We start from the raw sequence: 72,089 nt of genomic DNA on the forward strand, positions 1-72,089 counted from the left end.
TGATCAAAATCCTGAAACTAAATAGACAAGAAACAAAAGAACAAACAAACACAAACAAAAAGACTGAAACTTGAGGATTTTCTCTTACTTTGTGGTATAAGACAACATGCAAAATGCATGGAAAAGCAGGTGAAGAATCAGCCGCAGCAGTCATGGGGATGTAACCCCGAGCAGCGTCCTGTTGCTAGATCCCTCCCCAGTGGCGCTCTACCTTCAGGACCAGTGCGGTGTTGGGGGTGTAGCTCCAAACACAGCTTGTTGTGGGGGAGGGGGGACATCAAGGACAAGAATCCTCTGGGACACCAACCGGATCCATTTTTAGGATTCTGCTCTCGCACAAAGTGAACTTGAACTTCTCTGCTATCTTAAAATAAGGTGGCAATCTTGGGATTAAGCTGGACCCAGAGTAACGCTGACCTAAATCATGTTTGCAGTGGGTACAGACTGGAGCCGATTGAATTTCTAGCATCTGCGGGGACTTAGCTTTCCCATTTTTAATCTGGGAACCATGTCAGATATGGGGTGTCGACGAAATGACAGGGGACACTAATGGTAAATGTGAGGTGGTAGCCACAAATTATTACCAGGACTGGCTACGTTCAACTTTTTAGCCCGGAAAACCATACATTACAGGGTATTATTCATAAATGCCAGGATTTACAGAGTCAAGTAGAGACTGTGTTAGATCAGACAGAAATTTGAATGACCTCAGTTGAAGAGCATTCATGAAGTGAATCCAAGTTTAAGAAATTCATAAATAGGAGGGACTTGGCTGTTATTATGGATTCCAACGTGCATGATTGCAAAGGGGTCACCATTAGAAACAGCAAGGGTCATGTTACAAAACTGGTCAGGGAGGGTGGTTGGACTGCACAGTATGCGGTCAAGTGGCGTGCAGGTGTGAAACTAACTTGATAGTTAATGTTTAGGTGAGAACTTAGTTATCAAGAGCCGAAGAAGAGGACATTCTGATGATATTCCACAGAAATTGGTCAGCTTGTAGATCTAGGATCTAATTCTTTTGGTTTCCGTGTCCTCTGCTTCATTTCCTACTTCTAAAAGGAAGGACTCCAAAAGAAGCCCTTACTGCGAGCATCTAGTCTGGTGTATAGAGGAGAGGGTCACTGGCGAGAGGGATGGAGAGCGTCATAGCAGCAGCCCAGCGGGATATAGCATTCTTAATAGAACAGAGATGACAGAGGAGCATGGAGAGAAAGATAAAAGGTAGAGAAGCAGGCGAGCATCATAAGAGAACTATACACTTGCCTTGAGGAGACTGAATGAGAGATACAGGCGAAGAAAAAAAGGAATCTGAAAAAATAAAATAGGACAGAAGAATGAGAAGAAAAGTCTCAGTATCCTTCTTATACTCTACATTTGAAAGGGGAAAATGTTAGTGAAATGCCCAGCGAAGCACCTTTTACATCTCAAGAATCTAGAAAAAAAGGAAGAAGTAAAAAAAAAGCTGACAGCGAATTAACTAAATGCGCTTTCCTTTACAAGTTTCATGAGTTAAAGAAATAGAAAAAAAAAAGGTCATATTTACTCACCCTCATATCGTTCTAAACCTATCCAGTTTTATTCTGTGAACTACAAAAATATTTGTGGACCAAAAAAAACATTGGAACTTATTGACTTTAAATGTACAGAACAAAAGATCTTTTGTGTGATACAGATTTGGAACAAAATAACAGTGAGTTAACAGTGATGTACTTTTTGGTAACCTTTCCTTCAATCTATTATTCAAGTAAGCCACATATCTATGAGATAAATCAACCATTACTGATAATGTGAGATGCTCTAATTTTTCTAAAACTAATTCGCATATTACTTGAAAGACTAAACAGAATACTGTACTTTTAAAAATTCATTGTAACGCTAGTGAAAGCAAAAAAGTGCATGGAAGTTTTTCCTAAAAAAAATTGTAATGATAAATTAAATATTCAAATGCCAAAAAAAAGAATAAAATAAGTAAATCAAATGATCAAAATGGTTACCCATAGCTTTTAACTGTCAAGGCTCATAGCACACTTTATAGTATGAGCACCGAATTATAGTTTTACTTATGACTAGGCTATAATGAATTATTAATGAAAATTACATTTTTATTTTTGTTATAGTTCATTACTACAAATCCCAGCATGAAATTGCATTGGATTTATCATTTGATCATCCATTTTTAGAATTAATAGATTTAAGATTTGACAGTTTGAACATTTGATTTACCATTTTAAGTTTGTGAGGAAAACACTTCCATAAAGGTGATGAATATACATAAAATAAATGGTGACCAGTCACATTACCTAAAGTAAACAGTTTTGCTTATACATTAATATAAATTTTATACACATAAAACAAACTAAAATATTCTGCATCAACTACCTATAATGGCACTTTTGTTCTATACAAACAGAACTAATCATATACACAACATTCCCTGATGTTTTAGCTGCATAGTGTACAATACTTACTCACAACAGTCAAACGGTGGAACTTTCTCATGGAATTTTCAATGATCCCTCCCATATTTTCTGACATCTAACCCTGCAAAGCACCCACATGTTGCACCACTGCGTTACATAACCTGTTAAGGGAAGCCATTTTCAGCCACACTTCAAAAACTCATGTGATTTGGAAGCAAACAATATTTGCATTCATCCAGAGGGCACTTTCAACAGTTGGGTCAATCATCAAGCTGTAGAGGCAACACTAGGTCACCCAAATTGGATTATTCTGCTCTGGAATCTCAACAAGAACAGGGAGTGCCAACAGCGAGAGTGCTGAGAAAGTTAAAGAGAACAGGTTGATCAAGTAGCGCAACAGTCTTAAACAGGGCAAGCTCTGCTAGTCGCAAATAAGGAGTGTACCCCTGCTTCACGGCATTCCTTGCCCAAACCACACCCGAATGCTTTTTAATGAGCGACACACCTTGCACCATTGATGTGGACACCAAAACCCTGACAAATCCACACACCCTGTGACATCTTGATTGATTTTTTCCCCCACTAATGAGTCAGCCATATAAAATCTGCCATACCACGTGATGCAATTATGGCATCACAATCTGATATCCTATCATGGTTGGTTGGTTGGTCATGTTTAGCCGTCAAACATTTATTAAGGAAATATGGTGCAGTAATCCAACATCCAAAGATCTGATAGCTAGATGCTATCTATTGCAAGGGCAGAGGTTAAATGCACCAAGATGGCTCATGTTACAGGGCAATGCTTAATGTGGGACTGGATTGGCCTCTGACACTGGAAGAGCCTGTATGGCATCTCTGTCATGCCAGCAATATCAGCTCTATTCCTGAGGGGACTGAATGATGACACCTAAATTTTTAAGAGTGCTGTCTCAGCCAGCTGTATTGACCTTAGGGATCGTGCCCAGACAGAAGAGAGAGGGCGAGACAGACTGTTTTCTGACAAAGCAAAAGACAGTATTGATATAGCAAAGATGAGTTTGATTTAAATATGATCTCTTAGTCTCATATAGCATGACAAATTGTTAATAGGGATGCTTCATACTGGATTTTTGCTGATGTACGATATGCCGATATTTTTAACTAATTTTCGCCGATATATTTCCTTTTGTTTGGAAAGAACACCAGGTGTCTTCTGTGCTTATTTTTATTCTGGTTAGTTTTTAACTTATTTGTCATAATTAATTAAACAATAATGAATTTCTTTTATAATGACAGTAGATTAAAGCTTTGAAAATAACTATAAATACACATATACATATACATATACATATATATATATATCTCAATCACTGCATTTCCTTTGTTTTGTTTTTTTGTTTTCAGAAAAGTGCAGTGGTAACCAGAACATTTTATTTTAAGATTTACCATTTATAGATGGTCTAAAAAGCAAAATATTTTAGAGCTCATAATTTGTTTTAAAAATATAACATATTACACATTAATAAATGAATCAGTATATATAACATTAGTTAATTTGATTTGAGCTATTCCTCTTATCGGCAAGACATACTGGCAGAATTTTTCATATCGGGCTGATGCCGATATTTACATTTAAAGCCATTATCGGCAGATTACTGTCATAATATCGGTCAGATATTATCGTGCATCCCTAATTTTTAATAGATTGTTCTGGGTTGAATACAAGTTAAGGCCTACTAACAACAGCCAGGGGCAGTTGACGAAATACTTTTAGACTGTTGATGTAAACTATGTTAGTTAGGAAAATGCAAATGGAAAATGTATGTATATTAAAGCAGCAATTATAAAATGCTCCATATATAATTGATATGAATGCAGCTTTAGTAAACGTATTGTACTAACTTAAAATTAAGTGGCATTAATTTAAACAAACCTGAAAGACTACCTGAAATACTCAAAATAACCAAAGGACAAAAAAGGCAACAAGAAAAAACTAACCATAACATGCTATATTTATTTACATTTTTACCTAAAGTCTATTTTAAAAATAGGTAAGTTATGAATCAACTTTCCCTAGTCATAATTTTCACAAAAATCATTAACTTGCAAACAAATGCACTTGCGACCTATGGAGCAATCGTTGCATGCTTGCTTCATGGATTTCCAAATTCAAGAACATAACTGCCAATTCACAGCTACAAATGCTATTGATTTTACCTTAACCTGAATTCAACCCAGAATATTGGATTATAACAACATTTGTCTAAGTACGGCACATTTTACCACCTTATATTTACATATAGGCTTTTATTATGTAGGTAGAATGTGAAACATTATGATCTGTCCTGTGACAATGGCACCCACACAGGCATCTCAGATTGTGTCTTGGAAGGCCATTGCAGCTAAATTTAACCATCTGGTCCAATATGTCACCTTCACATATGGTGTCTATGATAGTAAGCCTGTAAGCCAGTCATCATGTCTACATCCTTCCAGCATTATTAGGATTCTAGAGTTAATGTGTCTAAACTCAAAAGCCAAAAAAGCATTTGAAGGCTGAAATTCAGAGCAGGGTGACGTTGTGAGTCTTAACTTCACGTTCTAATTCTATTAGATTCCCAGACGCCTTAATGACGCCAAATCAAGGAGGCCAGAAGCGCTCCATATATGCTGACGACCTACAAAGCACTGAACCAACATCCCTAGTCAACAAAAACCATGCTGCATTGTTTTCACAATGGAAAAATATACAGGAACGGAACAAAGGGCAGCGCGCCATTTCAACAGAATGACTGGAAATGTATAAATATGGGCTATTTTAACTGCATTTATTAGGGCAAAGAGTTTGTTCACCATTTCATATATATATATGACACACTGCAGGGGTGACAAACGAGAACAGTTTATTATCAAATCAATCCATGTACTTCGACTTGACATTTACACGAATCGATTCTTTCACACTGTCCATTTTAAAGAACCTAGAGGATTCTTTTACGCCATGACATAATTACGTCACCCTGACTTGGCATATTTAAACACCCCAATACAGTAATACTAACATATTCATATTATTATTAATAAAACAGTTTATTTGAACTTCATATGTCCCAGTTCAGTATATTGCAGCCATGATTCAGTCTATAAAAACAAACTACTTTTGAGCACATTTATTATTACGCACTAATAATAAAATCAATTCAAAACTAACTTAAACATTTCTAGTAGGCTATTCCTGACAGTTTTAGATATGAACCAAAAGCAGCTCTGAACGATTCAGTTGTGAACATACTCAATTGATTCTCTGACTCAAAAGAACGATTCATAACCGGTTTTAGACAACTAGGTTGATTACTCTAGCTTGTCACGTCGCTAGCACTGTAGATGGGGTGTGTATGTAGGTTCTTCCTTCATTTACACTGTCTTCCAGTTTCGGATGCATCTGCAGTGCAGATCATCAGCTGAGCCGCAACATGTGCCCAATTTCAGCATGGGTTCAAAGGGGTATTATGTGTCCCCATATTTCTCCGTGGCCTTTTCCTAAAAATAAACATCAGGTCAAAGCTGTGGATAAGAACACATTCATTCTGAGTCCCACATCCGCCATGCCATTTATGCCTGCAAAGTGTAACGCCAAAAATCCTCCTACTTTGTCCAAAAGGAGGCGATATGGAAAGTGTACGTGAGAAATAAACTGTGCAAGGCTATTACATAACGCCATAGAGTCTCAGTATTGCCTCCAAGGCATTTTAAACTTGTGCATTGATTGAAATTGATCTGAATTACACTGTATGGACTGGTATTGTCCTTAAACGCACTATTGTCAGCGCAACCTGCCAAATGCGTTTCCATGTAGAATATCAGTCACCGTCTATAAACATGAAAACAAACTGAACAAATTCAACGAAACTGTTGTATGATGTTCATGTTCTCTTACCGGAAAACTTCGAATCTTTGGACGATGCAGAATGTCCATCGTTTAGGCCTTGTGACGACGAAATCTGAGAAGATTGGGTCATTGGATCTGCCATGTTTGTCGTGTTGTTTCTACAGGATCTGTAGTACAGAAGTGTCGTTTGAGCTTTGGCTGCTGATTGATACTCTGAATGTTTCCGATTCACTGAGTATTTCCCAATACAGCAGCGGCGTCACCAAGCCTGCACAAGCACATTAGGGTGAACCTGCCTGAATGTTGCAGTGGATGGGGGCGGTGGAAGACAAATAGGGCGGGTACACGAGAGAGAGAGAGAGAGAGAGAGAGAGAGAGAGAGAGAGCGAGAGAGGAGTATGGCAAGCCGTTTTGACTTTGATTCATTCTCAGAATATGAATTCTTGATATCAACAATTCAGTTTTTACTAGTTAAAATGCTAATTCTTGTTACCAACAGTTACATTTTTACTAGTTAAAATACTAGTTCTTGATATCAGGAATTAAATTTCATCTAGTAAAAACTATAATTCTTGTTATCTGTAATTGTTTTTTTTTTTACTAGTTAAAGGGTTATTCACCCCAAACTTTTGTCATTAATCACTTACCCCTGTATCATTTCAAACCTGTAAAAGCTTTGTTCATCTTCGGAACACAATTTAAGATATTTTGGATGAAAAACGGGAGCTTTTTTGGCTGTCCCATTGACTGGCAAGTAAATAACACTGTCAAGGCCCAGAAAAGTATGAGGCATTGTCAAAATAGTCCATCTGCGGTTTTTTCCGCAATAGTCCAAACGCGGTTTTTTCACAGACAATTTATGGGGCAGGCAGCGAGCGGATCGTGAAGAAAGGTCAGCTGAAATTGACACTTTATGTTTTAGGCTAGAAATCGCTGATACAACCTTTAAAGGTGCAGTGTGTAGATTTTTGCGGCATCTAGCGGCGAGGTTGTGAATTGCAACAGTCCGATACAGGATTAAAATCTCGCCGTTTTTGACAGCAACGAATAGTGAGATTTCTTTTAAAACGTAATTTAAGCAATTATATTTACTTAATCATTCAATAAAACGATGTTATTGTGAATATTACTGTTACTTGTTCATCATTGTGTCAGTGTTTTTTCGCAAGTTGATAATTCTAAGTTAATAAAAATATAATGGTTCATTAAGTAAGGTCTTTATGCACCCCTGAAAACATAGTTATGTATATTATATTACACCTCTGTTTAGAGATCATCTTAAATATTACACAGTGCACCTTTAACATCTTTTCAAAATCACGCCATTAAAAAAAAATGCAGATGAAAAAACACTCTTAAAAACATACGTCTTCCAGATGTAAATGCAGACGTTAAATAGACGTCTCTGTGATGTATGTGTGCTATCAGGGATCAGAAATACATTTTCAGATATCAAAAATAACAAATGCAACATGTTTAAATTATATAGCCTAATGTAATTATTGATATCAAAAATATATTTTTACTAGTAAGAAATACAAAGCTGATTTGTGTATTTAGAACTTTAACTAAGAAATCAATTCTTGATATTAACTTTTGAATTTGAATGGCAGCCTATGGTGAAAATACAATTACAGATATCAAGAATTATATTTGTTACTAGTTGAAATCTAATTCCTGATATCAGGAATTATTATTTTAACTAGTAAAAATTGAATTGTTAATATCAACAGTTCATATCCTGTAAATGAATAAAAGTCAAAACGGCTTGCCATAGAGAGAGAGAGAGGGAGATAGAAAGAATTATTAGGGTGAGAGGTCGATTTTTCAAAAAGCAAGGTTTGTGGCACAATATCGAATAAAAATAGCCTAATTTACCTGTCCCAAAATGTTAATGACTATAGACCTTACTTTTCCAACACATGCAGCATCAAGTGTAGTAAACAAATGCAACCTGTATCAAAACTATCATCTTAACTATTACCTGTGAGCGTTTGGTATACCTTTTTTAGTCATTAAAATAATCTTACGACAATATAATCCTGAACTGTTAAGAGATTTTTCATTCTTTTCTGTCGTCTCGATCATCCAAACAGTTGTCATCAACTTTAAGGGGCCGTTTGGATTAGGTTTATGTTTCTATCCTCGCCTACGTACACTGAAAGATACACTAAACACTATGCAACTGTATGGGACGTGATTATGTAATGTTTTCGCATTTGTTGGAGTTATTTTCTACCATGCTAGTAAATGGTGGGCCAGCATTTAATTTATTGTGCAACAGCGCCCTTGTTTGGTTAACAACAGACATGTCTTCATTTGCTTGTTTTGATGGTGAATGAAGGGCTAGATTAGACTTTCCCTCAGAAGTGAGAAAATGATTACTGAGGGATTAATAAAAACAGAAGTAATATCAATTAATAACAGTAATAGTTGAAGTAATAGCAATTAATAATAGCCTGTCTGTCTCGATGCTATACACTCCAAATCATTTGGTGGCGGTACTGTACCGAAATCTAGCTCGTAACCGTCCAAAGACAAAACAACAACACTACATTTCCCAAAATGCTTGTATAGAACAGGAAGCGTTTTGGGGTGTCAGAGGTCGTGAGTTCGACTCAGCTGACCAACCTCTAGTTCGTTCCGGTCAGAGCCATATAAAAAGAGAGTTGCGACACGCTTTGATCTCGCCGCCGCACGGTCACGTGGTTCATGGAGCTCTCAATAGTTCCAAACAGCTCCGCGCTGTCAATGTGTTTGAATGGAGTTAAATAGGATAGACAGCAGTTTTACTATATTTGCAGCAATTTCGAGTAATTATTAACACATAATGTGCATTGATTGTGTATTGATAGCTTCTCTGAATACGCTTTACAATCGCATTTTATTCTGGGCAGTGATAAAGAGACATAATTAATATGTTCTCATACTTTTTGGCAGTCAAATGTGACCAAACACGTAACTTTTATTCAATTAAATAATTGTAATATATAGTTCAGTTCTATTTAGTTAATATTTGAGGAGGCTTTTTTTTTGTACTAAATAATATGTGCAATAATGATCCTGACCATTTAAAAGATAACATTTTCTAATATAGTATTTATATTACAGTTAGTTTGATATTTAAGGTAAAATACATTTGAATGTGTATTTGGACATGATCAAACACTCTCTTTTTTATATGTTTCGATTTAACGATTTAATGTTAAATAAAAAAATTTACTCTTGTTTTATGATATTCAAATATACAACATAAGTGAATATTATAAAAGGCAAGCAAAAATGGCATTTAACATAATAGAAAAGATGAAAATAATGTTTAAAAAACACAAGGCAACGAATTGCATTCAGCATACATTTTTATTGTGTTTCTTGAATGCAGTCTTTACTGAAACTCATTCAACCTCCTACAGTGAGAGAAAGATTGCAGAAAGACTAAAAACATAAAAATATGACAACTAGTATCTGGTTATGGTCGCTATTACGGTGTTTCTCACGTTATCCAGCTGCATTTACAGTTTAACTGTTTATTTTTTAACGATAAACATTAACTATAACACGCTTCATAAAACACCACTATTGGCCAGTTTTTCGAGAGGTCAACTGATGCGTTAAAATGTAAAGAAATGCAGTAATTTCTTCAATATACTTGCGACTGTGCTTGAGAAGCGCTGAAATGAATGGGCTTCAATGGAGGAGCTATTGGTTGTTTGGAACTATTGACAGCTCCATGACACGCTTTACTTCCGCATTCCTCAGTTCCTATGGAAGCCTATGGGAGTGTCGCAACTCTCTTTTTATATGGCTCTGGTTCCGGTGTGAAACGCGTGCGCGAGAGGTCTTGGCGCTGTGAGGAGTGGAGGCTTCGATGGAGGGAAGTGATGTTAGTACCGGAAGTGATTTAGAAATGAAGGGAGAATGTAGTGGCGGGAACACTGGAATGAATGATTGGAGCAAAATTGTAAATCGCAAAAGAAAGAAAACGTGTATAAATGAATCAGGAACTGACAGTGAAAAGGAAAGAATGATGGCAAAAACAAGCAAGGAGGATTATAAGGTACTCATGAAATTTGCGAATAGCAATGGGATCAATCCAGTAAAACTTACCAAGGCAATAAAAAAAAGCTGTAGGTGATATAGAAAGTGCCAAAACTTTAAGGAATGGAAATATTCTAATCTTCTGTAAAAAATGAAAAACAACAGAAAGCACTACAAAGTGTTAAATCAATGCTTGGTCAGGCAGTAAATTGCACAATATACAAGAGAGCTTGGTTAAAGGGGGTAATTTCAGGAATACCAATTGAGGTAACTGATACGCTAAAGAGTAATATATCGGGGGCTAAGGTGACTGAAGCGAAAAGACTGAAATGTGTACGAAATAAAGAGAAAGTAGTTAGCCTCTCTGTAGTGCTTCAGTTTGATGAGGAAAAATTCCAGAGAGAGTATATATTGGATATGTCAGCTATTTGGTAAGGGCATATGTGCCACCCCCAGTCAGATGCTTTAAAGGGATGGTTCGGAGTAGAATTGACTTCATTGCTATGCACTCCGAAGCCCATGTAAATACCCCATCCAAAGTTTTTTTTACCTTAGTCAAACATTTATGGAGATATTAGAGTTTTTCGAATTGCTTGTTACAGGAGTGAATGGTACATGTGATGTATCTCGTAAATTGCACCACTAAACGTGCAAGTAATCTTACCAAACGTGTACAGTAGTGTAAATAGGTTATGCAGGCCTACTCTGTCCACCATGAGTGTTTTAAAAACACGTTTTAGCCGATCCCTACTAGTCTCAAAAACTACAAATGGCGACACGTCGACGTCACTTCCCTGGTTTGAAAAAAGCACGTAAAAGTCCTCCTACAAGTTGACATGCACACAGATGTAGTAGGAGGACTTTTACGTGCTTTTTTCAAACCAGGGAAGTGACGTCGACTTGTAGTTTTTGAGACTAGTAGTTCTCGGGCAAAACGTGTTTTTAAAACACTCATGGTGGACTTACAAATGTTCTGTTGCAGCGTTTTGTGAGTACATAACCTATTTACACTACTGTACAAGTTTGGTAAGATTACTTGCACGTTTAGTGGTGCAATTTACGAGATACATCACATGTACCATTCACTCCTGTAACATGCAATTCGAAAAACTCTAATATCTCCATAAATGTTCGACTAAGGTAAAAAAAACTTTGGATGGGGTATTTAGATGGGCTTCGGAGTGCATAGCAATGAAGTCAATTCTACTCCGAACCATCCCTTTAAGTGTCAAAAATATGGTCATGTTGCTGCTGTTTGTAAGGGAAATCAGAGATGTGCTAGGTGTAGTGGAAATCATGAATATGGGAAATGTGGACAAGGGACAAAACAAAAATGTTGTAATTGTGGAGGTGAACATAGCGCTGGCTTTGGGGGATGTGTGGTGCATAAAAACGCTGTGAAAATTCAGAATGTTAGAATACATGAGGGGATTTTGTATGCTGAGGCAATTAAAAAGATGAAACAGACGGAAGAGGGTCAAGGAAATGGATTAACTGTCCAAATGAATCAACACAACAGATCGTCTCAATCGCAACATAAAATAAATGAAGATCTCTTCAAAGTGGGAAAAGTTGAATTCATGACGTTTCTATCTGAGGTAATAAACTGTGCTGCACAAACTGTAAGCAGAACAGAGGATTACAATCATAAATGCCATTTTTGCTTTCCTTTTGCTTTTCCTTTGTCAGAGTGTGAGGATTCACATGGTCACGCACCTGCAGCGTTTCTGCGAACAGAGGAAAATATTATACAGCTATATATAAAATAAATAAAATAAATGTATTTTCTAAATAAATTATGAATTAACAAAACGAAAAAAAAAAATGAAACAATTAGCAGCGTATATCAGCCTATGCAGAATTTAGTTTCATTTTTCTGATGCGCTCTTGAGGCATCCTGTTTGTTTCCTTTTTACAAAAGCACACTGTTTGTTTTTATTATGAGTGTGCATTAATAAAATAAATATTTAGAATAGTTTGGGACAATGTCTTACTCTTAGTTGTTTCCACTTTTATAAGGGGGGGAAAAAATCAAGTGATCGTGTCGGCGCCTCCTGCGCAGTTAAGCATTACTTACTCAACAACGCAGCTTCATTGTCATAATAAAATACAGTCAGCCAAACATATTGAAAAACATGCTATTTTCCCCCTTTTATTTCAGAACAAATCCTTTAAATTTAACGGAACAATATTCATAACACAAGAAAAAACAAAAATATAAAAAGCTACTAACAAGCCAAAACCAGTTAATTTAAAATGTTGTACTTATCATTCCAATATCCACGTAAAACAAGATCTTCAGAACAAAATGAATAAATTTTAACTTGCAACACATAGCAAAGCCCCTTTTCTCTACAAAAAAAGTGTTTCCAAACAGATTTTTGCGACATTTGAAGTATGGATTTAGAATTTATGCGCTAAAGTAAAACAGAAAAAGATTATGTCGACACATGAGAAATTTTATCGATAAGACATTTCCATCAGCTATATCGGTAAAAATTCCGAAGCGCTAAATTGTTTTGTATTTTTTTTTTCCACAAACAAACTCTTCGGATGGAAACCTAGCTACTAGCAATACTCCAAGTATTCACTGCAAGGCAGGGCCCCAAAATTATCCTGCTTAGGGCCCCCAGATGTACAGGGCCGGCCCTGCTCTCTATATCTTTGTCATGGTTATCTTATCCTGCAGAACATTCATGGTCACAAATAAAAAAACAAAAAAAACAATTTGATTTGTTTGTTTGTTCTTGAATTCCCCTTGGGGATCAATAAAGTATCTACCTATCAGATAGATACTTTGGGCCGGTGCGGTCAGAATTTTCCCGGTGGATTTTAGTGCCCCACTCCGCCCCTGTTAATGTATCATGTGGAAACTAATAAATTCTTATCCAAATATCAAAGTGGTTTTAGGAGAGGAAGAAATACAATGGATCCGGCTGTGTGTTTAGAACACGAGGTAAGAAAAGCACAAATAAATAGAGTGTAGTGGCTGTCTTTTTTGACATAGAGAAAGCACATGACATGATGTGGAGTGAAGGGTTGTTAATTAAATTATATAAGTTAGGTATCAAAGGTCAAATGTATAGATGGATCAAGGATTTTTTATCAGGGAGAACATTAAAAGTAAGAATAAGAAATAGTTATTCAGGAATGTTTGCAATCGAAAATGGTACTCCACAAGGAAGTATAAGTCATTGATTGTTTTCCATTATGATAAATGATGTATTTAAAGATTTGGATAATGGGCTGGGGTTCTCACTCTTCGCGGATGATGGGGCAATCTGGAAAAGGGGAAGGAATATTGACTTTATTGTTAAAAAATTACAGGAGACGATTGCAGTAGTTGAAGAATGAAAATTGGAAGTGAGGTAAAACTAAAATTATATAATCAAGAACTGGAAAGAGTAAAACATTTTAAGTTTTTAGGGATACGGTTAGATGAAAGAGTTACGTGGGCGGTGCATATTCAATATACAATGATCAAATGTAAGAAAATAATACAATGAGGTGTTTAATTGGCAGTGAATGGGGGGCAGATATCAGTGAATTATTGGGTTAATTTACAAGGCCATAGTCAAGAGCATCCAACACATGACACTTTAAAGCCATGTTGGGAAAAAGAGAGGAGGAAAACGAAAAGTTTTGGGTGGACAGTGATACAGAAAGCAACAGAACTTAAAGTTAATCAATTAGTCCAACTGTTCCGTTACCAGTAATAAAACATTGGTTACTTCCAAATGCTATAGTTGATTTTACATTGTTAGAACAGAAAAACAAGGGTAAGGAATGTAATAATTTACATAATGTGCAGACATATATTAATGAGTACTACAGCTATGTACAGATCTACATGGATGCATCAAAGAGTTCAGACAACAAGATATAAGAGTAGCATTTACTGTTCCAGAGTTTAATTTATCAGTAAGGAAAAGGATCATTGATGAGTTATCGGTTTATACAGGGGAAATGGTTGCATTATTATTAGCAGAAGAAATAAGACCTATGAAATCAGTTATTTATTCAGACTCATGTTCATCGTTGGCTAGTTTACAATACAGTCATTTGGAAAGTAGACCAGATATTCTAATGGAAATAATGCAAACAATATATAGAATTCAAATGATGGGGATTGCAGTAATATTTTTGTGGGTGCCGCCTGCACATATTGGTATCCAAGGAAATGAGACTGCAAATAAAGAAGCAAAAGAAGCGGTTGAAAACGATGACATTGACTTAATTGTTAATTTAAGTAAGAATGGAATTAGGAATATTATCAAGAAGCGACTTAAGGAAAGGTGGCAAAACAACGGGAAAAGGAGAAAAAAAGCTGGATGGTTTTATAGAATTCAAAAGAAAGTGGGAGAGATGCAATAGTAATATCAAGGATGAGATTTGGACACACAAGATTAAACAGTACACTTTATAAAATGGATAAACATGATAAGGTAAGGTGTGAATTTTGTGGGCAAGAGGAAACAGTGGAACATGTTAGAAATATGAAATTGAAAGATGAGTGCTGATTCATAATTAAGGAAAAATAAAAATGCAATTTATACCAAAGTATATTTTGCAAAATAACTCGAGAAATGAGTGTTACAGTTTTATTCTTCAGTTTCTTAAAAAATCTAATTTGTGGGAGAGATTGTAAAAAAGAAGGAGGGTTGGGGGTAAGTCATCTTGATCCACACTCCATGCCAGTTGGTGGCGGAAATACACCATTTTGTTGTTTGTCAACCGCCAATAAAATTTCAAGAAGAAGTAGAAGAACAGGAAGCACTTTTAATGCCGCTGATATGTTCACAATACGAATAAGCATACCCCATCCGATGCAACGTTTTGACATGCAAACAGATTGTATAGGTCTCAGGTGTTTGTAGAGGCGTCTGTCTATCTACTGCGCGGCAAAAGCAGGGGGCAAAACAAAAGCATGTGGATGTAATTTCAACAAAGGTACGTGGTGAGAATGAACCCGAGCGGCGCTTTATTGTTTAGAAAGTAAAGAGAGAACAATGTGTTCACTGTAAAACGCCCTTTAAGCTGGAAAACACTAGAAACGGATAATATTGTGTAAGCTAACTAGCTGCAGCATCATCACGCAGATGTCCGCCCATACGCACATGGGTTGCAGTTGTGTTGTTTTCCATGCTCAAATTTCACTCAGTGAGTTCCTTTATTTAATATCTTGGGTATCATTATTTCTGCTACATAGCAAGACAGCTAGAATAAATCTCTACCTTCGGTATGAATATGGTATGCAATATAAGTAAGTTAACATATTGAACCAGTCTAATGTCATTTTCAGCCAGTCCCAAAGCTTTAATTTGCTACATTTCATTTGTTGCATGTCAAATTTAATGTTGCCTTTCACATGTGGGACATCAGACACGTGTCTTTGGGGATTCCCCCAGATTATAGTCACTATTTGGCATAATAAAAATTAATTGACATAAATAATTAATAGCACCAAGGTATGTATTAAAGCACTGTAGCATAATACCAGAGCTTAAATATTACTTGTAGATATAGTCTAAACAAAGATTAGCCTAAACTCTTGCTCACACTGTCAGGCACTCTTAGATAAGACATACATTATTTGTATCTACAGAACACAAGGAGGGAGTAAACTTGGCTGAAATATGTTGATTAAAGCTGTTACTTAGATGCCACTTTCAATGAAAACGGTTGTATACAGTTGAAACCAGAAGTTTACATACACTGTCAAATCTGCAAAATGTTATTTTACCAAAATAATAGGAATTATAGAAAATGCATGTTTTTTATTTATTTAGTACTGACCTGAATAATACATTTTTACATAAAATACATTTACATGTAGTCCACAAGAGAAAACAATAGTTGAATTTATGAAAATGACTCTGTTTTGTGTCTTTGAGGCCTTTCTAACAATGACTGTATGCTTTTGAGATCCATCTTTTCACACTGAGGAAGGATCAAACGCTCACTGATGCTCCAAAAGGAAACACAATGCATTAAGAGCCATTAAGGAGGTAAAAACTTTCTAAATTTGAAGATCGGGGTAAATTTAACTTATTTTGTTTTCTGAGAAACATGTAAGTATCTTCTGTAGCGTCTTAAGGGCAGTACTAAATGGAAAAAAAGAAGTTATTAAGGCAAAATAGGAAAAATGTACACATCTTCATTCTGTTCAAAAGTTTACACCCCTGGCACTTAATGCATCAATTTTATTTCTGAAGCATCAATGAGTTGTTTGACCTTCTGTAATGCATATGAGGCCCTACACTTGTCCGTGAAAAGTTAGATCTGAAAATCATACAGTCATTGTTGGAAAGTGTTCAAATACACAAATGCTGAAAAACCAAAGAATTTGTGGGACCTGATTCCTGAAAGATTTTTGTAAAGAGCAGAGGGCAGTTTAACTGTTCAAGGAACTGTGATCCCTCTTATTTTGCTAAAATATTAACATTTTGCAGATTCTGCAAGGTATCTAAACTCCTGGATTTAACTGTGTATGATATTGTGTATTTATTTATGTTATGTACTGATAATAATATTATAATTACTCATCTGTTTGTATTTTTAGGATTTCATCAGACTGGGATTGAACTCAACCACTAACCATGGGGATTCGTTCGGCTCAGAAGAAGCATTTCCCTCTTCGGGGCATCGATGGAGTGGTGCAGCTTTTCGAGGCCGAGCTTAACAATCCAGAACCAGACCTGGCCCTGCTGTCCCTTGTGCTGGGTTTTGTAGAGCACTTCCTGGCTGTCAACAGAGTTGTTCCTGTCAATGTCCCGGGCGTTCGCTTTGAACCTCTTAAACCTGACTGCCTTGATTCTTGCTTCCCTACTGTAGAGCTGAATCTCATATCTGCCCTTTATGAACGCTTCGCTGCCCAGATTCTTGGTGCCGTGGATTTGTCACAGTACCGCAAACCGGCCGGGGGTTCCAGCCGTGAGCTGGTGAAAAAGGTCTCGGATGTGATCTGGAACAGTCTTAGCCGGTCGTATTTCAAGGACAGGGCACATATTCAGTCCCTGTTCAGTCTTATCACAGGTAAAACTCCAAACGTCTTACAATCTCTGTTAAACTGTGGATTTATTGAAATGGTACTAATTTGGGCATGTAGACTCTAATTGCAATATTTTGGTTTCTGTTTGCATTAGGCACAAAGCTGGACAGTTCAGGAGTAGCTTTTGCAGTGGTAGCTGCATGTCAGGTGTTGGGCCTGAAGGATGTTCATCTGGCTCTCTCAGAGGACCACGCCTGGGTAATCTTTGGCAAGGGTGGAGAAGAGACTGCAGAGGTCACATGGCATGGGAAGGGCAACGAAGACAGAAGAGGTCAGACTGTCAGTGCTGGAATCACTGAAAGGGTATGTCTTTACATTAGCTGACAAAATATCAAACCAAGTGACATTAATAATAATAATAATAATTAAAAAAAAAACACTTTTCAAGCAAAACATTTCACAAAAAAAGTTAGATTTTAAATGATAAAACAATAGATCTGATTACACCTTTTTATACATGAGTGGAAATGACTGCATACATACATTTAATATACATACCTTGTGACCTGTTAGTGAAAAGTAGCTGGAAAAATGCAAAGTTGTAATGTTCTGTTATCATGGTATTATAAACTATATTCATAAACACCATGCATACAATACTAAAACACTATATTCATAAACACCATGCATACAATACTGTTTAATAGTTTGGGGTGAGAATATGAATTAAGTTAATACTATTATTCTGCAAAAATGCATTAAATTGTTGACAGTAAAGACTAAGATTTTTTATTTCTTTTTTAATTCTCATCAAGGAATTGATAAATGTATCAAAGGTTCAGAAGACTATTAAGCAGCACAACTGTTTTTAACATTGATAATAATAACTATTATTTGAGTACCAAATTAAAATGATTTTTGAAGGATCATGTGACATGATCATGTGACAAAATTAAGCTTTTCCTTCACAGGAGTACAGTACATTTTAAGTTGTTTCGAGTTGTTTTGAACTGTAATAATATTCCACACGTTTTGCTGTATTTATCAAATAAATGAAATAAGAAAAAACATTAATCTTACTGACACCAAATTGTTATGTTATATACACGTTATAAATCTGTTCCTCGTTTATTTTTCTTTCTTTCTCTCTTCTTAGAGCTGGTTATATCTTAAAGGCTCCTACATGAAATGCAACAGGAATATGGAGGTGGCGTTCATGGTGTGCGCCATCAATCCATCTCTTGATCTGCACACCGACAGTACAGAACTACTCCAGCTCCAGCAAGTATGTCTTCAAATTTGATTTGTTTTAAACTTTCACTACATCATATGTTTCCTTGTATTGTTATGCACTGTTGACTGTAATTATGTTAACACATGTATGTACACATTCATATTTATTCATCTATAGTCAGTTCAGATTTTAATGCTTTTTTTCCTTTTCAGAGGCTGTTGTGGCTGCTATATGATCGAGGGGACTTGGAAAGGTGTGACATGTTTCTAATAAATCAGACAAAATCAGACTCATTTGAACTCTTTGTGAATGTTTGTGGTCTTCTATTGGGTGTGTCAAAGGTATCCTATGGCAATGGGCACTTTGGCTGACCTTGAAGATCAGGAACCAATGACTGGCAAGGAAAACCCTCTCTCCATTCACCTAAAGGTATATGGTTTTAACTATATCAGAGATATATACAAGGTTGTCATTATTAAAGACCACTAATATGTATGTTTTATTTATTGTAGGCTGTGGAGTCCGCTAAAAAATACTACAACAATGAGCACATATACCCTTTCATGTATCTAGCAGGGTACCACTATAGGCACAGAAATGTCCAAGAGGCTTTGGGCGCCTGGGCAGAGGCTGCATCAGTAACGCAAGAGTAAGTTAAGCAACAAAGAAATCTGAATATTAAATAATATTGAATTGTAAGTTTAAGTGTCTGATTGAATTTTCTCTTTAACAGCAGAGGGCAGTGTTTATTTATTACTGTAGCATACATTTTGCATGAAGTTTGTCTTTTTAAAACTCCTTAAATCTAAATAAAGAGAGATATTATGTAAAAAGGCCAAATCGATCTCTGAATCTAATGTGTCTATTACTGCTGCACAGTCTGGATTAGATGACAATATGATAATATATCAAGTCTGTTCTTACTGAATGGAAAATGTAGCGTCTGCCAGCATTGTCTGTGTTGTCTCATGCTGTTTGTTTTTAGAAAGCTCATTCCTGTCTTAGCCTTGGCATTGGTCCCTGTCGGGAGAGACAATCTGTACTTTCCTCCTAAACACAGTGCAGTGGACGGAATGCTAAAAATACTATATTCTAATGTCCTGAAGGATGTCTGCACAAAGCACGCCTAGAACCACTCCTCACTCCCATCCACTTCCTTTTCCTGCTCTTCCTGTTTCCTCTTCCTTCATGACAACATCAGCTATCTCCTGCCCTCTGTCCCTCTGACGTGTTTTCATTTTGTTTGTGCCGCTTTGAACTGTGACAGACTTGCTGCATTATAAACAATGTAATCACTAGGAAGCATTCTGTATTGCATGTGCTTTTAATCTATGTACAGTTGAGGTCAAAAGTTTACATCCACCTTGCAGAATCTGCAAAATGTTTATCGTTTTACCTAAATATTACTTAAGATATTTCACATAAAAGATGTTTAAATATAGTCCACAAGAGAAATACTGTGTTGTTATCTGAATGATCCACAGCTGTGTTTTTTTGTTTAGTGATAGTTTTTCATGTGTCCCTTGTTTGTCCTGACGAGTAAACTGCCTGCTGTACTTCAGAAAGATCCTTCAGGTCCCAAAAATTCTTTTTTTTTTTTTTTTTTTTTTTTTTTTAGCATTTTTGTGTATTTGAACCCTTTCTAACAATGACTGTATGACTTTGAGATCCATCTTTTCACCCTGAGGACAACTGAGGGACTCATATGCAACTATTACAGAAGATTCAAATGCTCACTGATGCTTCAGAATGAAGGAAACACGATGCATTAAGAACAGAACAGAATGAAGATGTGTAAATTTTTCTTATTTTGCCTAAATATCGTTTCATTTAGTACTGCCCTACAGAAGATACCCTGAAGACAAAATAAATTAAATTTACCCTGATCTTCAAATTCAAATAGTCTCTTAATGCATCATGTTTCATTCTGGAGCATCAGTGAGCCTTTGAACCTTCTGTAATAGTTGCATATGAGTCCCTCAGTTGTCCTCATTGTGAAAAAATCATAGTCATTGTTGGAGTTCAAATACCCCAAAATGCTGAAAAACGAAGAATTTGTGGGACCTGAAGGATTTTTCTAAAGAACAGTGGACAGTTGAACTGTTCAGGACAAACAAGAGACTCATGAACAACTATCACTAAAAAAAACAGCTTTGGGTCATTCAGGTAAACAACACAGTATTAAGAATCAAGTGTATGTAAACTTTTGAATGGGGTAATTTTCATAAATTCAACTATTTTCTCTTGTGGACTGTATGTCAATGTATTTTATGTGAACTAATCAACTATTCAAGCCATTACTAAATAAAAAATAACATGCATTTTGTATTTTCCCTCTTATTTTAGTAAAATAATTAACATTTTGCAGATTCTGAAAGGTGTATGTAAACGTTTGACCTCAACTGTAGATATAATAAAAAAATTGTTATATACAATATATAATTTATTTGTGTAATTTAGTATTGTTGCAGTCAAGTCAAGGAAAATTATTTAATTCCATAACTTTTTTTTTTCTTGGTCTATAGTTACAACTACTGCAGAGAGGATGAGGAGATCTACAAGGAGTTTTTTGACATCGCTAATGATGTCATTCCCACTCTTCTTAAAGAGACAGCAGCTGCTGCGGAAAGTGGTGGTGAAGGGGCTGATGAAACGGAAAAGGAGGTCTGTATTTATTTATATATAAAAATAAACTTTTAGATTTTGTTATTTAGAACAAAGTTGTGAACAAGTATTTTCTTGTCCTGTATTCATGCTTGTACCTCAAAGGACCAGCCCAGAGAGGTAGCTGCTTTATCTGCTCTTCAGGACCCGGAGTGCTTTGCTCACTTACTTCGTTTTTATGATGGTATTTGTAAATGGGAAGAAGGAAGTCCCACACCAGTGCTTCATGTGGGCTGGGCCACCTATTTGGTTCAATCCCTTAGTCGCTTTGATGCACAGGTAAAACCCTTCAGATTTCTCAATTTCAAGTTTCATTAAAATGACATTTATAATTACACTCTATGTACTTGCTGTTTTTCAGATCAGGCAGAAAGTGTCAATCATCACCAAAGATGCAGAACCAGTGGATGATGATGATCAATCCAGTGAAGACCAGCGTGAGGGGCGTAGACGGGTTCCGAGGCGAGAATCCAAGTTAGATGAACAAGCAGGACCGTCATCTCCAAGTGCAGCGTTGCCCCCTCAAAATCCAGTACCCAAGAAGGTGGGCGGAGAAGGAGGACGCAGACGGTCCTCTGCTGGCACTCGAGGTAAAGAGTCCGATGGCAAAAATGAGCCCTCATCCCCAAGTCCCATACCTTCTCCTACCCAGCCACCTGTAGTACAAGGAGGGCCAGTGGTGGTTTTCCACAGTGAGAAGATGAAGGGTATGAAGGAGCTCCTCTCTGCGGCCAAGATCAACTCTAGTGCCATTAAACTGCAGCTCACAGCACAGTCCCAAGTGCAGATGAAGAGACAGAAACCCACACCTTCTGGAGATTACACCTTGTCTTTCATGAAACGCCCTCGCAAAACTCTGTAAAATGACCAATTTATAGTTTTTTTTTTTTTTCACATTTACATTTTCACCTGGAGTGAAGTTTGTTCGTTTACCTGCAAAATGACTGTTATCAAATGTCTTGATAAGCTGATTCTGCGTTTAATTATAACCATTATAAGTTGGAGTCCACCAGCAGTTTTGCTTTATTATTTTATAGTATAAAGTAATTTTATTAATTTGCCTTAATTTTGTATTATTACAATAAATTCTATTAGATAAAATTCAAATTACAAGAAGCCAAAGTGATTATCTTTTGTTTTATCAGGATTTTAGAAAAGATGCAATTCTTTTTTTTTTCAGCTAACTTTTTGTCTGCAATACTATACATTTATTTGCTTCACAAGTCTAATATGTTGAAAAAATGTTGGGATTTTCAGCCTATATATATGTAAGTCTTGCACTTGTTTTGTTATTGTCCACATAACTGCTGGATTTCATATGTGTTCTCAAGGTTATAATGTCATAGAAAGTGTTCTTTTGAAAAATGCAAAGTTCAGTTAAAACAACTATTTTCTTGATGTGAAAGTGTATTTTCTACAAAAATAAACAACTTGAATAAAAAACAACGAAAAAGTGAGTGTTTTGCTGCCCTTTATTTGTCAACCATGTTGTGAAGGATTTTTGTATGTATAGTGCATTCAGAAAGTATTCAGACCCTCTTCACGTTTTTCAATTTTATGTTGCAGCCTGATGCTTCAATTCAATTGCTTAAATTCATTTTTTTCCACTAATCTAGAATCCATACCTCATAAGGACAAAGTGAAAACAGAAAAAGAAAAACTGAAATAACACATTTACAAAAATATTCAGACCCTTTGCAACAGCACTTTATTGAGCTCAGATGCCTCCTATTTCTCTTGATCCATTGCTGAGATGTTTCTACACCTTGATTGGAGTTCACCTGTTGTAAATTAAATTGATTGGACATGATTTGGAAAGGCACACACCTCTGTAAAAGACCTCACAGCTGACAATGCATATCTGAATAAAAACCAAGCCATCTGGTCAAAGGAACTTACTTTAGAACTCAGAGTTAGGATTGTATTGATGCACAGATCTGGGAAAGGCTACAAAGGTTTCCAAGAGCACAGTGGCTTCCATTATTCTCAAATGGAAGAAGTTTGGCACAACAAGGACTCTTCCAAGAGCTGGTCACCCAGCCAAACTGAGCAATTCATGAAGAAGGGCCTTGTCTAGACTGGTGATCAAGAACCTGATGGTCACTCTAGTTGAGCTCCATGATCATATGAGAAACCTACAGAAGGACAAACATCACTGCAACACTCCACTGATCTGAACCAAACTCAATCCTCTCTTCAGTGAAGACATGAAAACGCACTTGGAATTTGCAAAACCGCACCTAAAGGACCCTCAGACTCAAGATTATCTGGTCTAATGAACCTCAATTCTAAGTATCATGTTTGAAGGAAACCAGCTCTGCTCATCACCTGCACAGTACCATCCCAAAAGTGGGCTGGTAGCAGCTTCATGCTGTTGGGCTGTTTTTCAGCGGCAAGGACTAAGGGACTCATCAGAGTAGAAGAAAAACTCAGTGCACCAAAATATTGAGATGGCCTTAATGAAAACCTAGTCCAGAGCATTCAGAACCTTAGACTGGGCTGAAGGTTTACCTTCCAACATGACAATGACCCGGAGCACACAGCCAAAGCAACACAGGAGTGGCTTAGGGAAAACTCTGTTAATGTCCTAGACACATCTAACATCTCAGGAGAGACCAGAAAAAGTCTGTCCAGTGTCCACCAATGGTCATAAACTAACCTGACTGAGCTTGAGAAGACTTGCAAAAAAGAATGTCAGAAAATCTCCAAAACCAGGTGTGCAAAGCTTGTGTTTTACCCAAAAAGACTCAAGGCTGCAATTGCTGCCAAAGCTGCTTCAACACTAAATAAAGGGTCTGAATACTTATGTAAATGTGACTATTTCAGTGTTTTTTTTTTTTTGTTTTTATAAAAGTTACAAACATTTTCTAAAATTCTGTTTTCATTTTGGCATTATGAGATCTGGCGTGTAGGTTAATGAGAGAAATGAATTTAATTGTAGTATCATGCTGCAACATGACAAAACTGAAAAAAGTGAAGGTGGTCTGAATGCATTGACTGGAAATGGTTGTAATGTGGTTGTAAAGCAGCAAACAGTATCTGGTCTATTGCTGGGTGAAGACGTTCATGTCTGCAAATCGGTTCTTAAGTTTGAAAAGCATTTTTTTATAAAGGTGATTCTTTTAAGTCACTGAGGTTCCTGACATTCCAACATGCTCTAAACGTTCCATTCCAAGAAGCCAACCTATGCAGGCATTGAGTTTTTTTCGTTTTCGTTTTTGTGTATATTGCAATTCCACGTGCCCAGCTTCACTTTAAACATAAAGGTCGACCCTCAGAATATTTTCCATTTGCATTGAACAACACTAAAATCTACCTTTAATTAAAATCCTGTTTATTAAAACCAAGTCTTATATATGTTGAGTAGGACAATTCGCAAGAGACATTTGTCGTTTTTTCTCAGCAAATTGAACAGCTCTGATCTGTTCAGTACTATTCGAATCAGTTTTGCGAACCGATTCATTCAGAAGATCCGACTCCAAGGAACGATTCGTTCACGAATTGGACGTTGCTGCTGTGAGTCTACGGGTGCGCTAGTGTGAGAAGGGCAGGCAGAGATTACAATGCGAAGACCGTGATTCCCCTGGTAAACTGGATGTGCACATGAAGATTTGCTTTTGCTTTTCATTGCGTTACAGTTAAATCTATACAGTTTTATTATTAAATCTTATTTCGCCGCTTTTGGTGACAGCGCATCAGGATGAGATGAGTTTACTGCACATCAAACTGTGTGACAGCTGTCATGAGTAAGTGAAACATACACAGAGCTGCGGGTATGAATACTATAGGAGTTTCATTTTTGGATCCCTTGGATGATTATGAGATTATTCAACGGATCGGGAGCGGCACTTATGGAGATGTCTTTAAGGTGAGAAATAACTTGGTGATTATTTGGAAATTGCACTAAGTGTTTAAGCATGAATGTAATGTCTATGATTTAATGCATGTTGTGCTGTCAGGATTTTGAGTAGAGAGAGAGAGAGAAAACATTTCCTTCTGGGAGACTAACAAAAATGTACTAAAAAGGATTGTATGACTTGTTTGTATTGCGTTACTGTACAAACATTTTATTACTTTGGACATGATATCCATGCATATCGTAGTACTATAATATGAATACCAGTAGGCTACATTGAATATATAATGAGTACCATGATATTATCATTCAACACCATGTTAAATGCCAAATCTGATACCATGTAAGGGGAGCCCTGCTGACGTTGACGACGTGATTTTTTTTTTTTTTTTTACTCAGTTGTTGTTAGTTTCCTTGTTTAGGCTAAATATTTCAAGAAACCAGATCCATGATGTTAGTTGACAGACTGGATTGTTTAGTTTTCTAGAATTCAAAGCATGTGTGCATTGACACACATTCCATCCAACACTGTGAACACAAAATGATGCACACAGACTGACATCCACATACTGGTTATTTTGTTTATTTATGTCTTTATTAGGCCATCTAGGTATGTTCTTTAACAAAATATGCAACTTTAGCAAATATGTCTTCAGTGTTTACATACAAAACAGAAACGCAAAATTAAAAAATGTATTGGATATGAAGTTTGAAGTGGAATAACATATGGTTGGCTTAGAAATTTGACTTGACTGAAGAGCAATCTTACTGGCACAACCACAACATTTCTGGAATGTTACAAATCTGGACTTTAAAACCATGTAGGCCTCCCTCAGGTGTGGTAGTGTTATTCTTTAAGATGTTTGTAGGGTGCAAATATGTTGTTGATTTTCATGTGTATTCGGTCTATTTTATATATGTTTTATATGGAGGTTGTGTCACTCTTGTGTAGCAATCCCTTACACAGTCCACTTTATCATAATTCAGTGGGTGAGCCAACAACCCTTACAATGCCCATCTTACAATGCACAAAGAATCCTTTCTAGTGTCCTCTAGCTCTCTCATCTTGAACTCAGAAAGTTCTCGAGATCTAAAAATATTTTATGGTGAGGATTCCCAGCTGCATCGAACAAAACAGTCTGTTTTGCATCTGATGGACTTGTCAGGCCCGGCTATGCCAACATAAAGAATAACAAGCTAGGAGATTTCTGGTCAAAGTGTGGACAGATGTCCAACCCGAGTCATTGTTCTTGGGTTGTGGCTGCGTTATTTCAGGTTGCACAGTTAGACCATTAAGAGAACGTTACACTGTCGCTTTAGTCATGACAGGAAGCCCTCTGGCATGCCAGGAAAAACAACAGGAAGGCAGCTCAGTGAAGTTCCAGGTTTTGTCCAGAAATGCTCGATTTGTTATGTTTATGAGTAGCCCAAAGCAAAAATGTAGGTCCACTTTCCTGAGAAACATTACTTCTGACCAAAATACTAGCCTTCACTAAAGTGAAAAAGTCCATCGTTGTCCATCCCTTCTGTTGTCCTTTCATCAAAATCCATCAACATACTTGTTTCGAACTGTTTTGGACTTTGGATTTTTCGCTTTTAAATGGTTCTTGATATGTGCATATCCCTCCTAATTCAGATGAAACTTATTTAATAGTCAAAAACTGCATGTTTTTGTAAGAAACAAATACATCATTAAAGCATTTTAACTTGAAATTGTTGTTTCAAAATACTAGTCCATAATCCATAATAATGCTTGAAAAAGTGAAAAAGTCCATCTCCTGTTGTCCTCTCACCAAAGTCCATCAGCATACTTGTTTTGAACTGTTTTGGACTGTTTTCACTTTTAAATGGTTCTTGATATGTGCATATGTCTCCTGATTCAGATGAGACTCATTTTTTAGCCAAAAACAACAGTTTAAAGTCCACTTTCCTAACAATCTTTTTTGTCTGATGGTTTATATTCATAAAAGGCCTGATCATGAGTATTAAATCAACCACTCTGTTTGTATAGCACACATTTAAATTGAGTTGTCTATTACCGAAATAGTTTACCCCATAAAATTATAGCTTGATTAAAATTTACTTGCCCTCAGGTCATTCAAGATGTAGATGAGTTTGTTTCTTCACTGGAACAGATTTGGAGACATTTAGCGTTACAGTGATGTGCTCATCAATAAATCCTCTGCAGTGAATGGGTGCCGTCAGAATGAGAGTTCAAATTGCTGATAAAACATCACAATAATCTACACAACTTTAGTCCATCAATTAATGTTTTGAGAAGTGAAAAACTGCATGATTGTAAGAAACAAATCCACCTTTAAAGCATTTAAATTTTAAACCATTGTTTCCTAATACTATTGCATAATATATAATAATGCTTGAAAAAGTGAAAGTCCATCTCCTGTCCTCTCATCAAAGTCCAGCATCGACATACTTGTCTTGGACTGTTTTCACTTTTAAATGCTTCTTGATATGTGCATTTTAAAATGTACCCTTAGACCAAGATCTCTGATTAAGTTTGTTTCTCCACTGGAACAGATTTGGAGAAATTTAGCATTACATCACTTGCTCATTAATGAATCCTCTGCAGTGAATGGGCGCCATCAGAATGAGAGTTCAAACTGCTGATAAAGCATCACAATATTTTACACAACTTCGGTCAGTCAATTAATGTCTTGTGAGGTGAAAAACTGCATGTTTGTAAGAAACAAATCCACCATTAAAGCATTTTAACTTTAAACCATTGTTTCAAAATACTAGTCCATAATCCATAATAATGCTTGAAAAAGTGAAAGTCCATCTCCTGTTGTCCTCTCATCAAAGTCTGTTGACATACTTGTTTTGGACTGTTTTCACTTTTAAATGGTTCTTGATATGTACATATGTCTCCTGATTCAGTTTTTAGCCAAAAACAACAGTTCAAAGTCCACTTTCCTGACAAACTTTTTTGTCTGATGCTTTATATTCATAAAAGGCCTGATCATGAGTATTAAATTAACCACTCTGTATGTATAGCACACATTTAATTTGTGTGATTTGTCTATTATAAAAAAATAACTAAAATAGTTTACCTCTCAAAATTAAAATGTAATTAAAATTGATGTAGATGAGTTTGTTTCTTCACTGGAACAGATTTGGAGAAATTTAGCATTGCATAACTTGCCCATCAATGAATCCTCTTTGGTGAATGGGTGCCGTCAGAATGAGGGTCCAAACAGCTGATTAAAACATCACAATAATATATACAACTCTAGTTCATCAATTAATGTCTTGTGAAGTGAAAAACAGCATGTTTGTATGAAACAAACCCATCATTAAAGCATTTTAACTATAAAACCATTGCTTCTGACCAAAATACTAGTCCATAATCTATAATAATGCTTGAATAAGTGAGAAAGTCTCTCTTCTGTTGTCCTTTTCTCAAAGTCCATCAACATACTTGTTTCAGACTGTTTTCACTTTTAACTAGTTTTTGATATGTGCATATGTCTCCTGATTCAGATGAGACGCATTAAATAGCCAAAAACAACAGTTTAAAGTCCACTTTCCTGACAAACTTTTTTGTCTGCTATTCATAATAGGCCTGATCATGAGTATTAACTTTACCACTCTGTATGTATAGCGCACATTTAATGAGTATGAGTTGGCTATACCAAAATGGTTTACCCCAAAAATTAAAATTTGCTTAAAATTTACCTGCCCTCAGGGCATCCAAGATGTAGATGAGTTTGTTTCTTCACTTGAAAAGATTTGGAGAAATTTAGCAATGCATCACTTGCTCACCAATGGCTCCTATACAGTAAATGGGTGCCGTCAGAATAATGTCTAGTGAATTGAAAAACAGCATGTTTGTATGAAACAAATCCACAATTGAAGCATTTTAACTTGCTTCTGACCAAAATACTAGTCCATAATCAATAATAATGCTTGAAAGTCCATCAGCATACTTGTTTCGAACTGTTTTGGACTGTTTTCACTTTTAAATTGGGTTTTGATATGTGCATATGTCTCCTGATTCAAATGAGATTCATTTATTAGCCAAAAATAACAGTTTAAAGTTAAAAATGGTCTTAACTAATCGCAACTATTATCTTAACAAGATGTTGTTGGATTACTTGTGCTATTGTGATGTTTTCATCAGCAGTTTGGACTCTCATTTCGACGGCACCCATTCATGCTAAATGCTAAATCTCTTCAAATCTGTTTACATTAAGAGACAGACTCATCCACATATTGGATGCCCTGAGGGTGTGTACATTATCAGAAAATGTTATTTTCTGGGTGAACTATCCCTTTAATTCCACAGCTAAATGAATTTGATGAATCCTTGGAAAGTGCATTGGTGGCTTTATAATAAATGGATAGAATCCTTCCTAGACAGAATGAGCGAATAACTAATGATGCAGCGTCATACGGTCTAGAAAGATGAAGTAAGAGCATCGACGCCTGGCAGTAGCTACAGGACAAGGTTACAGTCAAGGACGCAGCAGGCTGCCACTGACACTAGGATATTTGTCATTAAGATGCCTGCCAGGAGAGCTGGATCTGTTCCTGGCTTTTCTACAGCATCCCGAGCATTTCACCAAAGTAAACATGGCATTAAAGTCGCGTATACTCACCTCTATGTCACATTTGCTTATTAATACGTACATTGTGAAATGTTTATTTGAAAACCACAGCAAGTGTATGTTTAAATGCTGCAGGGATTTTAATATGCCTAAAAGACAGCAATGTTCTGATAATTCCATTTAAATAAATTGATTTGAATCATTAATAATAATAAATCACCACAAAATTCTTCTTCCAGGTATTATAGATAATTATTATAACTGTAAGGGAAATTATAGCCTTTTATTTAGCAAGGACGCATTAAATAAATTTAAATGTATTATGGTTTCCACAAAAACATGAAGCATAATAATTATTTGTAATATTGGTAATAATAATAAATATTTCCTGAACAACAAATCAGCGTATTACAATGGTTTCTAAAAGATCATTTGACTGAAGACTGGCTAAACATTGGCTTTGCCAATACATAAATCAATTCTGTTCTAAAATATAAATCAGTAGAAAACAGTTCACAATATGACAGTTTTTACTACAATTTTGATCAAATAAATGCAGCCTTGGTGAGCATAAGAGACAAAATAATTCAAAATATCTCACAAACCTCAAACATTTAAATGGTATAGACTTAATAATATATCATTTGTGCACAGTCACAGATGTTTCACAACAGTTCAAATGTTGCTTATCCTAATTATGAGTCTAATTTATCAATTGTATAATTAATAGTGTTGTAATAGACAAAGTACAACATGACTTTCCAGCTCATCATGTAATATAATGTATTTTCTTTCAGGCTAGAAACATTAGGAGCTCAGAAATGGCTGCTATCAAAATTGTTAAACTGGATCCAGGTGTGTGAGTAGTTGTAATGTTTTAGTAAAAATTTTGGCACATAAAGAGAACATACAATGAACATTTAGAGGCGAATGCTGTTTTTAACTAATCTCCCAAAATTATAGGGATTTTACTGGATTGATTCCTTGTATGAAGGATTTATATTATAATGAGCACTATATTTATACATAATTATAGTTCTCAGAAACCTCCCTGTCATGCACTACTACTTTAAAAATGATTGGACTGCATTGTGTCACATAATTTGAAGCTATTTTTACACGCCTCTCTGGAATAGTAGTTTCAGATTTGTCAATCACTGCATTCTAAAGTAAAATACTTTCAATATTTTGTTATTACAGACATTTTTTTTTCTTCACTATGTGTTTTTCTCATTCTTTCACTGCTTATTTAGGAGATGACATCACCTCCATCCAGCAGGAGATAACAATGATGAAGGAGTGTAAGCATAAGAACATTGTGGCCTATTATGGCACTTACCACAGGTACAGTAATGTTCATGCCTTGCCTGGTATTCCTCCAGTAGTTGTCAGGGCATAGAAAGGTGCATTCCACAACATGTTTTATACCCCTACCGGCAGGGTTACACAATCAGATATGAAGCACAAATCACCCAGACACGTTTAATAGGTTTTGTAAACCGCTGCCGACATGTGTCCGCACATGCTCTAGATGACTTGTGCATTCCCGAATATTTTTTCAAAGGCATGCATTCCTACTCGCAAGCTTTCAAAATGTTTACGAGATTCTTGTCATGTTTGCAAGTTATGGGTTTGTGCGTATGTATGGATTGAAAATGTTTTGTGTGCATTGACTCAAAAGACCATGCATTGACCTGTTTCACTTTTCAGGAATACCAAATTGTGGATCTGCATGGAATACTGTGGGGGAGGATCACTACAAGATATCTACCAAGGTATACAGTGAATAACATTAGTATTCTGTACAAGCATTTGAGATTATTGAAAATCATTGCGGAAAAGGTAGCCTATTATTACACATCTGAAAGGAATTTGCTGAAAACGTAGTTATCCTCAGGCCATCCAAGATGTAGAGGAGTTTGTTTCTTCATCAAAACAGTTTTGGAGAAATTTTAGCATTACACTTGCTCACCAATGGATCCTCTGCAGTGTGTGGGTGCCGTCAGAATCAGAGTCTAAACAGCTGATAAAAACATCACAATAATTCACAAGTAACACACACGATTTCAGTCCATCAATTAATGTCTTGTGAAGGAAAAGCTGCTTCATCTTTCATCATTAAGGCAAGACAGTGCAGGTGAATAGGGTAAAAAAAAATAACTAATAGTTATCACTATACTTACCCAGTTGATTGATTACTTTGATAATTGCAAACATTTGTGTATTACAAGTTTTCTAAAATGTTAGGTTTAAAAATGCAAATGTGGCATTATTTAATGAAATATGCGTTAATTTGCAGACATTTCTAGTACAAAAATCTAAACACTGGATGAAGTCAGTTTCCAAAATTCTTGTTTAATTTTTTTGTGACATATTAGAGACACGACATAATTCAGAAAAAAATCTTAGAACAGACAGGAAACACTATATTTTTTAACCATTTTTTGGGGAATAAAATGTATAAAACCAAGCTAATTATATATGAACAAATCACTCTGTAAAAACCTTCAAGATATAGACAGGAATAAAAATGTAAAGTTTGGTGTGTGTAAGTGCTACTGAACTGGAGATTTATGGCTCAGTGTAGAAGAAAAAACTCATTTTGAGAAAACGGCCTTTAAATATGCATTGTAATTGAAATCTATTGAGACAAATAGATAAAATGCTATAAAACAAACACTTAACAGTGTTTTTTGGATGTTTTCTTTCCACTAGTCTGAAAAAACACTTTATGAAAAACCAAAAAGCCCAAAATCTCAAACTTGACAGGTGCATGTTTCATCTTTAAACTGCCACTTCTGTCCAAGATATGAGTCCATAATTAAGTCCATAGTCCATCCGGATTTTCTCTTTCACAACAAAATCCACAGATGTGTTTAGAACTGTTTCACTTGTAAACAGTGCTTGATATGTGCATATTTCTCTCCTGATTCAGACAAGACATTTTTTTACTATATAAAGCAGTATTATGGATAGATTATGGCTTGTATTTTAGCCTTTAATCATTGGTTTAAGGTTAAAAACATCTTAATGATGGCTCTGTTAATTATAAACATGCAGCTTGTGGATTACTTACATCAGCTGTTTGGACTCGGCACCCATGTAGAGGATCCATTAGTGAGATTTAATGCCAAATCTGTTTCAATAAAGAAGCAAATTTATCTACATCTTGGATGGCCTGATGCAAATTTTCATTTTTGGGCGAACTATTCCTGTAAGCGTCTTAAAGTAATAGATCACTCATTAAAAGAATAGTCTTTACTCACCCTTACATTGTTCCAAACCTATTCAACTTTCTTGCTTTTTTTGAATTTGGAATGGAAAAACTACGTAAAAGGAGATGAATATTTTCCAGAAACCACTATAAATTTCAGTCTGTTCCTAACAACAATTCCATCTCACATTTTTGAGTTGAACTACTCCTTTGAGAGTTCAATGGCTGCATTTAACCACTGCCCCACTTAAGTGAGAGTTAACATTATATGCCCTTCACAGTAACTGGACCTTTAAAGGAAAAACAGATTGCTTACATCTGCAGAGAAACACTCCAGGTGAGGCTAATTAATTATTTAAAAAGATCTTTGAAGGCATAAATCGTTCTCAATGACACATCCCTTCATTTTGAGAGGACTTTTGTTCTTGTTCTACACAGGGTTTGAATCATCTCCATGAGACAGGCAAAATACACAGAGACATTAAGGTGAATGAAGCTTTTCTATGAAATATTGTACTCTACTGTTTAAGGTTTGTGGTCAGTAAGATTTTCGATGAAAACTGTATTTACTGATTAAATATACATAAAAAATTATTATATGTTAATATATATTTTAATATATTTTACAATGTATTTTATTCCTGTGATAGCAAATATGAATTTTTAGCATTACTCCAGTAATCAATGTCCTTCAGAAATTTTTCAGAAATCATTTGTGTTGATTTGCTGCAAACATTTCTTATGATTATCAATGCTGAAAACAGTTTTGCTGCTTTATATTTTAGTGGAAATTGTGATGCATTTTATTCAGGATTCTTTGATAAATACAATAGAGCAGCATTTACAGTATTTGAAATATAATATTTTGTCTTTACTGACACTTTTGATCAATTTAATGCATCCTTGCTAAATAAAAGTACTAATTTCTTCCCCTTGAAATCTTACTGACCTCAAACTTTTCAATAGCATTGCAGGGCAATGTGAGTATGCTGATTTTTATGTTCTAGTTGTTAATAAAATATAAACCTGTCTTCTGATATAGGGAGCTAACATTCTTCTCACTGATCGAGGAGATGTTAAATTGGGTAAGTGCTTTGATGTGTATAGAAAAATACATATAGTACACTTTTAGACGCAGACGTCTGCGGCTGCACATTTTGGATTATTGTATCTCTCTCTCTCTCTCTCTCTGTAGCTGATTTTGGGGTTGCGGCTGAGATCAGTGCCTCTGTTGCCAAGAGAAAGTCCTTTATAGGAACTCCCTACTGGTGAGCCGTCTGTGCAGAGATTTGCCCTTGAGTCCTGGAGAATCACACTGTCTGGATTGTTTTGTAAAGCAATTAGCACCCTGTCCTCTATGATTAGTACAAAGGAACTGTTCCCCCCAAAATGTATAATTTACTCACCTTCATGTCATTCCAAACCTGTATGACTTTCTTACTTTTATAAAGCACAATAGGAGCTGCATTTCCCAAATGCTTTTGAGGAAACACAACCCAGGGTGTGTAAACAATGACAGAATTTTTGGGTGAACTGTACCTTTAAATCGCTTTACTCCAAAAATGATTTCTGAAGAATCATGACAACGAATGCTGAAAATTCAGCTTTGCAATCACATACAGTGCCTTGCGAAATTATTCATACCCCTTCATTTTTGTCACATTTTGTTATGTTGCTGCCTTATGTTAAACTACTTTAAATTACTTTTTCCCCACATGAATCTACACTCCTTACTCCATAATGGCAAAGCAAAAAATTGGTTTTTAACATTTGTGCAAATTTATTAAAAATAAAAAACTGAAAAGATCTCGTTGCATAAGTATTCATACCCTTTTCTGGGACACTCGAAATTTAGCTCAGGATCTTTCATATTGCTTGTAGATGTTACTACACTTCGAGTTAAACTGTGGCAAATTCATTTGAATGAGTATGATTTAGAAAGGCACACACCTCTCAGAAAAGGTCTAACAGCTGAAAATGCATATCAGAGCAAAAACCAAGTCCTGAGGTCAAGATAACTCTCTGTAAAGCTCAGTGACAGACTTGCGTTAAGGCAATGATCTAGGGAAGAGTTCAGAAAAAAATCTGCTGCATTGAAGGTTCACAGAAGCATTATCCATAATGGAAGACGATTGGAACAACTAGGACTCTAGGAAATGTCTGCCAGACCCCATCCAAGCTGACAGAGCTTGAAAGGTGAAAAGATGAGGCAAAGGGTTAGTTAAGGGTATGAATACTTATGCAATGGACTTATTTCAGTGTTTTATTTTGAATAAATCTGTAAAATTTGCAAATCTGGTTTTTGCTTTGTCATTATTATGGTGTATGGAGTGTAAATTGATGTGGGGAAAAACTAATTTAAAGCAGTTTAACATAATGCTGCAACTAAACAAAATGTGACAAAAATGAATACTTTTGCAAGGCACTGTAAATAAATAACATTCTATATAATATAATGAAATTATATATAATGAAATAGAACATTTTTTTTTTTAAATTGTAGTAATATTTCACAATATTACTGTTTTCACTCTAGTTTTAATCAAACAAATGTAGTCTTAGTGAGCATAAAACTGTCCTTCAAAACATTAAATCTTACCAACCACTTTTGAATGCTAGTGTGTGAAAGACAATCGGACTGACAGCAGGCTGTGATGTATCTAATGGAAATGTGTGTGTGTGTGTGTGTGTGTGTTTTTTTTTTGTCAGGATGGCCCCTGAGGTGGCAGCAGTGGAAAAGAAGGGCGGATACAACCATCTGTGTGATATCTGGGCAGTGGGCATCACCGCCATTGAGCTGGCAGAGCTACAGCCACCGATGTTTGACCTTCATCCCATGCGGTCAGAATGACTCATGTGATTCATTTACAAGAACAGTATAACAAATACCCTGGGGTAACAAAGCAATTTTGAACTGGGGTTTTATTTTCTGTCGTAGAGCTCTGATGTTGATGTCTAAGAGCAGCTTTCAGCCTCCCAAACTAAAAGACAAGAGCAAATGGTGAGACAGAAAGAAATGACATTTCTCTTAGAAATGAGAACAATAAAGAAGGTACAAGTACAGGTTTTCCCGTGAGTACCTGACATGATTGGTGATAGTTTTGTGTCCTTGTCTTTGCAGGTCTGCAGGGTTTCATAGCTTTGCGAAGATGTGCTTGATCAAAAGTCCTCGCAAGAGGCCAACAGCAGAAACTCTGCTCCAGGTGACAGTTGAATCAAACTTAAAAATCACAGTTAATATCAGCATTGCTGTTGAATATCCCTGCTGAGAAAAACAGGGTTTTGACCATGTTCCCAGACTGGTAAGGCTAGTCTTAGCTGGTCAGGCTGAGAGATCACCAGCTAAAACCAGCCTGACCAACTGAAACCAGCTACTGCCAGCTTAAACCAGCTAAGACCAGCCAACCAGCAATGCCATAGAATAACCATTTTTGGTTCCAAAAAGAACCATTTAGTCACATAATCTGAAGAACCTTATTTGCCACAAAGAACCTTTTGTGAAATAGAAAGGTTCTTTAGATGTTAAAGGTTCTTTATGGAACCATTTAGACAAAAAGGCTTTTCTATGGCATCATGAAGCACCTTTATTTTTAAGAGTGTACCTATAGTAACTGTTAAAGCTTTTAAGGCAATGTGTTTTAATGTATTTATTTATTTTTACAAATAATAGTTAGAAAGGATGCATACAACGGATCTAAGTAAAAGCCGTCATAAAACCGAGATCGGTATTGGCTGAGTAAGAAAAATCTGTGATTGTTTTATCACTGAAAAAATCCCGAATGGAGCATCCTTACAAGGAAACATTAAACGTACTATATTGCGATTAATAAAGTTTGTTCTTTTAGAAGAGTTGATAATTTATGCCACTGTCTCTCTCCTCAGCACCCTTTTGTAACACAGCTACTAACCAGAAAATTAATGATTGAGCTACTGGATATGGCAAGTAACCCAGACCTCCATCATCCACCCAGTCCTGAAGAGAATGAAGAGGTGAGAGTAAGATAACACACTCTCATTATGTTGAAATGTATATAATTATGAGATGGCAACTCTGCTATGAGCTGTTCATGTCCTCTGGCTCAGAAATTTATTTTATGCAAAACTTATGCGTTGTATGGTAATTTTGACATGACTTGAACTCCGGAATGCAGAGTAGGGCCATATTTAATTTCTGACAGGAATGAAAATGAGGCTGTGAGGGACAGAAGTACAGTACGTTCAATGTATTGTACTGTTGTTTAACAACATACCAATTGTTCATCTCTACTTTAAATAGACAAAAACTCCATAAAACAGTTTGGAAAGAAATTCTTTAGAAATTCTTAAACAAGACAGAATTTCTTAAAAGCATATTTAAAGCGATAGTTCACCCAATAATAAAAATTCTGTCATTAATTAGTCACCCTCATGTCGTTTTAAACCTATAGGACCTTCGTTCTTCTTTGGAACACAAATTAAGATATTTTTAATGAGATCCAACAGCTTTCTGACCCTTCATAGACAGCAATGCAGTTGACACGTTCAAGGCCAAGAAAGGTAGTAAGGACATTGTTAAAATATTCCATGTGACATCAGTGGTTTAACCTTAAAGTTACAGAAGAAGAAAACAAAACTTTATTCAACAATTTCTTCTCTTTACTGTCAGACTTCAACACAAAACCACAACTGTACCAGAGACGAATTTGTTGAATAAAGTCTTTATTTTTGTTTTCTTTTCATACAAATGTATTCTTATAGCTTCATAACATTATGGTTGAACCACTGATGTCACATGGACTATTTTATCGATGTCCCTTCTTCCTTTTTGGGTGAACATGATCTTTGGTAGTTGCGTTGCTGCCTATTGAGGGTCAGAAAGCTTTTGGATTTCATCAAAATATCTTAAGTCTTATGGGTTTGGAATGACATTAGGGTGAGTAATTAATGAAAGATTTTTCATTATTGAGTGAACTATCCCTTCAAGCCTTTACATTACTTAAAACTACTTAAATTATTTTAACTTACTTTCATATCTACATCAAAAAATTATTTGTCCAAAAAAAGGATAAATAAAGAACATTATAAGGTGAAGAAACATGATTCAGGATTATTCAACTTTTCCCTAATTTATATAGTCATGCTTTTTCCAAATATGCATGTTAGAGTTCAGTTTGTCAAAGTGTACAGTTTTTTTTAGCGGCAGTATTTGTGTGTGTGTGTGTGTGTTTTAAAGGCAAATGATACAGCTCCAGATACAATCCCGTCTAAAGGGAAACATATGCCAGTGGAGAGAAGTTTATCAGAGGAACAATGTAAGTTCTGGTTAACATTGTCCTTATTAGCAATGGAATTTGTACATGAACATCTTATTTCTCTATCTATCTATCTATCTATCTATCTATCTATCTATCTATCTATCTATCTATCTATCTATCTATCTATCTATCTATCTATCTATCTATCTATCTATCTATCTATCTATCTATCTATCTATCTATCTATCTATCTATCTATCTATCTATCTATCTATCTATCTATTTATCTATCTATAGAAATGAGTGATGATCATTTTAGGCCATATCTTTTAAAAGTTGCTTGATTTATATAATGCTTTCGTCCTTAAATTTTCTCAAGTTCACTGTTACTCCTAGTCGTGTCTATTTTCATTGCAGCGTGTACATGATTATAAAGTTTAATGTATGGATGTGTAGCAGAGGAGCTGCTGCTTTAACAAGGCTGCTATTGAGCATAGCTTCAGTGATGTCAATAGGCACACAACTCATAGAGCTGGTACTGTTTAACACACGTCTATGGCATGTGCTTCTCCATCCCCCTCACACACTCACTCGCGTGAACTGGATCCAGTGGTCACATTCGAGGCCAAGCGGAGAGTGCGATGTGTGTGTGTTATCGTGTGGCAAGTCGATGCCCCTTCTACTGAGAATCCATTGTCATGCTTCTTGGCTGTAAGATTACAGCATTCAGAGACAGACAAATTAGCCAGACAGACAGACAATGAAGCTTCTTTAGAGCAGATAAGGAAGTGATGATCAAACTACTGTATGAAGTTTTTGGAGGTTGTACAGATATGCAACCAACCAAAACACCCTAGAAGTCACCTTTCAGCATGCTAAAATTATTTATTAAGCAGCAAGTCAGCATATTAGAATGATTTCTGAAGGATTATGTGACACTAAAAACTAAAGTAATGATGCTGAAAATTCAGCTTTGCCATCACAGGAATAAATTACATTTTAAAATATATTAAAATATAAAACACCAATTTTAAATTGTAATAATATTTCACAGTATTACTGTATTTGCTGTATTTTTGATCAAATTAATGCAGCTTTGGTGAGCATAAGAGATTATAAAAAATGTTAGAGACTGTACTGACCCCAAACCCAAATGGTAAACATATGTAAATGAAGAATATAAGTGCATAATATGTGTGTTTGTTGTTTGTTTCAGTTGACCAGGTCAAGTTTACCCCTCCCAGGAGGAAAGAGACTGAACCCTATCCTGACCTGGTCAGTTTTATTGCTCTCTCTTAGTGATGTTCTCTATAAGCCAGTGAGACAAACAAAACACAAACCTCATCCTATTACACAGCATAAACTATTCTGTCATAATACATGGTTATCACTCAACAGGCATCGTGTGATGATTGGAGCATATCTGGAGATGAACCAGAGTCACCGTAAGTGTTGATTGATTGAAGTGCACTTAAAATTGCGTTACCTGCTTAAACAGTTACTATAACCTTTCATTTGAACTGTATTCATTGCTGCAGGGGTCTTTTGGAAAGCGTGGAGCAGGAGTTACAGCATAGGTGGGATTCACTTATATTCTGGCGCCATCTTGTGGAGTGACGTCTATTGCAAAACATATATTAGCTAAAAAGTGAAATTATGCATTGATTATTTTTTATTAGTAGATCTCATTTAAGCAACTTTGCACAACTGTGAAAATGTATTAGAAATAAAAACTGAATTATTCCACTGCTAAAGTATTCATACCCTTTTGGGACACTTGAAATGTAGCTCAGGAACATTCTGGCAAATTAATTTGAATGAGTATGAATTGGAAAAGGCATACACCTCTCAATAAAAGGGCTAACAGCTGAAAATGCATACTGAGCAAAAACCAAGCCCTGAGGTCTAAAGAACTGCCTGTAGAGCTCAGAGACAGGATTGTGTCAATGCACAGATCTGGGAAAGAGTTCAGCAAAAAATCTGCTGCATTGAAGGTTCACCGAAGCATGTAGCCTCCATTATCCATAGTGGAAGAAGTTTGGAACAACTAGGACACTTCCTAGGGCTGTTTTTTAATGGCAGGGACTGAGGGACTCATCAGAGTAGAAAAGGTCAACCCTGCAATATATAGAAATAACCTTAATGAAAACCTAGTCCAGTGCATTCAATACCTTCAAAGGAAAGGAGGTGACGTGAGGCCAAGTATGGTGACCCATACTAGGAATTTGTGCTCTGCATTTAACCCATCCAAGTGCACACACACAGTAGTGAACACACACACACACACCGTGAACACACACCCGGAGCAGAGGGCAGCCATTGCTGCGGCACCCGGGGAGCAGTTGGGGGTTCGGTGCCTTGCTCACGACTCACCTCAGTCGTGGTATTGAGGGTGGAGAGAGTGCTGTACATTCACTCCCCCCACCTACAATCCCTGCCGGACCTGAGACTCGAACCCGCAACCTTTGGGTTATAAGTCCGACCATTCTAACCATTAGGCCACGACTGCCCCAGGCTGGGGCGCAACCCTCAGACTGGGCAGAGGGTTCACCTTCTAACAGGACCCTAAGCACACAGTCAGAGTGGCTTATTGACAACTCTGTGAATGTCCTTGGCCCAGCCACAGCATGGGCTTGAACGCAAACAAATATTTTTATAGAAATCTGAAAATGTGCATCTGTCCCTATCCAACCTGACAGAGCTTGAGAGGTAAAAAGGTGAGGAGATGAATGGCAGATAATTGCCAAATGCAGATGTGCAAAGCTTGTTGCATCATACCAAAAAGACTTGAAGCTGTAAAGGTGCTTCATCTAAGTACTGCGTTAAGGGTATGAATAATTATGCAATGCGCTTATTTCCGTTTTTTAATTTAAATAAATTAGCTAAGTTAAGTGTAAAAAAGTAATTTAAAGCTGTTTCAATGTGGAGAAATTTTTTTTAATTAATTACAAATGCAATTTGACAAAAATGTTGTTTTTTATCTTTTATTGATGTATGTATATATGTGTGTGACAAATATCTGAACTTTGACTTTGAACTTTCTTTCACTTTCAGAAGTTTGACAGTAAAAAGACTCTCATATTTTGAGGTATTTGATAACCTGTCCTAGTGATTAATTTATAATATATATATATATATATATATATATATATATATATATATATATATATATATATATATATAAATATAAATAAATAAATATAATGATGTAAGGCTGCAAACAGTTTCTGATGTTTCATAGTGGAGTAAGAGGAAAAGTGGACTATTCAGCCCACCGCCTGTCTCTGCGACGACATCACTTCCCCCCATGAGCTCTTTAGACTCTGATCTGGAAGACAAGGACCTAACGCTTCGCCCTAGTGCTACTCTATGCCCTGAAACTGTATTACGTCCAAAATCAGGTATTGCTATCTGCGCATATAAGACACATTGGAAATTTAGAAGCAAAGTTTTAAAACATTTCTCGTTTTATATTTTATCAGTGCTGTTGAGGTGCTCAGGCAGTCAGGATGTGCGACACTGGTGCAGTGACCCTGATGTTCATGACGATGACACACAGGACCGACAGAGGACTCTTACAAGGACTCTCAGCAGAGACACGGCTCTCTCTCCGGAGTGGAGCACCATGAGGAAGAAAACAGAGGACTCTGTGAGTTACACAATGTTGGATGTTACAAATAACACTTATGTGTGCTTGTATCCTATACCATAATGCATCTCAGCTACATTAATGTCATTTTATTAGTTACAATGTAAGACTTGAAGAAATGATTTCACATGCATTTCTTTTTTGATATCTAAATATATCAATATTAAATCAGTCATTAAAAAACTACATTAATTAACCATTATTTAATAGTTTTAAATTGATTGAAAGATTAATTGATTAAATAATTTGGTGTATTTTGGTGTATAGCACATATTGCTACTGTAATGCTAGATGTTTCAGCACCATGGACAGATCTCAAAAACTCATTACATGTGTTATTTAATATGTTAATATGTTAATATATACTTAATATGTTTTTGAGCCACTAAAAGTATTACTGACAGACTAAAAAGTGACTAAAAGATCATGTAGAAACTTGTATTTTTAACCTTTAATTTATAGAGAGCCGATTCTCATGGACTTCCTCCCACTCCCCAAGTCTATGTAAGTTTAACCACCTAATAGCACCTTTTAATTGTGTTAATTCTGGCTATTACTAAATTTGAGTGTGACAATATGCATAATAAAACATAATTAATGACTAGTTTGTAATGAATGAACTTTTAGGTCTAATATCTACAGTCAAACCAAAATTTATTTAGACACCTTCAACATTTCTCACATTATCACAGTTTAGAAAATGGTAATAAAATATGACAAGAACTCAGAGTTAAACTGTGTCAGAACAAATTCATCTTGATAATGTCAGATAACTTTGATAGAAAGGTATGTAATGGATGACAAATGTATGACAATATTTACACACCTATCAATACTTTGTTGACCAATTACCAAGCAATGCTTAATTTTGTTCAGTATGTGCTGTAAAAAGGGTTGCGTTAGCAATTAAAGAAAAAACACTTAAGCAAAACAGGTCAGGTCAAAGTGTTTGAATAATTTTTGGTCTCAAATTTTTATTAATTTTACTGATGTCACAGTTTACTTTATTTTGCTATCCTCACTTACATGAATGAACTATAGCATCCTGCACCCACTAGTAAAAAAATATTAAAAAATATATCTGGTGTCCAAATAATTTTTGGTTTGACTGTATGTATTAACCTTAGAATTTATCTTAAAATGTACATCTCATGTACTGTATTTGTGAAACGTTGCATAATTCATGTTACATAGATGGGGGCCTGTTTTACCAAAGTCTTTAATGGATGTCCCCTGAAAATTCACTGTGCAGAGACATGGGTTTTGCCCAAAACAAGAGGTACAGATTTTCTTATACAGAATTGTCATGAAAATAAAATGTAATTTAAATATAAATGGTAAAGGTTAAATCAGAATCAGAGTATTATTGAATTCTGTTTAATTGACCAATCATTTCCTTACAGATCAGTATTTAATTCTGGGTGCGGAGGAGGGTGTTTATATCCTTAACTTAAATGAACTGCACGAAGACACCTTAGAAAAGGTACTACACAACATTATGATTTAGTTTTTTGACTCAATAACTATTTCTGTCATAACACACAACATGAAAGAGAAATATCTTATTTTGTAATGTTTAATATGTTTTTACCTCTTGATCTCCGTTGCAGTTGCTTCCACAGAGATGTACTTGGCTTTACGTCATGAACAATGTCTTAATGTCCATCTCTGGTACGTATAATCTTAATAGTTTGAAGTATTAGATGTTGTGATACCAGTAAAAGCCAACCATTTTTAGAAATTAAAAACTGTGTTTAAATTGCTTTTATAAAAAGAAAGAAAGAACTGTATATGTACACCTCAGAGATCTATAAACTGCTATTCTATTCAATTCAATTCTATTCTATTCTATTCTATTCCATTCTATTCTATTCTATTCTATTCTATTCTATTCTTAGGTAAGTCGTCTCATCTCTATTCTCATAGACTGACAGCTCTGTTTGAGCAGCGAGGGCACTTACAGAGGAAACAGGGTCATTTGTCCCTTGGCACCAACCGATTCACAGATCGGATCATCCACAGGTCACAGAAACACAAGAAGTTTAATAAATCAGCTTATATGTTGTTCATTTGGAACTCAAAATAATCTTTCCACAGGAAGTTTGCTGTGTCAGTGAAGATCGCAGACACTAAGGGCAGTCGGAAGTGCAGTGTGGGTGAGAGCCATTTTCTGCATTGTAATGGATCAATGTTTATTAATTTTGTCTTGATGAATGCCTTTGCTGACCTTCTGTAATTGGCTGAGATGGAAAAAAAACAAAATGGAAACTCATGTTTGGCTGGTGACACTAAGGGCAGGTTATGAATCAAAGGCTTTTATTGTTTTCTTGATTTTTCTTCATCAGCTCGTAACCCATACACAGACAGCACATTCTTATGCGCTGCGGTTCCTTCAGGACTTGTACTACTGTTGTGGTATGAACCGCTGCAGAAGTTCATGCACCTCAAGGTAATAATCTTAACCCTATAAAGCCTACTGTATCATATTGTATATGCAAATATCCTCTAAATTATCAATATGATAATATTCTGTTGTCTCATTGATAGTTTATACTTTTCATCAAGTAAAAGGCATTTTAGTATCATTTCAAAATGGTCATCCTTCAGATCATGTACATTTGTCTTTTTGCTTTTAAATATTTTTTTAAAAATGTACAAAGTAAACGTAAGAATGTAACAATTACTTAGTATTTCGAGTTGTGCACTTACTGGACTGAAACTGAAACTTTTTTTATAAAAATCATGTTAAATGTGAATATCAAATAAGATACATGACTTGAGGAATTTGTAAATGTCTCAGTTATCATTGTATTGCATTTCATTATTTGTTTTGGCTCCACAATAAAAAACTTTTGTGCTTTGATAATAAAACTAAGCTTTTAAATATCATATTACTAAGACATGTTCATGAGCTCCTTGTTTGTCCTGAACAATTAACCTGCCCGTTGTTCTTCATAAAAATCCTTCAGGTCCCACAAATTCTTTGGTTTTTCAGCATTTTTGTGTATTTGAATCCTTTCCATCAATGACTTTATGATTTTGAGACTCATATGCAACTATTACAGAAGTGCATTAAGAGCCAGGGGTTTCAACTTTTGAACAGAATGAAGATGTATATATTTTTTATTTTATTTTGCCTAAATATATTTGTTTATTTAGTACTGCCCTTTAGAAACTACAGAAAATACTTACATGTTTCCTAGAAGACAAAATAAGTTAAATTTACCCTGATCTTAAAGTTCAAAAGTTTTCACCCCCAGCTCTTAATGCATTATGTTTCTTTCTGGAGGATCAGTGAGCTTTTGAACCTTCTGTAATAGTTGCATATGAATAGTTTAATATTTCAGTGGGAAAAGTTGGATCTCAAAAGCAAACATTGTCAGAAAGGGTCCAAATACATACAATCCTGAAAAACCAAAGAATTTGTTGGACCTGAAGTTTTTTTTTTGAAGAACACCAGGCAGTTTAACTGTTCAGGACAAACAAAGGACTCAAGAACAGCTAAACAAAAAACACAGCTGTAGATCATTCAAGTAACAACACAATATAAGTGTATGTAAATTTTTAAACATAGTCATTTATTATTTTCTTTTGTGGACTATGTGAAATATTTTATTCAGGTCAGTACTAAATAAAAAATAACATACATTTCGTATGATCCCTCTTATTTTAGTAAAATAATTAACGTTTTTGCAGATTCTGCAAGGTGTATGTAAATGTTTGACCTGAACTGTATATACTAGCAACTGCACCAAATTGCATATTTTTGCTCAGTTTGTTCTTTTTTTTTTCTTATCGAAGCACATTGCTGTACCCCTGCCGGATCCATTGCCTATCTTTGAGCTGCTGGTGTTAATGACAGATGAGCTTCCTCAGCTCTGTGTGGGCGTCCAGGAAAGCCTCCAACAGCAAAACGAACGACAGCTAAAGTTTGACATTATCCATCTGAATGGCATGCCAAATCCTCTGCCAGGTAGGTGACTGACTGGCTGCTGGTCTTGCATTAATTCAGGGCTGAAGAAATTCACAGCAAACTCAACAGATTTTCAAATGTAACAAATGTTTTGCTTATAATCTGTAAAGGGCTTACTGTGTTTTATTCACTTACAAGTGTGAGAATGTGTGTTCTTTGTGTCTTTCCTTAGACAGTGAGACAATAAGAGCTGTACAAGTGACACAGCTGGACAGAGACACAGTTTTAATTGCACTGGAAAGTATGTATGATTTATATGTATGATTAATGCATTAATCAACTTCTAAAGCTTCTATTGTAAATGAATCCTCTTGTCATCTTCTAGAAACGGTGAAGATTGTCAATATGCAGGGTGTCCCCAGCCAGGAGTTAGCATCCAAACTGGAGTTTGACTTCCCTATCGAGACTTTAGGTACAAATCTGATATGTTATGAAAATGTAACATTTACTCACAATGAAATTCTACAGTGATATATGGGTCAAAGACATTAAGATAAAGAAATTTACAAAAGTGATTTTATGTCCATAGAAAGCACATTAGATGTAAGTAAAGTGTCTACTTTTGAGGTATCAAATAAGTTTTTGGCGAATAAAATGTCAAAATTTGGTTGAAATAATGTAACATTGTTATTCAGTGTAACACAATATTTATGTAATAAGAATAAGGGAGGAAACACATTTTATTGTGTTTTAAATGAGTAATAAGTTCTTACTGACAAATTGGCAAAATCTATGTTAGTGGCAAATTTTAGAAATGTAGAAATACAACTAATTTGTTTTTTAATATGTTATATATTGATTTTTGTTGTAAATATGCCTGACAAGATTGTTCTACCGAATTACATTTTAGTGGGTGTCTTCTGTAAATTAGTATGATATTTATTTTTTGCCCAGAAAAACAAAAATGCAATTGAATTTTTTGGGGGGAAAAACAAAAAACAATTTAAAGCACTTATTGTTTTTACGCTTAAACCCTTTTTCGTTTGACCCATATACATTTTAATGCTCTGTTTTTCAACAGTTTGTTTAGAAGAAAGTGTTTTAGCTTTCTGGAAACATGGACTTAAAGGACTTAGTCTGCACAACTGTGAGGTAAAGAGTACTTTTTAATAGACCTCAGTCAGGGTAGCGCCATTTTTCATTTTGACAGGAATGAAAACAAGGCTGTGAAGGTTGTGAATGGATTGCACTGTTGTTTAACACCATAACACTTGTTTGGCTGAAAAATGTCTGTCTGAAAAAAAAAAACTTTCAAAACCCCATAAAACTATTTTGAAAGTTGTGAGTTGTGAAATGTACATAATCTAGAAGCTTTATACAGTCTGTGACTTTGTAAAAACTGTCACAGCCTTGTTTTTTTTAAATCTGTACTAAAGTCAATATGGCATCTAACATGATAGACCTGTCTATTTCTGTATCAGTACATATTGTCATCATTTGTTGATTTTTAATAGTTGATATAAAATGTCATACTCATGTGTCCTTGCAGATAACACAGGAAATCAAAGACGAAAGCCGAGTGTTTAAAGTTTTAGGCACGCACAGGTATTGACTCTCCTCCACTACCTCATTGCTTTTCCTTTTAACTTCAATAAAAATTGCATTTCATTCTTCTTAATGTTTTTTCTCTCCAATCTTGATTTACAGAGATATTGTTTTACAAAGCACCCCAACTGAAAACCCTTCAGCCACTAGCAATTTATACATTTTGACGGGTCACGAGAGCAGCTACTGAGGAAAGCCGGAGGACAGAACCTGTAAATAACGTGCATGACAAGAAGTTGGATGTTTGAGAGCCAGAATGCATGAAAACTGGTAAAACAGAGACTTTCAGAGCTGTGCATCTGCCCTATGTTTCTGTGCAAACACAGTCCTTCAGTCAATCCCACTGGTACACATTGTGAGGGTACAAAAGGAAAGACCAAAGCCTTGGTTCTTTTATTCGTCCCTCTAAAGGTGTTTTTCTCATTGTTGTCAATGAGCTCTCATATGAAAATACCTGGATAAAATAATTGTATTTAAGTTAAAAGATCATGTGATCATTTTGTGATGGAAGGATTGTGATAACTACTAATAAACTGATGCGTGAAACCAAATTGTACCAGATCAAATTGTCCTGATTTGATTTTTAGTAGAGTAAAGGCAAATAACAGATGAGTTTGTATAGGAAGATGAGTCTGCATAGGTTTACAGAACTCTGTGGAAATAAGATGAATTTTAGTTCATCTTTATTTTTGGTTAATTTTCTACCACTATTAAGTCAATCCTCAAGAGGGAGCTAGAGCTTAAAAAATTAAAACCAGTTCCATAGTCAAGATAAAATTGACTGTAACAACAGAAATGTCTGTGAACACATTTTTTAAAAATGTATTTCGTATATAGATTTTTAAAAATCAATTTACTCTTTGCAGTAAGCATTATTCATAACCCTGGCAAATTCTGACTTAAAGTTACTTCTACCCCTATTCAACCAGCAATTTTTTTTTGGGCCGGAAATGACACAGGCTTCTCCCAAAAGATAATAAGATAATACAAGAGGCATCATTGTGGAAAAAATATTACTCAACTTTTATTTACATTTGAACAAAAAGTGGCATGTCCAAAATTATTCATACCCTTCTCAATAATCAATAGAAAAGCCTTTTTTTTTTGGCTATTACTTTACTGGCCATTTCTTTACCACTTTTTCCTGTGTGTTTTGGGTCACTGTCATGCCGGAACGTCCATTGGTGCCCAAGGCCAAGTTTCTCTGCAGACTGCCTGATGTTGTTGTTGAGAATTTTGATGTATTGCTCCTTTTTCATGGTGCCGTTTACTGTGATTAGGTTCCCTGGTCCACTGGCTGAAAAACACCCCCAAAACATTAGGTTCCCACCACCATGTTTGACATTGGGGATGGTGTTCTTAGGGTTCAAGGCTTCTCCTTTTTTACGCCAAATGAAGGCTACATCATTGTGGCCAAACAGTTCAATTTTTGTTTCATCTGACCATAAAACAGAAGACCAGAAGTCTTCTACTTTGTCCAGATGAGCATTTGCAAAGGCCAAGCAGGCTTTTGTGTGCCTTATCTGGAGAAGTGGTGTCCTCCTTGGTCTGCGTCCGTGGAACCCAGCGGTGTGCAGTGTCTGTAGACTGTCTTGAGATGTCTCACTATCCTCCTGGCCAGCACAGGTGTCACTTTTGGCTTCCGACCACGTCCTCTGAGATTTTTAATAATACTTTGACTTTAATTTAAAAACATTTAGATATGGTCTTATAACCCTTTCCTGACTTGTAAGCAGCTACAATGCGCAGCCGCAGGTCCTCAGTGAGCTCCTTTGTCTTAGCCATGTCCACAAACCAACAGAAGAGAGCTTCTGTTTTTCACCTGTTGAGTTGATTAAAACAGCTGTTCCCAATGGATCAGGGTAATTAGGATGCTTTAGAACAGCTTGGACTATTTGGGATTGTATAGAACTTTGGATTTTCCCATAGACTGTGACAGTTTGCAAAGGGTATGAATAATTTTAGACTTTTTGTTCAAATGTAAATAAAAGCTAAGAAATATTTTTTTCCACAATCATGCCTCTTGTACATCGTCTCATTATTTTTGGGGAGAAGCCTGTGTCATTTCCGGTCAAAAAAAAACAACAACTTGCTGGTTGATTCAGAATTTGCCAGGGGTATGAATAATTTCGGGCTTGACTGTATATTTTTTTAATAAATACACACATACACAAATGATTTATAATTATATTAGATAATATTTGAAGTTTCTGTGAATACTATTATATATAAACAACTCTCCTAAAAGTTAAATAGCAGCAGATGTTTAATAGCATATTAAGGCCATATCAACACTATAGAGTGGGTTTGCTTTCTAAATAAATGACCTAAATAAAAACTTTTCTTTGTCTGTAGATATGTGGATTCTCATCTATAGGTATGCTCTTATATAATAACATGGCTGCAGATTCAACCTTACATTTCTTCTTCATAATCTTTTATTTAAACAGGTTATAGTTTTGTTCCACAAAGTCACGTGTTTAATATGTGGTTGCCACAACACCTACTCACACTTGCAGTGCAGAAGAGGTCTAAATATGCAATGGTTTAATGCATTCTCACTTTTCCGATGAATTAACACTGTGGTCATGAAACACTTCAGCGGCAGTGTTACACTTTAAAAAACAACTTAAAAATTGCGCCTGCACTTTCACTCACATGTACAGACAGGATGTATGTCCGTCCTCCTGTGACCTGTTTCTTCTGTATCGTTCTTTACTATATATGGTGTTGATGTGGTCGGAGGTCGTTTCTGATGGCCAACTTTACAAAAACAAGAAAACCACAAACTGTTTTGACACAAGCAGCACTTCATCAAAACACACACACAAAAAAAAAAAAAAAAAAAAAAAAAATGTGGCAAGTACACATACTTTGATTATCCGTATGCATTATGTGTAGTCCATGATTTATTTCAAAGATTAGAGATATAAAATATAGAACACTGAAAGAGCACAGCAGTATTTTCACTGTCAGTTCCCATTCCAAAATGATTCCAATTCTGTTTATATACATACGATTTTCCCATCATTGAATATTGCCAGACATAAAAAGGCTTATTGAACTACTTTTTGTAAGTTAAATTTTGTAATTGTCTGTGAACATTTCAATGTTAATCTGGAGACTGACATGATATATAACAGTGACGCCTTCACAAACTGATCTTGATGTCTTCACATTTGACTACGGCCAGGAGCAATTCAGCGGCACAGACATTGATCATCACCCTATATCTTGAGTAACTTTGCTTCAGTTTGGGAGTGGAGTGAGAGATACCCATACCAGATCGATTTCAACCAATCACAGTCTTATTCAAGTCTGTCTTGGTTTGAAAGTGTCCAATCACATCACATGCAAGTCTTCTAAAAAGCATTTACACACATTCATTGCTTCAAACATGATCATTTGGGCCATTTTGAGCTTTTGGGCATGTAAGTATTTTTATTTTCTCTTTGCAATGTCTATATGTCAGTTCTATGCATGCATACATTTAGTGTTTAAATGAAAACTCTCTGTTCGGTTTCAGCTGGAGTTCGGCCTGATCCCAGTAGTGGAACTGTCTCATTACAAACATTCCAGCTGGGAGATGATGTTACAATCAAATGTTTTTCAACAAAAAATAGTTTTGGCAACACAATGGTTTGGTATAAACAGAGCACTGGCCAGATCCCTCGTCTTATTGCATTATCATATGATTATTGGAAAGATTTCCAATTTGAGAAAGAATTTAAAGATGGGAGATTCATAATTTCAGCAAGTGAAGATTCTTTTCACCTCAACATCACAGCTACGACCAAGGACGACATTGGAAAATACTACTGTGGGATAGTTTTCTTGAATAAAATTGGATTTATTTCTGGAGCACATCTGATGCTAAAAGGTAAAACATATTTAAGATGCTATGCTTTTAAATTTCCTTTTGGAGTAGACTATTTTAACTATGTAACTTATCTTGTTTGGAAGTCATTTAAAATCAACAGTCTAACCCTTGACATTTGATATTTGCTGATTCTAAGGAAATGAGTCTAAAGGCTTTAACAAGGGCTGTGAGAGAGCAGTTGTGAATGGAACCACTTTCCAAAAAACTGGTAAATCCTTCATTTTATTGCTATGACCTAGCAAAATGCATGATAGTCCTTTAATACCTGATTTTATTACATATTTTTTTTTAGCTATTTTTAGTTACTCTTTAGCTACAGGTCTGTGTTTATTGAATGTATTAAGTCACTTTACTGTTTAAACAGCTGTAATCAGATAACTATTCTTTCATCATTTGAGATGTAATTTTTTTTTGTGAAGTGTTTTGCTTGAAAAGTGTGCTTGCACTATGTTTCTTTAAAGTTAATGTCACTTGGTTTGATATTTTGTCAACTAATGCAATGGCATTCAAACATTGTTAAAAATATATGGCTTATATCCATATTTTTTTGACCATTGTATATAGTTTCAAGTCATGGCAACATATCTGCGGAGAACACCGCTATATGCAGCAATGTATCACAGTATTTTAACAAATATTTTTACTATGAGCATCACATTGATTAAATTATTTTTGAATGTTTTTCTCCATTTCAGACAACAATAATCAGAAAGTATGGGATTCTATGTTACTTTGCTTGATATCCTCCAATGTTGTGTTTGTGATAGTAATCATCGCACTTTTGGTTGATCATTGTAAACGCTGGAGAAAAAGGCAAAAAGGTAAAATTCCACATACATTTTCCATCAGTTAAGCAGAGTTTAATTAAACAGGATAGTGATCTAAAGTTTTACACAATGTAATATCAAAATATGATGTGCAAAACTCTTTAAATGTTCAATCACAAATTTTAATGTTTAAACATTTTCTGCATATTTTGAAGGATCTAAAAATGTTGCATCTCCGTCATATGAGGTAATCTGAATTTAATTGTTTTTAAAATATGAAATCAGTTTCCTAATATATTCCCATATACACTTGTAATTCATTAAATATTAGAACTACATATATAAAAATGAGATTTGGCTCTCAAGCAGAAAGAAAAAAACTATGTTTTTTTTTAAACAGATTGAAGATTCAGATGTGAATTATGCATCTGTGAGTTTTGCCTCTGTCCCTCCAGCCAGAAGATCAAACAACAGACATCTGTCTGAATACACTGAAGTTAACTACAAGCCAAGAGATCACATGCTTTAACAGTGTTTTTTCATAAAATGATTTCGATTTGCTGTCAGAAATGTAGATATTGAACGATATTGATATTTCAAAAGCATCAATTACTGCAAACATAACAGACTGTAGTGAATCTTACACTCAAAAAATATATTTATTTTTTTGAGTTCTGTGGCTTGCTATTTATAAATACTTTGTGTTTGTTAATGCTGATCAATTACATGAAAGTTAAAAAAAAGTTGCAAACAACAGTAGAATCTGTTTTAACAACCTTTTGGAAGTATTTAGTTGAGGACAAATATATATGTGATATATATTGTAACAATAACTATTGCACTTGTGATTTTAACAACTGCGTGACAAAAATAAAACAATGCATTTTCAAATTGACTTAGTCACTAAATTATTAATTACTACCCTACTCAGGGTTGTCTAGTTCCTCACAGCTGGAAACACTTCCATGGCCTGATGAATGATGCCTGTGAATCCAGGCTTCCACATTAGCCAAAGACATCTGTATATCCTCTTCATCAACACATGAGGACATATCTGCTATAAGGAAATAAAACAAACTTTTAGTTGCCTGACATTCCTGATGATATATATATATATATAATATATATATATATATATATATTATATATATATATATATATATATATATAGGGTACCAGCCAAAAATTTCTTTGCATACATTTTTCCTGTAACTTACCACAGACATCCAGACGTTTTTGCCTATATTGAATTCTACTACGGTCTACTACTTCCCGACGACCCCATTCCCGTTCAAGTGCAGAGTTTAGCTGGTGCTTGTTGACAAATAATCCTGTATTTTTTATTTCTCCACTAACTGCAAGAAAAGTATGAGAAAATTATAGTTTAAAGAGCATACTGCACAGAGAACCAGTGAGTCAATGATTGGAAAAATAATGTAGGAACTAGTTTTTCTTTAATATATACTTATAAATGCGCTACTTGGCATTTTTCAGATGCAGAAGTAAAATATTCTCACAAAAAATGACTCTAGAAACCATAGCGTATTTATAAATATATTTTCTAGTTCCAGCTACATTGTTAATCTAGTTCCTAAATTATTTTTCTATACACTGACTCACTGGGTCTCCAACCTGCAATATGCTCTTTAACACACTTAAAGCCAAAACAAAGTTAGTCCTAAATTTAAACATACAATTCAGAGGTGAAATTATGCTCCCTCCTCTTCTGACAGCTTTGTGTGTGCTTATTGTTTTCATCATCTCCTTCATGTTAATCTCACTCCTTTCCCATTCTTTGTTAAATAATTTCTTTACATCCTCAACTCGAAGCCACTCTGAGAGCGTTTCACTTTCTTGAAACACCTGTTTATTTCCGTGAGGTTCATCACTGCTGTTCAGCAGAGCATTTTCATCAATCATTTCATCAATCTTCTCCATTAACTTATTTACTTGGGTGTGATCATCTTTCATGCTCTCAAACACATGATATCTGTTTCCACACATTTCAACAAGTCTCACAAGGGCTTCCCCTTCACTTTCAATGTGATATTCAATTGATTTGTTTCCCAATGTTCCTCCCCATGTGAAGAGCACAATGGTTTCCCTCCAGACATTTTCTCCAAGCGGTCTCATGTTTTCTAAAATGACTTCCAACTGCTCTTGTAAAAATGACGTGTCTGCTGGTATAACCAAGAGGACTGCATGGGGGGAAAAAGCCATTGCCTTGAAGATCTCAGTTTTCATTGAATCTGCATTCAGTTGATACGGAAGGAATTTCCACCAACTTGGTGTGTCCACCACTGTGACCTGTCTTCCACTCACCTCGCCACATGTTTTCACACACTTCGCAGTCTTGTCAAATGAAATTTCGGCACCCAAGATGACACTTCCAGCTAATGTCTTGCCTGATAGGACCCAGCCCAGCAGCACAATAGTCAGAGGTGTGGAACTACTTGTATGCTTTGCATCTGTTGATTGGTGCAACATATATAAATAATAGTTAAACAATAGTAATATAATTGAAATATTGAAAATAAAATGTTATAACAGTAAATGCAATATTATAATATAATTATGGTAATAGTCTCAATTGTTAATAAAATGCCACAATATCTTTCTGATAGCATATATTGCTATCAAGTACTGAAGGGAACTTCTAATAATAAAATGTGCAACAGCTGAGTCCAAATCTCTTGCACTTCTGATTAAACATTCATGGCTCCTTTGAAATATTTATTATATATGTCTATATATTTCTTATTTATTACTGATTGCAATAAGAATAGAAACTGTTGCTTTTACTACAATAAGTTATGGTAATATTGAATTAAAATCAAATAAAACTGGAGACTGACCTGCATTTTTAATTTCTTCCAGTTTTCTTCTCTTCTCCAAAACCTTCTGTTCTCTAGCAGTTGCTTTCTCCTCCACATTTTTCAGTTTAATTTCCAAATCTGTCAGTTTTGTTGCATCAACATCGAAATAGCGTCCTTTGTTTTCAGCAACAAGTTTCTCTATCTGACTAAAGAGTTCCTTCTGAGAACCTTCTGCATCACTGTCAAAGCCAACATATCTGTTTCCACATTTTTGAGTAAGCTTGTTTAGGTTCTCCCCTTCATGTTCTACATACTGCTGTATAGTTTCATAAGTCAAATAGCAGAGCTTTGTAAATACTATTATGGTGTGATTCCAAATATCATCACCTATGAGCTGCATGTGACCCTCAGCTGCTTGCCTGTGCTTGTCTGTGAAAGCAATATCAACCTCTATCACCAGAAGAAAAACATGAGGACCCGGTGGACAGAAAGTGGTGCTTTTAATAAGCTCCACTCTTAGACGCTCTGGGGAGTCACATAACTGATAACACTTCCACCAGCCTGGGGTGTCCACAAGAACGATTTTCTTGCCTTGTATGTTTCCTTCCATCTTCACACACTGTGTGGTCATTTCATCAGATTGACATTTAATGTTTAAAAAGGAGTGTGCCATTTTACTCTTACCACTCTGAAATCCTCCAAACAACACTAACCGAACCTCTGTAAAAGAAATTCATGAAACTAAATAAAAAACTAAATGAAAACTAAATAAAGTATAGAGGTAGATGTATCACACAAAACAACAAATACGAATAATTATAATGAAAACAGGTAGAATGACATTAACAAATTAACAAAATTTGAAAAGGGTTGTGCTGCTTGATATTTTTGTGGAAACTGTGTTGCCTTTTTTATGTATTTTTTGATGAATAGAAACATTTTTTTCTAAAGTATAAAAGTCTTGACTGTCACTTGATTAAACACAAGTAATTGCACTTACCATTGCAATGTGAATCTTCTTCTGCCATTGTAAAAGCCAAATTAAATATCTTGCTTAAAAAAAAAAATTTTCAGTGATCAATGCTCCCTCAATCTCTTGTAGTATTAAAAATGTGTTTATGAAACTTTGAGAAAAGATTCACTGTAGCCTAAATCAAATGCAACCCAGACAGAGAGAGGGAAAAACCGAAACTGAGTGCTGTCCTATCAACACTGATTAAATCTAGCTGTTTCCATGTACTGAACTGGTCAGACCAGTAATATTTTACAAACACTTACAGTACCTGTTTTATCAAGCCTTGTGATTTTAAGTCATTTAAGGAAACTGTAAAATCTCCTGTCATACTGTCTGTTAAACTTTTGCTCTTAATTAAATGTAAACTCATCAAAGAAAAGTAAAGCAAGATTCTGAGAGGACAGGCTATTTTTCTTTGAATAAATCTTGTTCAATGTTCAAACAATTTTCATCTTTTTCACCTTAAAGGCCTTTCACCTTTGACTTTGATCTTGCACAACCATCGGAACTGGCTGAGCCACTTAAAGATAGTGTTTCACATTTACATAATAGTTTCACATTGTCAGGGTTATGTCAGTGTTGTTTTCTGTGTGCTCCTTGTCTTGGTTTTCCCTTGTGTTGGTCTTCCTTTTTCTGAGTTCATTACGTTTCATTAATTCCACCTGTGCTGCATTAATTATCCTCGTTTACTCCTGATAACTGAAGCACTGTGTTTCCCTGTGTCTGGCTTCTGCTGTTATACGTTATCTTGTTCCCTTTCGATACTTTCACTCGTACTGCGTCTGAAAGACGCTTATGGGAAAAGCTCCTTTTCTCCTGAGACTGAAGCATTTCAATAACGCAGTGTAACTGCACGGCCATTGGTTCGTGCAGTGTTAAAGAAACGAACCAATGGCTCGGCAGCGGAGATGCACAAACCTATGGCGATGATTCGCGCCCGATCGCGCCAAAAGGGGCGGAGCATCTGGCTATATAAGCGAGCATTTCGCCATAGGGAACTCAGATCCTTCTTCTTCAGCGACGACTTCTGATCTTCGCAGAGACTGACTACGCAGACTTCGCTCAAGCAAGCCTCTTCTTCGCCGTTGACGAGCCTCGCAGCGGATCCTCACTGCTCGGCGGATTGACGCTCCGGAGCTGATTCCCTGCTGCTATCCGGCGAACATCTGAAAGAGCAAATTAAGAGCAAATTTCTACGGCGTTGTTTCAAATGCCACGGCGTTTTTGTCGCTCGTGCAGAGCCCCTCTGCACGCCGCTGACACTCACGCTGAGTGCGTCTCGTGCCTGGGTCACGCCCACGCTGAGGCTGCGCTCAATGAGACGGAATGTTCCCATTGCGGGAATATGAGTCTCACTTCCCTCCGCTCGCGGCTAGCTTTCTTTTCAGAGAGCGACGCCGCTTCTCACGCCCTCCCGCTTACTTCCTCGCAAGAGCCTGCTAGGAAGAAGCAGCGGGGCAGGAGAGCTAAGAGCGCGGTGACAGGCGAGCTCACGCCGGCTCAGACCCCGCGTGCCTCGCCTTCACCACATGGAGAGGAATCGCCAGTTCTCTTCCTGCATCCTGACCAGCGTCCCTCTGCGGCTGCGAGCGATCTGGTCTCCTTCGGAGGAAGTGAATGCGAGGATGACAGCATGTCATTGGCCGCATCTGACGCAGAGGAGTTGTCGGGCTCTTCCCATGACCCCGCCCCCTTGCCGTCTGCGCAATCCAGCGCCGCCAGCGCCGGTATGGACGCCGAACTGTTCCGCGTCCTATCTAAAGCTGTCGAGGAGCTGGATCTTCAATGGTCTCCCCCCGAGGAGCCATCTAGGAGCCGGCTGGATGAATGGTTCCTGCCGGGGCGCCGCCAGGCCCCTCGTCAGCGAGCTTCACCATTCTTCCCCGAAGTCCACGACGAAATCTCTAAGTCCTGGCGTGCTCCATACTCCGCCCGCCTTCATACTTCCTCTTCTGCTGCCCTCACCACGGTCGATGGCGCTGAGGAAAAGGGCTACGAGAAGCTGCCCCCGCTGGACGAGTCAGTTGCTGCGCACCTTTGCCCGCCCACCGCTATTGGCTGGAAGGCTAGGGCGTCACACCCGTCTAAGCCGTGCAGGACGACCTCTACCCTCGCTGGACGAGCGTATTCGTCTGCTGGACAGGCAGCTTCGGCGCTTCACTCAATGGCGGTACTCCAGGTGTACCAAGCAAAACTCCTCCGCGGGCTGGACGAGTTGGGCCTGGATGATTCTCCGCTCAGAGAAATACGCAGCGCTACGGATCTGGCGTTACGCGCCACAAAGATGACGGCTCAGGCAATCGGGCGATCGATGGCCAGTTTGGTGGTGCTGGAGCGCCACTTATGGCTTAATCTTACGGAGATCAAGGACGCGGATAAGGTCGCCTTCCTTGACTCCCCCATTTCGCCGACCGGCCTGTTCGGCCCAGCTGTCGAGGGCTTCGCGGAGCGCTTCACTGCAGCGCAGAAATCGTCCCAAGCCATGCGACACTTTCTGCCAAAACGCTCAAGCTCCGCAACGGCTCCTAGTCGCCCCAAGCCGGCGCCGACTCAGCAGCCTGCAAAAGCCACGCCCCCAGCTGCGCAACCAGCTCCTCAGACGGAGCTCCGTCCACGTTCACGCCCAGCCAAGCGCTTTCCCTTCCCCAAGCGCCAGGGACCTCGGCCAAGAGTGGTGTTGGACCAGGCGCCGCCAGCGTCTTCCTGATCTCAACAGCAGGAAGAGGGAGGGGCCAAGTCTCGCAGCAGCCGGACCAGCCCCCAAAGTGCCTCTTTTGAACCCTTCTACACTCCGTTCTGTTCCGAGTGTAAGGGAACTCATGTTTGTAAACAATGTAGCTGTAACTCACGGGCCCTTTGTATCAGCGCCCTTACAGCAAACCGCTGTGATAGCGGGAAAAATAAAAAACAAACATTTTCAAGAAAAGAGCAAATTTCCTCTTCCAATGCTTTCAGACAGCATACAGCTGTGCGAACCATTGCAGCCCCTAGCGACACGATCCGCGGCATGGCAAGCCATCCCCGGAGTGTCAAAATGGGTTTTGGGTATAATAGAACGAGGCTATGTACTCCAGTTCGCTCGAAGACCTCCTCGCTTTCATGGTGTGATCACCACCTCAGTTCGCAGCAAAGACGCAGACGTCTTGCGATTAGAGGTAAAGAATCTGTTGGCCAAGGGCGCCGTGGAAACGGTCCCCCCAACACAGAGCGAGTCAGGTTTTTACAGCCGTTACTTCCTCGTTCCAAAGAAGGATGGCGGCCTACGTCCCATCCTCGACCTCAGACAGCTGAATCGCGCCCTCATGAGACGGCCGTTCAGAATGCTTACACTAAAACAGATCCTCTCGCAGATACGCAAAGGGGACTGGTTTTGTTCACTGGATCTGAAGGATGCATACTTCCACATTCAGATCGCCCCCCATCACAGGCAATTCTTGAGATTCGCCTTCGAGAGAGTGGCATATCAATATACAGTCCTTCCGTTCGGACTGTCGTTAGCCCCTCGCACGTTTACAAAGTGCATGGACGCAGCACTTTCCCCTCTGAGACAGATGGGAATCCGCGTCCTGAACTATCTGGACGACTGGCTCATCCTAGCCCAGTCAGAGAATGAGCTAACACACCACAGAGCCTTAATCCTCAGCCACTTAGAGTGCCTAGGACTCAAGGTCAATTTTGCCAAGAGCGTGCTGTCTCCCAGCCAACGCATTGCGTTCCTGGGAGCAGTTTTCGACTCACGTCAAATGAAGGCAGCAGTTGCGCCGCAGAGAGCCCAAGCCATTCGCAGGCTCGCGGCTTCCTTCAAAATAGGAGCCCTTCGCCCACTCAAGATTTTTCAGAAGATGCTCGGCCTTATGGCCTCAGCATCTCCAGTACTTCAGTTGGGTCTGCTTCAAATGCGCCCCCTGCAGTTCTGGTTGAAACCAAAGGTTCCTCCTCAAGCGTGGCGTTTGGGACGCCAGCGCATCAAGGTAGATCGGGCCTGTATAGCAGCCCTGGCTCCTTGGAGGTGCGCTCAATGGATGGAACAGGGCGTTCCCCTGGACTTGGTGGTCAGAAGGAAAGCGGTCTCGACAGACGCCTCCAACTTAGGTTGGGGGGCGCTGTGCGACGGCCAGCCTGCTTTCGGCCTATGGTCGAAAGCGGAGAGTCGCCTTCACATCAACTGCTTGGAAATGCTAGCAGTATGTTTAGGCCTTCACACCCTTCTACCTGCACTGAAAGGTCACCATGTCTTAGTCCGTTCGGACAGCATGACAGTGGTGTCCTTCATAAATCACCAAGGGGGCCTCTCGTCGAGACGTCTATTTACGATGGTAGAACGTCTCCTGAAATGGGCTCAGCTGCACTTCCGCTCTCTAAGAGCGACGCATGTGCCAGGCAAACTGAACCAGGGAGCAGACATGTTGTCTCGGAGCAACGTCTCCTCAGACGAATGGACGCTTCACCCTCACACGGTTCAGCAAATATGGGCTGTCTTTGGCAAGGCGCGAGTAGATCTTTTCGCCTCAAAAGACAACCATCACTGCCCAATTTATTTTTCGAAGGAACAGGACGCATTGACCCAAGAATGGCCCAATCTCCTGTTATACGCATTCCCTCCTATCGCTCTGCTGCCACAAGTCATCAGGCGAGTGCGGGAACAGAAACTCAAAGTCCTGTTAGTGGCTCCATTCTGGCAGAACCAGCATTGGTTTCCAGATCTTCCCAGGCTGCTCTCAAGAGCACCATGGGCCGTGCCACTGAGACGAGATCTCTTAACACAGGCGAACAGAACGATATGGCACCCCCAACCGGAATTGTGGGCGCTGCACGTTTGGGCTCTAGACGGGAGCCTTTAAGTCTCCCTGAGTCGGTTTTGAGTACTATTTCACAAGCTAGAGCACCCTCTACGAGGCGGCTCTACGATCTCAAGTGGTCTGTCTTTTCCGCCTGGTGTTCCACCCGCGGTACGGACCCAATTTTATGTGACATATCTGTGATATTGTCCTTCTTGCAAGAGCTGTTGGATAAGGGGAGATCCCCTTCTACACTCAAGATCTATGTTGCAGCTATAGCGGTATTCCATGACCTGGTAAACGGTCAATCTGTGGGAAGAAACGACTTGGTCGTTCGTTTTTTAAAGGGGTCAAGGCGGCTTAATCCCCCTCGCCCCGTCACGGTTCCGTCTTGGGACTTACCCACAGTATTGAGGGCCCTGAAAAGCCCTCCCTTCGAACCGCTTCAGTCCATAGGCCTTCGCCCCCTGACGTTGAAGACTGCCCTGCTATTGGCATTAGCATCAGTCAAACGCATGGGTGATTTACAGGCGCTCCCTGTGAGCCCCGTTTGCTTGGAATTCGGGCCAAATGACTCCAAGGTCATCCTGAAGCCAAGGCGTGGGTATGTTCCCAAAAGTCTCTCTACACCCTTTAGAGACCAGATTATTTCCCTTTTGGCTCTTCCTCCTACGGAGCAAGACCAGGGATTTAACCCTCTCTGCCCTGTCAGGGCTCTGAGATGTTATATAGAGCGTTCTGCCCCTTTTAGGCAATCAGAACAGCTGTTTGTATGTTTTGGTGGCCGCACCAAGGGGTGTTCGGTCACAAAACAGAGATTATCCAGATGGATTGTGGAAGCCATCACGCTGGCTTACTCCTCTTTGGGCCTACAATGTCCCATGGGAGGAAGGGCCCATTCGACTAGGGGCATCGCCTCGTCTTGGGCGTGGTCTAGTGGGGTTTCCATTGCAGAAATTTGTGCGGCGGCAGGCTGGGCCTCACCGTCCACATTTGCTAGATTCTATAACTTGGACGTTCCAGTCTTACAGACTCGGGTCCTTTCCACATAGTGGTATGTTGTTACCAGTATGTTATATATAGTGCATCTTGGCCTCTGTGGAGCTCCAAGTGTACTCATTCCTTGGAACGGATGTTTATCAGGCTATCTGATCGAACAAATTGGCCCTTATTAGCCCTTTAGTGCTAGGGTCATGTTAGTCGTTCCTCTACCTTAGCAACGGCGGGATTGTACTGGTTCCCCATAAGCGTCTTTCAGACGCAGTACGAGTGAAAGTATCGAAAGGGAACGTACTCGGTTACTTTCGTAACCTCGGTTCCCTGAGATACGGGAACGAGTACTGCGTTGCTGGCCGTGCTAGGTAGCTGCACGACTCAGTCGTCGCTTCAGTCGAAGTACCTGAGTTCCCTATGGCGAAATGCTCGCTTATATAGCCAGATGCTCCGCCCCTTTTGGCGCGATCGGGCGTGAATCATCGCCATAGGTTTGTGCATCTTTCTTTAACACTGCACGAACCAATGGCCGTGCAGTTACACTGCGTTATTGAAATGCTTCAGTCTCAGGAGAAAAGGAGCTTTTCCCATAAGCGTCTTTCAGACGCAGTACTCGTTCCCGTATCTCAGGGAACCGAGGTTACGAAAGTAACCGAGTACGTTCCCTGTTGGTTTCCCTTTGGATTATGTTAACAAATATTATTGTACAGTAGTTATTTGCAAATTATTGTTTTCCTAAGCATTTCTAAAGTTTTACATTGTGTAAAACACTACCTTTGTTGACCAAGTTAAGCCTAGGGTGAGACTGACATGCCAAACAGACCATTCTAATATAAATATTATCTAAAGATCATTTCTTAAGACATTCACACTAGACTTTATTTAAACAGGAAGACCATCATTATTTACTGCAACTGCTATCCACTAAATAGAATAAAAACTACTAGTTTACTTACTCACCACATACAAAATAAAGATAAAATGCATGTCAAATCAGTCATTTTAGTTGTTTTTAAACACATTATAGAGCAACAATAGTTTAAGCCATTCTTCTGACAAGCAGTTATGCTACAGTTTTACATCGCTAGTCATTTGTCACGTTTGCTTGTTTCAGGGTGTGAAATATTTGTCCATCAGGTTGTGTCCTCCATGTCAGCTTCGTGTTATTCAGCAGTCCCAGGTTCCTCAGCTTTTGCTCCAACTGAAGACAAACAGAACCATCAACTGTTTGTGCTTATAAGCATTTTAAACGTTTAATGTGTCATTCAAGAATTTGCATTACTTCAACACAGACTAGATATTATTTTTATTTTTGACACTGACTAGCTGTAAAATGGTGCCTTTAAAATCACTGACATTAAGTTTCAGTTGTGACTGCATGTTTATTCTCAGTATTTGATTCTTCGTTGCTACAGGAGTTGAAATATTCAAATCAGTAATTTGCACATTCTTTGTCTTAAGATCATGCACTTATCAGCAAAGAGGTTTTCTTACAAGTGCAACAGACAGATCTGAGTTTTAATGAGCACGATATGTTATTCCATTGTCATTTTGTTTATTTTGATATTTTCAAATATATATTATTAGTCAAATTAGAAAAGCACATTTAATTACCATTATAACAAATGAAAAAAAGTTGTCCTCATGGCACTTCACTCCAATATCCTAGTTGAGAGAGAACAGCACAAGGCTCTGATGAGTGATAGCTGTCTGGTTGTACACTATACCACTCAGTGTATATCATTTTTTTCTCACCATTGGACCATCTCCAGCTGTAGCGATCATCGTAGGGTCCTATCCAAACACCGTCAGTGTAGCCTCCGCTCACCAGAGTTTGAACAACTTGGTCGTGTTCCTCCTTGTTGTCAAATGTTGCTAAATCATAGTAGTGTTTTCTGCAGTAATCTTGAGCCTCAGTCCAGTTCTTGAACTCATTGATGATGTAATAACGATAAGAAAAGCACCATGGAAGACATGCAAATCCTTGAAAAAGATTAAAAGATTGTTCATTAGTGATACAGTGAAACTTCCCAGTGTTGTTCTAGTCAATGTTAGTATTCTAAGGAAAGGGGGTTGGGCAAGATTCACAAGCATACACAATACATGATTCAAAATATGTTTATTTAGATTTGTATGGATGTATCATTTGTAAATGTCCTGTCAGAAAATTACCAGTACCTTTTCTGTTATTTTTTGTTTGTTTTTTACAGTGTACCTAACTGATCAACAATAATAGGAACATAAATGTGATCATAAATGTGACCATGGACCACAAAACCAGCCTTAAGTAGCACAGATATTATTTTAGCAATAGCCAAAAATACATTGTATGGGTCAAAACAGTCGATTTTTCTTTTATGCCAAAAATCATTAGGATATTAAGTAAAAATCATGTTCCATAAAGATATTTTGTAAATTTCTTACTGTAAATATATATCAAATCTTAATTTTTAATTAGTAATATGCATTGCTAAGAACTTCATTTGGACAACTTAAAAGGCAATTTTCTCAGTATTTAGATTTTTTGTTGTAACAAACAAATCAGTATAAGTATCTCGGGCAAATATTGTCAACATACATCAATGGAAAGCTTATTTATTCAGCTTTTAGATGACATATAAATGTCAATTTCGAAAAATTGACCCTTATGACTGGTTTTGTGGTTCAGCGTTACAAATTACGAAATATTATCAAACTATTGCAGCTAGCAACTTGATTCACATGTCATCTCTGCATTGCTAGACACTTCTGTCTGATAAAAGTGGTGAAATTTTCTCATTGCAAACATTCCAGCTGGGAGATGATGTTACAATCAAATGTTTCTCGACAAAAAAAAAAAAAAAAAAAAAAGTTGGGGAACACAATGGTTTGGTATAAACAGAGCACTGGCCAGATCCCTCGTCTGATTATTGGAAAGATTTTATATTTGAAAAAGAATTTAAAGATGGGAGATTTATAATTTCAGCAAGTGAAGATTTTATTCACCTCAGCATCACAGCTACGACCAAGGAGGACATTGGAAAATACTACTGTGAGAAAGTTTTCTTGAATAAAATAGAATTTATTTCTGGAGCACATCTGATACTAAAAGGTAAAATATATTTAACATGCTTTATCTTATCAATTTCCTTTTGGAGTAGACTATTTTAACTATGTAACTTATCTTGTTTGTAAGTCATTTAAAATCAACAGTCCAATCCTTGACATCTTTATTTGCTGCTTTGAAGGAAATCAGTCTAAAGACTTTAATAAGGGCTATGAGAGAGCAGTTGTGAATGGAACCACTTTCAAAAATACCGGTAAATCCTTCATTTTATTGCTATGACCTAGCAAAATGCATGATAGTCCTTTAATACCTGATTTTATTTAGCTATTTTTAGTTACTCTTCACCAACAGGTGTCAGTGTTTCCTAGTGTTTTCACCCCTCACATGGACTTCAGTTGGTTTCTCCCTTTGTCTCCCCCTGTAGTTCTGTGTTTATTGGTTTGCTCCTGCCCCATTAGCTTTGATTTGTTTCACCTGTCATGTTAATTTGCCACACCCCCTGCCACTCCTATATAAGTCGTTTGTTTCCTCAGCTCTTTATCCGGTCATGAAGTTGTTGTTGTTGTTTTGTTCCTGTTTATTTTGTTTAAAGTTTATTTTATTAATGTAACCGGGTGGAAAGGAAAAAAAACACGCACGGCAACAGATTAATTTGTAAAGGGGTTTTATCTGACTGCTGGTTTGTATTTAAAAAAAATGGTTACAGCGGTCGATGGGAACACCTCAGATCACAAACAATAATAATAATAAATGAGACAATAGCCGAAAAAAAAACACAAAGTTACCAATGTAAATTTAAGTTACTCTATAAGGAATTCACAGTGTAATCCCACCTAAAATTTACAGAATAATCACAAATAACAATGCCATACTACTCCAATTCCGATGTGACAAAATGTAATTTTAGACAGTGATTCCTATTGGATAAACACTGGTAAGAAAAACAGTACGAGGCACAAACTCCTTGATAAATTACTCTGGAGTGAGCACTAAAAAAAAAAAGGTTGTCTGCACTCTTAAACAGGTCGTACAAAGTACCAAAGAAACCCCGGTTTTTGGTTTCACCAAAAATACTAATCCTTATACGAACACGGTACAGAGAAAGATATTGACACATAAGTAAAGAATACGGTAGTGCTATGGTACAAGGAAGAGATAAATGAAACACATTAATAGTCATCTCAACTGTGCTGTCACACAATTTCACATAAACACAAGTTTAACAGGAATGATAGCATTTGTATACTTCCAGATTTAATACATGAATAGAACAAGAAATATCGAACTTACACTGGGAATTTCCACTATCACCCGACACGAGGTTTATGCAGATTAGCTCCAAATCCAACCTCCTCTAAGAATTATAAATCAACAATTCACACACATGGGTCACGAATTCTCACCAACATCAAAGAAAAGTTTTACAGTAATATTTACCCAGATAGATAGCCTTATTTCTGAATAAATCTCCCCGATGCCGACACGACAACCTGGCACTCATCTGCGTCAAGGAATTATCATCAAAAATGGCTGTTCTAGTCACCTGCACGCCTACAGGAAATCTCACGAGCAGAGAAATACGATCTCTTAAAGGGGCCACGAACCATTTTGAAACCTGATGCCAAAACCTAGTTTACAAACCAGGCCACATCCTCCCCTGCTAAGAAATCATTGTCCTCAATGACTTATTGCATATTCTTAACTTCCTTCACAGCTTCTCTGAAGAACACAGTACCAAGGCTTGTCAAGACCTGGGAAAAAACTTCAGGACTGAGTGAAACGGAATTACATGCCGATCTTGGCACATGAAATAGGTTTGAATGCACACCAGCATTTGAACGATTAGTCCTTCTGGGTGTGGGAACAGGCCTTCTAGGCAAATCTTTATTTAATGGAGGATTAGCATCAGGTTCCATTAATTGTTCCATCTCAGAAGCATGCTGCTCCCCACCATCCTGAACACGATCAGATTCAGCAGCTAACGGTTCATCTACTGGTTCGTAGAAATCAACATTTCTTGTTTCTCCCAGACCAGGCCAGGTGACCTCCTCCAACACTACACACTCTGGGTCAACACTTTCAACTTCCCCCTTTTCAGGTGAAACCTGCGCTGTCGGAGCTTCTAACCTAACTTCTGTTGCTGCTGGCTCAACAGCAGGGTTCACACAAGGGCGCAAGTCCACTCGGTGGACTCTTCTACGTGGACCTCCCTCCAGGGGCTCAACCGTATACGTGGTGCCCTGTACTTCTACAACCCGATATACTGTAGGAGCCCACGCATCCTGTATCTTGTTTCTGCCCATGGGTCGGTGACGCAAATACACTGTTTGATCAACACTAACGGTAGGACAGTAAACCTTGTCATTTAACGGAGCCAGTCGTTCAGCAGCCTTCTGCTCCGCGTACTCTCTTGCCCTTTCATGAGCTTCTCTGAGTCGGCTCTGGTGAATGACTAACCAATCCTGCCTTCTATCTACAGCTTGTTCTTGGCCTAGAAGAGCATCAACAGGAAGACGCGGCTCCACACCAAACAGCAAGAAATAGGGTGAGTACCCAGTTGTTGCATGAGGGGTTACATTGTATGCATAGATCAACTCAGGGAGGTGTTCTGGCCACCGTTTTTTCTTTTCGGGAGGAAGTGTTCTTAACAGCTCGTGAAGTGTTCTATTAAATCGTTCGCACTGTGCATTGCCTTGTGGGCGGTATGGAGTTGTGCGCGTTTTCCTCACTCCATACAGTCGACACAACTCAGCTATCACCTCGCTTTCAAAATTTCTTCCCTGATCTGAGTGTAACCTCTCTGGCACACCATACTTCATAAACCATTCTTTAAGTAAAACTTTGGCTGTAGTGTCCGCTCGCTGGTCTCTAGTAGGGAACGCCTGTGTAAATTTAGTAAACACATCAGTGACAATCAAGACATTCTCGCGACCATCTGATGCAGGTTCGAGCACTGTATAATCCACCGCCACCACTTCTAAAGGCCTTGAAGCTAAGAATGGCTTCATAGGGGGATGGATTTTCGGGTGCGGCATCTTGGTTAAAATACAACGTTGACACTTTTTAACCCAGCTCTCGACCTCTTCATACATGCCAACCCAGAAGCATCTTTGCCTCAACAGGTTGAGAGTGCGTTCAATACCCTGGTGTCCCATTTTATCATGGACACTAGGGATGGGAATCGAAAACCGGTTCTTGTTGAGAACCGGTTCCCAGTGTTTCAATTCCATCGAATCGTTTGCAAAATTTGCAAACGATTCCCTTAACGATTCCAGTGGGCACGAATGACGTCATCACGCGCATTGCGTAGCTTACGCTCAGTCAATAAGCACTGGCGCCTAGCGGAACAAACGCTCAAAAGTCTGGTAGTATTTCACCAAAAAAGACGAAAATAGGGCAACTTGCAATACTCGCAGCGTAGATATTTCCTCAAAGGGAGGAAATACCACTAACATGCTAAAACATTTGCGCACACAGCATGCAATAACAATAAAAGAATGTTGCGTTTTCGATCCGCTCCGGACTAACAGTTCTCAACCCAGCAGCGGCAGCAGCAGCAACAACGTTAGCATGTCCTCGGCTAATAAAGCTGCAGGACTCATTCATTCCCATAATCCCATTATATATTTTCTAGGGAGATGACAAAGATTCTCAGCCCTATGTACAAAGCCCCAAACAGAGACAGTTTAACTATGCTAATCAACAATTTGTTGTCCCTTTTCTTCCAGATGAGAATCGATAAGGGAATCGATAAAGAATCGAATCGTTAAGCAGAATCGAAAATGGAATTGGAATCGTAAAAATCTTATCAATTCCCATCCCTAATGGACACTTTCAAGAACTTGATTTTTTAAACAAGCAGGCAACAGTAGCTGTTGGCACTCACCGAGACGAAGATCATCCACGAAGCGATAAAGCAACCCATCTAACTCCCTAATGTATTTCCACTGCTTTAACAGCGACAACACAGGCTTAGGTAGGCTGCGTCTTTCTTGACTTGTGGGCTTACGCTTATGATCCCAGAACCACCTGAAAGAGCTTAGAATCAAATCCTTTAGCTGGAAATCCCTTAACTGATCTTTGGTATAACCTGGAAGAGCAAACGTACCTCCCTGAGCATTAGCGCTTTCCCCTCTGGGTCCATACTCCACAGCTCGGATCTGTCTAACTTTACAGCACTGATCACCAGCTGCCAACAATTCCGGATCTAAGGATGTACCTTTGTTGACCACACTACAAATGGTCACACAATCATCGTATTCCATGTCCTCAGGATTAACAGGCTCCCCTGCTAATGGCTGCCTAGAGAGGGCATCGGCAGCAGCATTATGCCGTCCCGGCCGGTACTTGACCTCAAAATCGAAAATGGCTAACTGGGCCACCCATCTTTGTTCAACGGCCCCCAATTTAGCTGTTTTCAGATGACATATTGGGTTGTTATCAGTGAGAACTACAAATTTCGAGCCCAACAAATACCCCCGGAACTTTTCAGAAACAGCCCATTTGAGAGCTAGGAGTTCAAGCTTCCTACTACTATAGTTCCGGTCATTCTTCTCCGCATTACGCAGCCTTCTACTAGCATAGGCGATAACTCTTTTACAATCACCTTGCTGCTGGTAGAGGACTGCACCGAGTCCCTCATTACTAGCATCTGTCTCCACTATAAATGGAAGGGAAAAGTCTGCATAACCTAAGATTGGAGCGGATGTAAGCTTTTCCTTTAACAGTTCAAAGGCTGTCTGACACTCTGCGGACCACAACGAACAAAACTCAGACTTTCTCACCATACCCTGCTGACTTAGGCACACATTGACCAAATCATGAAGAGGGCCGGCAATTTTGGAAAAACCCTCAATAAACTTTCTGTAATAACTACAGAAGCCTAGAAAGGACCTTAACTCCTTTACTGTACTAGGAGTTTTCCAGTTTTTCACAGCCTCGACTTTCTCAGGGTCAGTCCAAATGCCTCGTGCTGAAATCTGATGACCCAGGAACTTTACCTCTTCTTGGAGAAAGCGACACTTTTCAAGCTTGACTTTGAGCCCTGCTTCCTTCAATCTACTAAACACAACATCTAGTCTCTGGAGATGTTCATGAAAAGTAGATGAATATACAAGTATATCATCTAAATAGACCAGTAGGATCTGGAAGATCAAATCTCCCATAGTAGATTGCATTAGACGCTGGAACGTCGATGGCCCGTTACAGACACCGAAAGGCATACGCGAATATTCAAATATACCAAACGGGGTAGTAAACGCCGTCTTCGGTTGGTCTTGCTCACGTACAGCCACCTGATGATACCCGCTCGCCAAATCAATGGTTGAGAAAAACTTTGCACCTTGCAATGCATCAAAACTTTCGTCAATGCGAGGCAAGGGAAAGGCATCTCGCTTTGTCTTTGAATTTAATTGTCTGTAATCGACGCACAATCGAAGACTTCCATCCGTCTTTCTTACCAGTACTATAGGCGACGCGTAAGCACTGCTGCTGGGCTTAATAACTCCTTTCTTCAGAAGTTTAGTGATATGCTCCCTGACTTCACTATACTGGGTAGGTGGGATCCGCCTATAGGGCTGAGAAATTGGTACATCATCTACCAGATTAATCTCATGCTGCACTTTGTCGGAAAACCCTAGTTCTTCATCATCCAGCGCAAACACATCAACATACCTTGACAGCAATGCTTTAAGCTCCATCTGTTGCTCAGCTGTACCACCTAACTGTATCTTGTTAAGAAAGTCTGGTAAAGTATTTACTAATACCTGTCTCTCTTCTGTGTTTACAGTTATCTCCTCCACTCCCGCCGAGATTCTCTGAAACTTTACTTCACAACCATCAGTTGGACTTAATGATTCAACAGGACAGAGAGTACCCAGCCGGGTGCGGGGCTGCAACCATACATCCTCTGTGGAGAAATTTACAATTTGTACTGGAAACAATGGCTTCGCCACAGAGACCAACGAAGGTACCACTATCAAACCCCCAGGTAACTGTGAGTTTCCAGGCTCTAACAGCAGGTTTGAATAACCCCCAGGCAGCATAGTCTTTTTCCCTTTGACCATCAAGGTTGAAACTGACCAAGCAGGAATATGCACTGTCTCTTTTCCAGCTACCCGTGCAACAATGCGTCTGTCCAGTCTACTGGCACTTTGCATCTGCTGGAAGACTTCTCTCCAGTCAGACTGTAATTCCCCACCTAAGGTGGTATCGAACTCGGCATGAACTAACTGTCTACATCGGCCTATGATATTCATGCCAATGAGAACTGGCACAGCAGAAGAGCTTTGTGTGTGCCGGACTACCAAAAACCCACACTCTGGTAAGGTGATACCCATTGTTTCAACAGTTAACTCAAGATAGCCCAGATACGGGATGTCTAATCCATTGGCGGCTGTGATTTTCAGCCAACCAGTTGTGGAAAGCATATCTTTGTCTTCACCCGCTAAGTGCTCTCTAAAGAAATGCTCTGTAATTGTACTGACTTGACTCCCGGTGTCAAGTAAACATGAAACACCCACCCCTCCAATTTTCAAGTCAACTACAGGACACTTCCCTACAGCATGTTCAAGTAGTCGGTCACGATCTGAGATCTGAGTTGAGCCAATAGATTGCCCTCGCATCGCCTGGCTCACAGCGACCGAGGGTGTGCATTTCCCTGTGGCATGGAGGGTAAAACATCCTCCTTAGCGACTGGTTTGTTTTTTCTCACACAGTTTTTGGCAATGTGCCCCACCCCATTACACTTAAAGCAGATTGGCTGGCCGTCGTCAGCAAAACGTGGCTGCATCTTAGATCTAGTCCGATTTACAGAATCAGGCTGGGTGCAATGTAGAGTCAATCTTTGAACAGCTTGAGTTAACTCTCCGATGGCTTTGCCTTGCTCTGCCACTACCTTTAAAACATCATCAAGCGTCACCGAGCTTTTTACAGGCTGTACCATAGCCGCACATTGGGCTTCTGTGGCTCCAGAAGTTACATTCCGGTTAAGGGCTACTTTGCTAGCACGCAATTTAGGATCTTCAAGAGACCACATTAAAGCTTCATCTCTTACTTCAATCAAAGTAGACTGCGGCTTGTCCCTCACCAACTTGCGAAGCTCCCTCCTTAGTGCAGCATCTTTAACTCCCTCAATAAACTGATCACGTAAAGCAATATTCATATTTGCAATGGCATCAGGTGACTGCTTCAACACAGAGTTCAATATTTGAGACAAGGCATGCGAGTATGCACAAAGGTCTTCGCCTTCTAACTGTTTGCGGGTATAGAAAGTCTGCAATAACTGGGCAGGACTTCGCTTTTCCCTAAAGGCCTCCCTCAAGAAGGAAAAGATGTCTTCCGTTCGCAGAGACTGACCACCCTTCCTTAACCTAACCTCTTCCACAGCGGCACTCTTTAGCAGGGACAGAACAAAATCAGCTTGGTCTTCAGGTGTCTGGTTTCTTACAAGCAGAACTCTCTCTACCTCTTCGATAAACTCATCCACATTTCTACCATCTTTGTCAAGATCACCACTAAAGGGCAGAATGTGGCG

General features: G+C 37.8%; 4 protein-coding genes across 7 annotated transcripts in view; 3 read left to right on the forward strand and 1 right to left on the reverse strand.

Annotated features, from left to right (window-relative positions):
• rtn3 (reticulon 3) overlaps positions 1-6,607 on the reverse strand; it is a 25,573-nt gene extending 18,966 nt beyond the window's left edge. For 2 of the 3 annotated variants that reach the window (XM_073836384.1, XM_073836383.1), the window contains exons 1-2: positions 6,343-6,607; positions 1,267-1,311 (exon numbers count right to left, since the gene is read on the reverse strand). In XM_073836384.1, coding sequence (XP_073692485.1) covers positions 1,267-1,311; positions 6,343-6,436 — 139 coding nt within the window. In that variant the 5' untranslated portion in view covers positions 6,437-6,607. The remainder of the gene's footprint in view (positions 1-1,266; positions 1,312-6,342) is intronic. The other variant, XM_073836385.1, reaches the window with a different exon arrangement.
• An 8,546-nt stretch (positions 6,608-15,153) lies between these two features.
• On the forward strand, positions 15,154-22,678 carry men1 (multiple endocrine neoplasia I). The gene is made up of 10 exons (XM_073837328.1): positions 15,154-15,282; positions 16,895-17,367; positions 17,478-17,686; positions 18,480-18,608; positions 18,770-18,810; positions 18,899-18,986; positions 19,070-19,206; positions 21,083-21,221; positions 21,327-21,500; positions 21,583-22,678. Exons 2-10 carry the CDS (start codon positions 16,932-16,934, stop codon positions 22,081-22,083), a joined length of 1,854 nt encoding a protein of 617 aa, XP_073693429.1. The 5' UTR covers positions 15,154-15,282; positions 16,895-16,931; the 3' UTR covers positions 22,084-22,678.
• Positions 22,679-24,760: 2,082 nt separating this feature from the next.
• Positions 24,761-47,811, forward strand: map4k2 (mitogen-activated protein kinase kinase kinase kinase 2). 2 transcript variants are annotated; one of them, XM_073837329.1, is made up of 32 exons: positions 24,761-25,089; positions 30,443-30,500; positions 30,899-30,989; positions 31,356-31,420; positions 33,141-33,196; positions 33,298-33,345; positions 33,902-33,944; positions 34,055-34,127; positions 35,569-35,700; positions 35,798-35,860; positions 35,981-36,062; positions 36,742-36,849; positions 38,072-38,150; positions 39,310-39,368; positions 39,492-39,538; positions 39,632-39,670; positions 41,148-41,181; positions 41,335-41,494; positions 41,576-41,742; positions 42,205-42,246; positions 42,937-43,021; positions 43,146-43,225; positions 43,353-43,413; positions 43,641-43,764; positions 43,840-43,898; positions 44,088-44,191; positions 45,544-45,715; positions 45,888-45,956; positions 46,041-46,127; positions 46,737-46,807; positions 47,205-47,260; positions 47,363-47,811. In XM_073837329.1, the coding sequence occupies exons 1-32, from the start codon at positions 24,997-24,999 to the stop codon at positions 47,448-47,450; spliced, it is 2,595 nt and encodes an 864-aa protein (XP_073693430.1). In that variant the 5' UTR covers positions 24,761-24,996; the 3' UTR covers positions 47,451-47,811. The 2 variants fall into 2 exon arrangements, with proteins under 2 accessions (XP_073693430.1, XP_073693431.1); XM_073837330.1 differs by lacking the exon at positions 42,205-42,246.
• Positions 47,812-50,521: 2,710 nt separating this feature from the next.
• On the forward strand, positions 50,522-52,767 carry nitr6b (novel immune-type receptor 6b). The gene is made up of 4 exons (XM_073836671.1): positions 50,522-51,140; positions 51,836-51,961; positions 52,123-52,154; positions 52,308-52,767. The coding sequence occupies exons 1-4, from the start codon at positions 50,762-50,764 to the stop codon at positions 52,434-52,436; spliced, it is 666 nt and encodes a 221-aa protein (XP_073692772.1). The 5' UTR covers positions 50,522-50,761; the 3' UTR covers positions 52,437-52,767.
• Positions 52,768-72,089: the final 19,322 nt, after the last annotated feature.

The sequence above is a fragment of the Garra rufa genome, chromosome 3 (assembly GCF_049309525.1).
Source record: "Garra rufa chromosome 3, GarRuf1.0, whole genome shotgun sequence".
NCBI lineage: Eukaryota > Metazoa > Chordata > Actinopteri > Cypriniformes > Cyprinidae > Garra > Garra rufa.

Excerpts from the sequence above, each read along its gene's own strand:
- nitr6b (XM_073836671.1), top strand. The coding sequence starts at position 50,762 with ATGAAAACTCTCTGTTCGGTTTCAGCTGGAGTTCGGCCTGATCCCAGT. Across the intron at positions 51,141-51,835 it reads AGCACATCTGATGCTAAAAG|ACAACAATAATCAGAAAGTA; the intron begins GTAAAACATATT and ends TCTCCATTTCAG. Across the intron at positions 51,962-52,122 it reads CTGGAGAAAAAGGCAAAAAG|GATCTAAAAATGTTGCATCT; the intron begins GTAAAATTCCAC and ends CATATTTTGAAG.
- men1 (XM_073837328.1), top strand. The coding sequence starts at position 16,932 with ATGGGGATTCGTTCGGCTCAGAAGAAGCATTTCCCTCTTCGGGGCATC. Across the intron at positions 18,811-18,898 it reads GATCGAGGGGACTTGGAAAG|GTATCCTATGGCAATGGGCA; the intron begins GTGTGACATGTT and ends GGTGTGTCAAAG. Across the intron at positions 21,501-21,582 it reads TTAGTCGCTTTGATGCACAG|ATCAGGCAGAAAGTGTCAAT; the intron begins GTAAAACCCTTC and ends GCTGTTTTTCAG.
- map4k2 (XM_073837329.1), top strand. The coding sequence starts at position 24,997 with ATGAATACTATAGGAGTTTCATTTTTGGATCCCTTGGATGATTATGAG. Across the intron at positions 38,151-39,309 it reads AAGTTTATCAGAGGAACAAT|TTGACCAGGTCAAGTTTACC; the intron begins GTAAGTTCTGGT and ends TGTTTGTTTCAG. Across the intron at positions 46,808-47,204 it reads TTAGTCTGCACAACTGTGAG|ATAACACAGGAAATCAAAGA; the intron begins GTAAAGAGTACT and ends GTGTCCTTGCAG.